This window comes from Carya illinoinensis, chromosome 5 (assembly GCF_018687715.1).
Source record: "Carya illinoinensis cultivar Pawnee chromosome 5, C.illinoinensisPawnee_v1, whole genome shotgun sequence".
Taxonomy (NCBI): domain Eukaryota; kingdom Viridiplantae; phylum Streptophyta; class Magnoliopsida; order Fagales; family Juglandaceae; genus Carya; species Carya illinoinensis.
Window position 1 is genome coordinate 39,230,806 of NC_056756.1, and position 68,195 is coordinate 39,299,000.

General features: G+C 33.7%; 5 protein-coding genes and 2 long non-coding RNA genes across 18 annotated transcripts in view; 1 reads left to right on the forward strand and 6 right to left on the reverse strand.

Annotated features, from left to right (window-relative positions):
- Positions 1-5,623: 5,623 nt before the first annotated feature.
- On the reverse strand, positions 5,624-10,547 carry LOC122309014 (protein NTM1-like 9). 2 transcript variants are annotated; one of them, XM_043122347.1, is made up of 4 exons: positions 10,294-10,547; positions 8,439-8,725; positions 6,139-6,381; positions 5,624-6,018 (listed from the first exon to the last, which is right to left on the reverse strand). In XM_043122347.1, exons 1-4 carry the CDS (start codon positions 10,451-10,453, stop codon positions 5,662-5,664), a joined length of 1,047 nt encoding a protein of 348 aa, XP_042978281.1. In that variant the 5' UTR covers positions 10,454-10,547; the 3' UTR covers positions 5,624-5,661. The 2 variants fall into 2 exon arrangements, with proteins under 2 accessions (XP_042978281.1, XP_042978282.1); XM_043122348.1 differs by having other exon boundaries at positions 10,186-10,433.
- A 13,903-nt stretch (positions 10,548-24,450) lies between these two features.
- On the reverse strand, positions 24,451-25,745 carry LOC122309018. Its single transcript, XR_006242320.1, has 4 exons — positions 25,507-25,745; positions 25,360-25,425; positions 25,059-25,100; positions 24,451-24,684 (listed from the first exon to the last, which is right to left on the reverse strand). It is a non-coding gene; the product is annotated as an uncharacterized LOC122309018 (long non-coding RNA).
- Positions 25,746-30,583: 4,838 nt separating this feature from the next.
- LOC122309016 lies at positions 30,584-30,948 on the forward strand. Its single transcript, XR_006242319.1, has 3 exons — positions 30,584-30,635; positions 30,706-30,816; positions 30,891-30,948. It is a non-coding gene; the product is annotated as an uncharacterized LOC122309016 (long non-coding RNA).
- A 6,230-nt stretch (positions 30,949-37,178) lies between these two features.
- Positions 37,179-41,594, reverse strand: LOC122309015. 7 transcript variants are annotated; one of them, XM_043122352.1, is made up of 8 exons: positions 41,280-41,594; positions 40,485-40,789; positions 39,955-40,379; positions 39,561-39,879; positions 39,402-39,433; positions 38,994-39,312; positions 38,628-38,800; positions 37,179-37,848 (listed from the first exon to the last, which is right to left on the reverse strand). In XM_043122352.1, exons 4-7 carry the CDS (start codon positions 39,606-39,608, stop codon positions 38,657-38,659), a joined length of 543 nt encoding a protein of 180 aa, XP_042978286.1. In that variant the 5' UTR covers positions 39,609-39,879; positions 39,955-40,379; positions 40,485-40,789; positions 41,280-41,594; the 3' UTR covers positions 37,179-37,848; positions 38,628-38,656. The 7 variants fall into 7 exon arrangements, 6 of the variants coding, with proteins under 6 accessions (XP_042978286.1, XP_042978284.1, XP_042978287.1 ...); XM_043122350.1 differs by having other exon boundaries at positions 37,179-37,757; positions 41,280-41,592; XR_006242318.1 differs by having other exon boundaries at positions 37,179-38,800; positions 39,402-39,476; positions 41,280-41,592.
- Positions 41,595-46,491: 4,897 nt separating this feature from the next.
- LOC122309019 (NAC domain-containing protein 30-like) lies at positions 46,492-51,115 on the reverse strand. 4 transcript variants are annotated; one of them, XM_043122357.1, is made up of 8 exons: positions 50,865-51,004; positions 50,585-50,639; positions 50,050-50,330; positions 49,283-49,579; positions 48,886-49,170; positions 48,540-48,809; positions 48,099-48,368; positions 46,492-47,871 (listed from the first exon to the last, which is right to left on the reverse strand). In XM_043122357.1, the coding sequence occupies exons 3-8, from the start codon at positions 50,185-50,187 to the stop codon at positions 47,731-47,733; spliced, it is 1,401 nt and encodes a 466-aa protein (XP_042978291.1). In that variant the 5' UTR covers positions 50,188-50,330; positions 50,585-50,639; positions 50,865-51,004; the 3' UTR covers positions 46,492-47,730. The 4 variants fall into 4 exon arrangements, with proteins under 4 accessions (XP_042978291.1, XP_042978289.1, XP_042978290.1 ...); XM_043122355.1 differs by lacking the exon at positions 50,585-50,639 and having other exon boundaries at positions 50,865-51,115; XM_043122356.1 differs by having other exon boundaries at positions 50,050-50,639.
- Positions 51,116-55,643: 4,528 nt separating this feature from the next.
- On the reverse strand, positions 55,644-59,577 carry LOC122309020 (NAC domain-containing protein 62-like). The gene is given in 6 exon segments (XM_043122359.1): positions 55,644-56,130; positions 56,132-56,386; positions 56,468-56,893; positions 57,029-57,340; positions 58,444-58,721; positions 59,151-59,577. Coding segments are annotated over 6 exon segments (1,476 nt in total). The 5' UTR covers positions 59,314-59,577; the 3' UTR covers positions 55,644-56,088.
- A 7,091-nt stretch (positions 59,578-66,668) lies between these two features.
- The window catches only part of LOC122309021 (uncharacterized calcium-binding protein At1g02270), a 4,401-nt gene continuing 2,874 nt past the window's right edge, over positions 66,669-68,195 (reverse strand). The window contains exons 8-10 of one of the 2 annotated variants that reach the window (XM_043122361.1): positions 68,158-68,195; positions 67,901-68,008; positions 66,669-67,527 (exon numbers count right to left, since the gene is read on the reverse strand). The exon at positions 68,158-68,195 is cut by the window's right edge and continues 73 nt beyond it. In XM_043122361.1, coding sequence (XP_042978295.1) covers positions 67,300-67,527; positions 67,901-68,008; positions 68,158-68,195 — 374 coding nt within the window. In that variant the 3' untranslated portion in view covers positions 66,669-67,299. Of the gene's footprint in view, positions 67,531-67,900; positions 68,009-68,157 lie in introns of both variants that reach the window. The other variant, XM_043122360.1, reaches the window with a different exon arrangement.

The window sequence follows — 68,195 nt, forward strand, 5'->3', positions numbered from 1 at the left end:
TACAAAAAAATGTTTAAAGATTCACGGCTACCCCCTAGGACATAAATTGTACAACAATAACAAACAATTTGATTTTTCTACTAACTTGTCTTGTGCAGAAGAAGATGAGGATTCAAAGGAGAAAATGTCATTTACAAAGGACCAATACCATCAGCTACTATTCCTACTACAGTAAAAGGACTCTTCCACTGCTAAGCACTTAACCAACCACGTCCAAATAGCTTTCACCCCCTCTCAAAATGATTCCAAAGTAATGAATATGTCTAACATACCTCTAAGCCTTACTACTTCAGTATAAACACAAGCATATCCCACTGATGTGCCTTGAATAATCGACATAGGAGCTACAGATCATATGATCTATAGCAACTCTTTCTTCTCTTACATGGTAAAGCTCCCTAATGGGAGTGATGCACCTGTCACACACATAGGCACAGTAAAAATCAGTGACACTTTGATTCTTAGAAATGTCTTGTGCATGCCATCTTTCCATTTCAATTTAATCTCTACCAAACAGCTTACTAATTCACTCTTATGTTGCCTTATTTTGTTTTCACATTCTTGTTTTCTTCAGGACCTTTTGTCTTGGACAAAGATTGGAGTAGGTGAGGTGAAGAATGACCTGTACTACCTGCTTGCGACTGAGGTGTCTCCAATAGCCTTAGTTGATCATTTTTCATTTTCTTTACACAAAAATATTTCAGTTTCGGCTGCTACCAGCAGCAATACCATTGTATCCAACCTCTGGCATTATCAACTTGGTTACACACCTTTATCAAAAAAATTTAATTTCTGATCCTGTTGTTCGATTTCAATTGCCTTCTGTTAATTACATTCCATTTTGTATTTGTCCTATGGCCAAACAACACAAACTTGGCTTTCCACACAGCAGTCCACCAAATTTTTGAACTCGTCCACTGTAACATTTGGGGACCCAATCCCGTTGAAACTCATGACGGATCCAAATACTTCCTGACTATAGTTGATCACTATTCTCTAAGCACTTGGATACACCTACTCAAAATAAAATCTGAAACCAGAGCATGCACAGAGGCCTTCTATAATCTTGTTCAAACTCAATTTAACACAAAAGTTAGGATTCTTAGAAGTGACAATGGTTTGGAATTTCAAATAAAAGAGTTCTTCAATCAAAAAGGGATTATCCATTACAAAACATGCATCGAAACCCCACAACAAAATGGGTGTTTGAGTGAAAACATCATCATCTTCTAAACATAGCTTGAGCCCTCAAGTTTCAGTCTAGAATTCCACCACAATATTGGCATGATTGCATACTAACAACAACCTATATCATCAACCGTATACCCACTCCCACCTTATCAAATAAAACACCATTTGAAATATTGTTTAACTCACGCCTATCTTATAATCACATGAGAGTATTTGGCTATCTTGCCTTTGCATCCACTCTCTTCCAAGGCTGAAAGAAATTCGATTCTCGTGTTAGAAAGTGCGTCTTCCTTGGATATCCCTTCGGCACAAAGAGATACAAACTTCTTGATCTTGACACAAGAACCACGTTCATTTCCAGAGATGTTATCTTCCATGAAATAGTTTTCCCTTTCCACACCATACATCCTTCTGCACATCTTAACATGACCCCCTTCACAACTTTCTTTGATCTTATCATTCTTAGTCAATCGAGTACTTTTTTCACTCCGACCCAAACTTCATTCACTCCTACGTCCACAACTGCACCTACCTCATCATCACCCATGGCTCATTCCTCGCCCTTAAGCTCAGAAAACACTCTGTTGACCTCATTAATGACTGATGACTTATCATCACCTATTTCTCAACACACCACCAGCCCTATTTCCATTGTTAAAAACCCATCTCTTCAAAGGTCAACTCTAGCTCAACAAGCACCATAGTACCTACAAGAGTTCCACTGCCAGAAAGCTTTCTTCAATTCATACACTCCAGAGTCGTAGAAGGCTTCAGGACCTCACTCAGGTATACTTCTTCCTCTCACTAATTCACTTTCTTACCATCATTTATCTCCATTTTTTGCATCATTCTCTGCCTCAATTTCTTCACAAATTGACCCACACACGTATCAACAAGCTGGAAAGGACCCTGGTTGGTGCAAGGCAATAGAGGATGGATTGACAGCTTTGGAACAAAACAACACTTGGATTGTGACTGACCTGCCTCCTGACAAGGTAGCCATCGATTGCAAATATGCCTACAAGACCAAAAATAGGTTAGATGAAACCATCAAAAGAAAGAAAGCCAAATTAGTGGCTAAATGGTACACATAACAAGAGGGAAGTAACTATCATGAAACATTTTCTCCAGTGACAAAAATGGTCACTGTTTGAACCCTCTTGGCATTAGCAGCTATCCAAGGATGGCACCTCTAACAATTCGACATAAATAATGCTTTTTCTAAATGGATAATTGCTTGAGGAAAATCTACATGCATTTACCCCGGGAAATCGCAAAGGCAAGCTTGGCCAAGTTTGTAGATTACTTCGAAGCCTTTATGGCCTTAAATAGGCCCCTCGGCAATGGTATGAAAAATTCTCAACCTCACTTCTGGGCTTCAGTTTCATACAATAAATATCAAAATACAGTCTTTTTACTTGGCATGATGGCACTCATTTTTTGCACTACTGGTGTATGTCAATGATATAGTAGTTGTTAGCTCCTCACTCGAGTCCATCGTCAAAATCAAAGTATTCTTGAATCAACAATTCAAGATCAAAGATTTGGGAACCTTTTGGTACTTCCTTGGCATCGAAGTAGCTCGATCTTCAAACGGCATCCACATATGCCATAGGAAATACACACTTGATATTTTGGCAGAGTCGGGTTCTTTAGGAACTAAACCTACCAAAGTCCCCATGAAACAAAATCACAGGCTCAACAAAGACACCAAACAACCATTGCCAGATCCTAGTTCTTACAAACGCCTTATTGGCAGACTCTTATACATCACAATCACACAGCCAGACATCAGCTACCCAGTGCAAATGCTAAGTCAGTTCATGGCACAACCCTCTTCCCTACATCGCGCTGCAACTCATAAAATTCTTAAGTATTTGAAAGGAACTCCTGGTCAAGGCATTCTTTTCTCATCATCATCTGCACTCCAACTCAAAGGCTACTGTGATTCCAATTGGGCTTCATGTCTCGACACATGACGATCTGTTACAGGTTATTGTATCTTGTTGGGCTCCTCCCTCATCTCATGGAAGTCTAAGAAACAAAATGTGGTATCTTGATCATCAACCAAGGCTGAATACCGATCTATGGCTGCTACTTGCTCAGAATTTACTTGGTTGCATCAACTCATGGATCTTCACGTGCCACACCCTCAAGCTGCTCTATTACTATGTGATAATCAGGCCGCCTTGCATATTGTAGCTAATCATTCCAACTCAAAGGCTATTGTGATTTTGATTGGGCTTCATGTCTCGACACCGACGGTCCGTTACAGGCTATCGTATCTTGTTGGGCTCCTTCCTCATCTCATGGAAGTCTAAGAAACAAAATGTGGTATCTCGATCATCAGTCGAGGCTGAATACCGATCTATGGCTGCTACTTGCTCAGAATTTACTTAGTTGCGTCAACTCATGGATCTTCATGTGCCACACCCTCAAGCTGCTCTATTACTATGTGATAATCAGACCACCTTGCATATTGTAGCTTATCCAGTTTTCCATGAGCGCACAAAGCACATCGAAGTGGACTGTCACTTGATTTGTAACAAGATTCAAGATGGCAGTATTGCAACATCTCATGTCCCTACTCAATTGTAGTTGGAGAACATCTTCACCAAATCCCTTTCTTCCCAAGTCTTATGTACTCATCTCTCCAAGATGAGAATAGTTAGTCTATATTCTCCATCTTGCGAGGGGTATTGAAACATGATCATCATCTGCACACTACCCCTGCTCATATGTCCAATGGTGCTGATGAAATGCATGCAATAAGCTCACGTGTTTGCAAAGGAGCTAAGAGAAAATGTGGAGAAAGATGATATATGAATCTGTTATGGACATTTTTGTATTTTTTGGTCTCACCAAAATTGTATAGGCATAATTATTTTTCTTTATTATTTTTTACAATTGTACATTCCTCTGCTTTCAATTAGTTTGTTACATAGAACACTACATATATTGAGTGTCTCTCCCTCTGTAAATTTCAATTTAGATGAATGTGTTCTTCTTAGCATTCTCCCAAAAAATCATTGCCTTCTATCATCCTCTAGCATTTCATTGTCTAACATTGGCTCACAAATAGCTCCTATCTAGTTCTTCAAAAAATTCTAACGCAAGTTCTCCTGCCGCCTTCTATCTCGTGCCACCAACTATGCTTTCATTCCTCATCAGAAACTCATTTGGGTAAAACTCGGAGATGCCATGCGACGGGTTAGACTGGTTAGTCGAAGCACTGAAGTAGAACTAATCAAAACTTTTAGGGGTAGAAAGAGCGCTCATGTAAAGTGAAGATGTAAATGAACTGCTGTTGTTGAACTCGAAATCCATGGTAGGCTATGGCATCACAAATTCCATTTTTTTATTTTTTCACTTCAGTGATTGTTGGGGGTTTGGTAGAGAAGCTAAGACGACTTTGAAAAATGTAGTGGATGTGAAGACTAAAACAGGAGAGCAAATGGTAGGAAGAAGGGACAGATGCAGAGATTCTTTGCTCATGTAAAGCGGAGAATATAAATTGCTATTGTTAAACTCAAAATCTATGGTAAGAGATGGAATTACTAACTCCATTTTTTATTTTTTACTTCATTAATTGTTGGGGGGTTTGGTAGAGAAGCTAAGATCGCTTGAAAAGAGTAATCGAGATGAAGATTAAAATGACAGTGAATTTTGGGAGATGCATGACCTGATAAATAAATCTAATTTTTTATGTTTAGTATGTTGTATTTCAGTTGTGCCATGTTAGCCGGTTGCAGGAGGATTACGTAGGGTCAATTGCCTCCAGCATTTCATGTGTAAATAAGGGATGTTCAGAGAATGATGACACAAAAAATTTATAAATAGTAATAAAATAATTTATGAATAATAATAAAATGATTTAGGACCATTTTGATTCGAAAAATATTTTATATTATTTTATTATTAATTTTTTTTAGATTTTTACATAAAATAATTTAAATTTTTTAATTTTAAAAAAATAATAATATTAAAAAATAATATTTTATTTAACTTTTATATTTTATTTAAAATTATCTCATCTCTAGATTTAAATAAGATTTTTTTAAGTGTTTACTTCTTTGCAGGACAAACATAAGAAACTCCCATCTTCTTACGTACCGGCTGAGTGGCTGTTGCTTTCGTGGGATACCTCGTGTTGAATCATCAGTGACGTGGATAAGTCAATAAATTTATTGCCTTTTATAATAATAATTTCGACGAAGTTTCAACGATATTATTGATGGATAAGGTTAGAATGGCTATTAAATGTATTCACTAAATATATATATTAGTATAAATAAATTTTTTTATTTAAGTATTCTTTAAACATTATTACTTATTAAAAAAAATTATTAATAGTCACTTATTTAATTATTAAAAAAATATATATATATATATATATATATATATATATATATAAGTAGATACAGGGAACATGTTTGATAATAGTATCATTTTTCATAATTGATTAATCTTTTAAAGTATTGGACCGGATGCAGGGTGGTCCTTCCCTAAAATGTTACATTCTGAAACTTCACTTTTTGCAGTATAAGCATTATAGCTTACATGGTTACAATTACTGAATGGCATAGCGTTTGATGTTGTGCCATCAAAGTTTATATGAGGGAAAATTTTAGTCAGATCTGATGCCGGAGATGCCAATGCCGAAGCTATGTCAGACTCGAAGAAGAATTCTTCAAGAAGTGAGTTAGTTGTGGTAGGGGATGAACCAGTAGATCTGTTGAGAAGTGAAGTCGAGGAGGGGGTCAAAATTTCAAAATCAACGGGATTTTGCAGCAGCTCGGAGATCATTTCTTCCAGTTGCAGATCCTCCTGCGGGAAGAAATAAGAATGAACAAGTGAAGTGCTTAAATTAATTGACTGCGGCTTCAATTCAAAACTTTAAGAAAAAATGAATAGCAGGTTGAAGCTGAAACTCAAATCCATTCTCACCTCGGTAGCTGCATCTTCTCCCAATTGATTTTCTGCAGCGTGAGCACTAAAACTTTTGTCTCCACAATCCACAGGTGTTGTGTTAGATATTGTTTCATAAAAAATCTGAGGTGGTGTAGTAGCTTCAGCTTGAACTTCTAATGCTGTGGTAGGAGATGAAACAGCAGTTCCGGCAAAATTAAAGTTTGGATCTGTGGAGCTCTTTTTCTGTTTACGAGATAAACGACAGAGCACGAAGGGTTTCTGCATGAAGTGAATCAGGGCTTTAGTACAAAACAGTGAAAGTCTATGATCTAATTGATTTTTTTTTTCAAATGTGAGCGCGTTACCTATGTTTAATATCATCTACATGATCTTCAAAATTTTTCATCATAATATGTTTAATATTCAATTGTTTTTATGTTTTAATTTTCAGTTTTTAAAATTTTGTTGGTTTTTTTTTTTTATATAAATGTTTTGTCTTTAAAAACCAATTATGGCTTATGACGATCAATACCAACATTTCTAGAAGACTAATTTCATTTATCACTCCACACACTACACACCACATATATTTTAATTTTTTTAATTTTTTATTACAAATATGTGGTATATGAATGATAAGTAGAACAATTCAATTAGTTTAATAAGAATTAAATAAAATATTAAATAATAAAAAATAATATTAAAATATGTGATATAAGATAGTGGGTAGCATCCATCTTCCCATATTAGATTTCAAGCACATACTCTCAAATTAAGATAAATCTCCGCCATCGCTTTTGGTGAATTTGATTACCGAATTGGTATGTAAAATGGGGATTCGCTTTTGCATTTATTAATCTGAATGAATGTTATAGTCTGCCCAAGCTTGGCCTACTTTTTAAGATAAGTTATTCTATTTTAAAATAGCTAATATAGTGTTATGCACTTGAAAATAAAATTTTTCATTAAAAAATATTTGTTCGGTTGGATGGAAAATTAGTTTTTTATTTTTAAAAATTCTTTAATCTAAAACAAAGTGTATAATTAGAAGTGAGCTACCTAAGCCCCGTCCGCTTCTCCCCGCATCTAAGGGGCGGTGGGCGGTATATATATATATATATATTATACATATAAGAATATAAATATTTATATATGTACAAAAATATAAATATATATTTATATTTTAAAATTTGTGTATATATAAATATATATATATTACAATTTGTTAAACTTGTTCACAAAGTATGCACTAGAAAATTTAAAAAATACATAATTTAAAAAGTACAACTTACATAAAATATGCACTAGTTAATTTAAAAATTATATAGTTTAAAAATTACTACTACAACTTACACAAAATATGCACTGCAAATTTAAAAATATATATATATAATTTTTAAATTATAGTCATATTTACAAAATTTAAATTTACAATTTAAATGTAAAAATTTATTTTTAATTACTTTTAAACCTAAAAATTTTAAACATAGTGAAATATAGTCCATATTTAAAATGGACATGAGGCATGGAGGATTGGGAATGTGTCTCGCACCCTGCCACCCCCGCCCCATGCGGGGAGGGGTCTGGTGACTCTGGTCTACCCCGGTAGCAACCATATGTGTAATCAAGAAAACAACTGGAAAGAGCAACCATGATAAACCAAAAAAACAATTTAAATGTGTTGACGAGAACACGATTACCCCCAACGGATCATTGATAACTGGACACTCTCTAACAAAATGCCTAGACTCCCCACAGTTTTAGCAATTCCAATTTCCCAAAGCGGCGTCCGCTCTTAAAACAGTCCCTCACAAATTGCCCACTTTCACCACACTTATCACAACTCCCACCACCACCACCACTAACCCCTGCATCCTCCCTCCTCCACGTCCACTTCTCCCGCCACCTCGGCTACTTTGCATAGGACCCTCAGATGGGCCTAATGATATCAAGGGCTTTGGTGCAGCTGCGCTTGACTCAATCAGGTACTACTTTGCCACCCCTTCGCCTAGACCCTGAAATCCCTGAGATGGAATGAATATTGGTGGACGACAGCCCCTCCCCAGGCACCATTGTCAGGGATTATGAACTCGAACCCCTTTTGTCATTGACCCAATTCACTGTCCTGCTCAGCCTCTCCACCCATCTTCTTGGTTATGGAAAATAATTTGTATACATACCTCTGATTTGAACACAGTATTTTTACCCAGGTAAGGGTCCATGCATGTACACGAATTAAGCCCTTTCTTTACTCCTCAATGCAGATCTGCAACTAGTGTTTTTTTATAAAAAAAAAAACAAACAAACAAACTAGAGACCAAAAACCAGAAACCAACCTGACCGGGGAGGGTGCCATCGAGTTCCTTCAGGGTTGTGCAGTACTCGTGCATTACCCAATCGGTTATATTGCCTGGACGAGTCCCTGTATAGAATACCAGAAAGTTTTTCTTGCCAATCAACCCCGAGTCCGAATTGATTTTCTTTGGCTGACCCGTCACTTTCCAGAATCCAGCATTGGTTGCCCTTTTCGATCGCTTCCCATTCCTATCCTGTGGCAAGAAGAGCCACCACTCTGGATACTCCATCTTTATGCCACATATATCCAACCAGAATAGGCACAAATCTTGAGAGCCAAAGATAGTAGAAGTTAGAGCACTTTAGCAGACTATATATGGCTGCTATACATATGGATCCATGTCTCTTCACAATTTTTTTATCAAAACAAACTAAAAGGTGTGAAAGAGTACTACGAAGCTCAAAAGAAACATTAGTAGTCGCAAATTCAAGGCTGGACCGAACTGAAGTGGGTCAAAAAGTACTTAATAAATTAATTTACTTCACGAAAAATCATATTCATCTTCCTTTAAATCGTATCCTTTCATCGTTCTTGATGATCGCAACAGTAATTGACGGTGAAAACTTGATTATTAAAAGTCATTTCATGCAAAATATATTAATTTTTACAACTACAAGTTGAATTAACAGTTTATCCCGAGAAACCCTAAGCCTGAAGATATGATTAACTAAATCATTCTTCTAACTAGAGGAGGTGTTACTCCCACAGGAGGCCACCTAAACATCGTAAATGTTGGTTTTTTTTTTTTTTTAATCTTTTTTATATTTTGTTTTCAAATATCTTTCTAAATCTATTAAAAAAATTTAAAACATAAATATAAATTGTAAAGAAATACCCACCGAATAAGGTAAAATAAATTTTTTATTTCTATTATTTTTTATTTTTAAATATTTTTTTAAAAATAAAAAATTATTCAACATTATTAAAAATTACTTCCTTAATCATTACATTAAAAAAAAAAAGTATTCGAGACACAAATTCGGCCTCGAATTTGAGTAGCAAAGTATTTTCCAATTATAAATTTATTAAAAAAATATTTACTTAACAATTAAGTAAAATAAATAAATAAATCGGTTGCTAACCATCATTCGTGGGATAGACCTTTCCCATTAGTAAAACCTTTCACAGGACATCCTAACAACAATTTCCAAAAATAAACATAAAAATAGACTTAAGTTTTGCTACTTTTCAGGTCGAAGTACTGAGAAAGAGTCAAAAACTTATGGAGAGAGGAAAAATATAGTTATAAATATAATTATATATTAATTTATATATTAATATGATGTAATTAATAAAAAATAAATTTTATTAAAAATAATAATAATTTAAATTTTAAATATGAATAAATTAATATTAATATATATTAGTATATTATTATGTTTATATATAATAAAATTAAAAAAAAAAAAAAAAAAAAAAACATGAATCTGGGTTTGTAGTAGTAAAGGAAGTGTTTGGAATTCGGTGGCTAACCATCATTCGTGGGATAGACCTTTCCCATTAGTAAAACCTTTCACAGGACATCCTAACAACAATTTCCAAAAATAAACATAAAAAAAGACTCAAGTTTTCCTACTTTTCAGGTCGAAATACTGACAAAGAGTCAAAAACTTCTGCAGAGAGAAAAAAAAAAAAAAAAAAAAAAACATGAATCTGGGTTTGTAATAGTAAAGAAAGTGTTTGGAATACGGACAAATTCACCCAGAAAAATAGGGACAAGCACTAACATTTTACTTCTCAGGGAACAGTAAAAACTGTACGTGCTCCGTTTTTCTTTCTCCGTGAATTTGCCGGTATGCCTAGCCGTTCTCTAACAGTAATAGAGAGATACGTACTTCTCAAATCCCAGGGATCCCATCGGCAATTCTCGGCTTCGAAGATGAAGTCAACTTCATTATCCTTCCCAGTGATCTTCGACCTCAAGAAATCGATGACCTCCTCGTCCGGGGGACTGAATCGCATCCATTGTTTCAGGTTTGGAGGCAATTCACCCATCACACAAACACATGTAGAAAGTGAGGACGAGAGCAAAGAAACTAGAAAGAGATGAGACTTGAGAGTTGTATGTAAGTGCGTGGATAAATAGATGTTTTCTTTATATGAAGTCAAGCTGCCTTTATAAAATTATAAATCAGGCCCCTAACTTCTTGATGAAGCTTGCACTTTAGTCCTTAATTTTTAATTTTTTTTATCAAAATAGTTTTTTAAATTTGAGCATATTGAGTTTAGGCCTGATTTAGTTATACAAACCGTCTCTTTCTATTTTATTTTTAATTATTATAATTTTTTAAATTTTTATATAAAATATAATAAATAATTTGATATTTTTAAATTTTAAAATAAAAATTATATTAAAAAATTATTTATAATATTTTTTTTAATTTTTAATTTTTATCTTATCTAATTTCATTTCATCTCATATACATAATTAAATGAGGGTTTAGAAGTCTCAATTTGTTTTCATACCATCCTTTCCATTAGCATGGTGTCAATAAGTAGTTATTTTCTTCTAATAATAACGAGACATCCGCAAATATAACCAACTGATGTGATCATATATATAATACCCATGCAAATCTTTTTACCTTCGTTTATACAGCTATCTTTGAAATGAGGAGAATTTTTATAAAATAATTTATAAAAATAATATATTTTATATAAATATTTATATTTTAAAGATTTTTTTTTTTTACAAGAATATACACTATCTTCATCATTTGTATGACATAATTTAATTGGTAAAATTTTAATTTTAATTTTTTAAATTAAATTATATTATATAAATATTTTATTTTATATATTATCTATACCGATTTATAAATAGAATTATCTTAATCTTATAAAAAAATGTACGTAAATCATTAATCATTATTTATTTATAATGGATTTGTCTACTGTCATTTCTTATGAGTTATTAGAATGTTATTGAAAGTATTGGAGGTTGAAGGTTTGAACCTTGCTTTCTAGAAACTACTGAGATCAAAACATGACTTGTCCAGATACAATGGAACTACTCGTTCTCAATTTGTTTGGTTTCGAAAACATTTTCAAATAATTGATATCATAAAGAAATATTATAATATTACTTGATTGGGTGGATGAGAAGATGACACAATTTCTAGTGTTATACGAGTCCTGCTATCCGTACGCGTTACAAACGCGGTATTCTTTGGTATTCCCTTGCTGACGTGGCACGTCATTTATTTAAAAATAAAAAATTGGATAAATAAAGTGCCCATAAGCTTCGCAAATCAAGATTAGAGTTGGATAGAATTAAGACAAATGATAATAAATATATAATATTTTTTATAATATATTTCACAATCATATTTTCAAATAAAATGTATTATTGTAAAATATTATATAAAAGTAATAATATTATTAAAAATATCATCGTTTTACACTATATATTATAAAAAATATTATAAAGAGTGTTGTATGTGTATCATTAGTTTATAATGAATGGGATAAAGTGACTGTCGTCATCCTAGTTCTTCAGTTTTCCTACTTTAATATTAGGGCTTTGCTTCGATTAAAAAAGTTTATTTATTTTAATTGTTACATAGCTGGTGGCCTGGAAAAATCTTTCCACCCGTTAAGTTTTGGTTGAACATAAAATTTGTTTACTGTTCATTGGAAATGGGTAGAGGAAGTATTGCTACTATTATGTGCTGCCTCCCAATTTTTGGAAGAGCTTATCTTCCTTCATGAAGTAGGGTCGGCCAGGTTGCTGCAACATCAAATAGTCAGAACATCAGTCTGAATCAAAATGAGTACCGAAGACTGGGCTCCAAAAGTATAGACATTAATACAACTAATGAGCTAAACACCGAGCTGCTCACTCAGCTCGACTATTAATGCTAAAATGGAATCCAAAAATTGGAGCACCGACTCCACGAACTCCTCGAGCGACTTCTGCGGCCTACTTAATCCCGTCTAGTTACCAAGCTGATTGAGTCCTAATATCTACTCCACTGACCCATTGTCTACCATTCCAAAAGAAATGGTAGTTGAGACCATTAAGTAAGATTTTACAAATCTTAATAAATAAATTATTAAACTATCCAAATATAAATAGACATGCATGACAATAAAATAACATATGTGCATCATGACATGGATTTGGACATGTATGACGTGACTTGTAAATAGGGATTAAAAAAAGGAAACGGGTAAATTGGATCAAATTGAACTGAATTGGTGGATTTGACATGGTCCAGTATCGGTTTTATTTTTCTCAAAATTGATCGAAATCTATCTGAATTCTGTTTTTTTTTTTCCTAACATTGGTTTGGTTTATATATATATATATATTTAATTTTTTATATTGTATACCATTTTTATATATAATGTATATAATTATATATAAAATAATTTTTTATTATACGATAAATTTAAAATCATATATAAATAACTATATATTATCATTATAGTCTATTGTATTAGTAGTTATACTAATACTAATCACTATATATTATAATATATCATTATAATCCATAATACAATTATAATATACTACAATATATTATCACTATATTTTTATATACTATAATATATATACTATATTATATAAATATATATATATATATATATTATATAATACATTGGGCCGAATCAGACCGGAATTGATAAAATCAGAAGTATCGGTTTAGGAATATAACCGATGTGATATCAGTTCTTCAAATCTCAAAATCAGTATATATCGGTTCGCTTATAAAATATGCCCAAAATCTGAACGAACCGGACCTATTACACCCCTACTTGTAAATAAGATGGCCATACCTGAACATAACATAACTTTGACTTAAACGTGTCATGACTTGACATAAACATAACCTTATTACATATACATGTTTGTTTACATGAATTGCGGATGCTCTACGACTCCCCAGGGGTTGTATGCTCCTGTTGATACAATATCACATCACATACATCTGCATCAACGGTGTTGGGTTCATGACTTCTCTCCGGTAACCAGTTACTTAGGTCTCATTTGAAGCCTGTTGATTGTACTTCGTCAACCTAAGGAATTTCATATCCAATTTAAACACTCTAGTATAAATAGAGGAGTTCCATTAGAATAATTTCTCATCTTAGTACTTGGGATTATGATAAAATAAAAAGAAAACTTTCCAATCGATCAAACTATTTATCCCCAAATAACAGCCCTCCAATAAGAATATGACAAGTATGAGTTCCACTTTATCTTCATTATACCGCACCATACTAAACAACATCCATTTACCCCTAAAATCATCCCCACCAAATCCTTGCCCCCCCCCCCCCCCCAAGGAACCGACGCAGACCCTTCTCCCCCTTCTTGCAATCGACGACAAATCTTCTTACAATCGACGGTGTAGCTAGGTTCGACGGCGACAAATCCTGATAGAGAAACCTGTGATGGAGTCGACAATCTCTCACGGCCTCTCCCAGTTCTCGTTTCAGCTTTGACCATGGTGCTGATCCAAATGCCAGTGGTAGCGGCACGTCGAATGAGCCAAAGAGGAAGAAGGATGCCAATGCTTATTACGGTTTTACAATTTTTTTTTTCATTTTACTCGATGCTTAGAGTTGTCTTGAAATTTCTTAGTGAGGGTTTTGTATTTTTTACATTTTTTTTGTGGGTATGAAGAAAATGAGATTTGTGTGTTACGATGGTGATGGGTGCTATCGATGGTGCCATGGTGGTGTTAGGAGGCTCTCAATTGTCTCAGTGCAGCATTTTTTTTTTATGGCAAGGGGTTGTGGCACACGGTGGAGCTTTGGGGGTGGGTTAACAAAGGTTCTCTATGTATATATGTGTGTGTGTGTGTGCAACGACTTCCAAATTCAGGATTAATGTGGAGGGGCTATTGTGGGTTCTATCGTGCAGCATTGGAACTGAGATGGTGCTAAGAAACTGGAACAAAGTGGATCGTGGTTTTCACTTATATGACTTTTATTCTCAATTTCCTTACCCTTTTGCTAATTAATGTGCAAGTTATATTTGTCCACATATCACAATTTGATGGTTGGTTTTAAGCTGAGAGTTTAGGCTCTTTATCTTTTAGATCATTTTTTTTCAAAAGTTTACAACCTTTCCTTGAAAATGAACTAGTTTTTTTTTTCAAAATTATTTTTGATAAATCATTTAACTATTTAGAGATGATAAAGTTGGAGTTGTTGCTTCTTCTAATTCCAGATTTTGAAGAAGAAGAAGAAGAAGATGGAGAGGAGAAAAGCTTATTTTTGCCATTAATGGAAGGAAAAGTATTCAAAGCAGCCCCTGCACACCTTAGGTGTCATAGTGTAAAATGACCAAAAATACCCCCACAACAAAACCTCTCCCTCTCTCTACCCCGTGTGTCGCCCAAGCCCCCCTGCCCCCGCCCCTCCTCTACCCCCACCCCCACCACCCGGCGTCGGCATCCTCTCCCCCACCCTAACCCGGCGTCGGCATCCTCTTCTCCACCCCCACCCGGCGTCCATCTAGGCCAAATGAGAGATGTGATGGAGAGACTCATTTTTGGTTGTAAGATGCGATGGAGAGGGAGGAGAGGGTTGCCATGACTTGGGTTTGACGGTGGGGGTTGCTGGGAGGTCGTGGGGCTCGGTGGTGGTGGCTGGGCTGGCGTACGGCGGCGTCATGGTGGCTAAATTCATGTAAGACCCATTTCGGGAGAGGAGAGGGAGGGCTGCGCGTGGGGGCTGCCGTGGACGGTCGAAGGTGATTGGAGGGTCGCCGGTGTGAGGGAGAGCCGGTGAGGTGGTCAGTGGCGTTGCAGGTGGCGCACGACGGGGTTGGGTGAGTTGAGAGAGGGAATCGAGTAGGGGGAGGGATAAACGACGTCGGCTGTGTTTAAAAAAATATATATATTTTACACGTAAGGTGTGCAAGTGTGCAGCTGCTACAGGTGTTGTTCCGTAGAACAACTCTTAGTGGAATGGTTGTCCTCGAGGAAGAAGACTAGAAGAAGACTAATGCCCGAGTTGTCGCTACTGGGTTTTCTCGTCTTGACGTTCTCGTAGCGGAAATTTTTCTCTTGCAAGAAAGGATGGGCTGTTATTTCAGTATTATATCATGTAAATAAGTGTATTGTAGATTTGGTGTAATTTGTGACATGGAAACAAGTAAGCTGGAGGCTTTTATACTACTAAAATCAACCGAACCACTTAGAAATGTTTCACTAAAATAAAAGATTCATACACAACTTACACGTATTTCATGACATATTCATGTAATAGATGACATGAGATTCGTAGCACGTAACACATGACATGGAATTAATGACTTTTAACATAATAATATGTAACGATGATATAGCATTCATATAACGGATAAATGTATAACAGATAATCATGTAATAATAATAGACGATATGGCATTCGTGTAACAGATAATTGATGAAATGGCATGGTATATTATAACAATTACAATAAGCATAAATGACATGAATATAAACAATATAACTCTTATCATTCTACATACATAAAATACTAAGAGTAAGTTAGCAGTAACCTACAAAAGTGTAGCATACATTAAGTGAAGTGTAAAATGACACAAGTTGATATGAGATATTTTCTAAAGTAGAATATCTCATTTAAATTTCATAAAAATAAAATTTACTAATTTAGAACTAAAATTGCAAAGTTACATCTCTACTTGTGAGAAATTATAATTTTACCCCTAAAATAAGGATTTTGCAAATAGACTCTAAAATTTAGCAAAATTTACAATTCTTGTATAAATTTAATCAAAAATAGATATATGAACATAAAAAAAAAAATTAAAATATTAAAACTAATTCCAAATAAGTGAAACACCTCTTGGCCGATTCATTTCTTAGGCTAAAAATAATGTTTTATTGCAAGTTGGCTATCTAACACTCAAACATGCTTAAACCAAAAATGACAGCTCCAAAAATCATATCCTTAGTTTCTAAAATAATATTAGAAAATTAAAACACATATTCCATAAAATTTTGGACTCATCATATCAAGAAAAATACACAAAACATCAAGATTAGGTCAAATAAGATCAAACTTTTGTGTCTGTGGTGTAATACTTTCATAAAAACTTCAAAGACTCCAAAAGTCCATAAATAAAATTCGTAACATGTTCATTATTCAAATATAAGTTCTAGAATTTTTGAGAAAAAAACAACCAAAAATCATCAAACACAACCTAACACAATTGGTTTGTATGAAAACTATCAAAACTTAGTAACTATGCTTATGGACTTGAAACAATAAATCTTGTTTCAAATAACACCACCATATACCTCACATTCAAATTCTAACTAGATCTAAGCATCAAATCTAGCATGTCATGGAAGAACTTTCATCAAAAGAATGTATCAAAACCGAGAGCCTATTGATTGACTTTAAAACAAACTCCTACATGCTCATCCTCATTCCAACTCTAAACCATAACTTCATCATAGCAAGATGTACCAAGAATTTCACCAAATTTTTTATAAAATATCCAAAGTTCACCACAAACCTAAAATACTGAAAAAAATCTAGCATTTCAACTAAAAACACTAATGTCATCCATCAAAACTCCAAAAAAACAAAATTGCCAATACATACCCAAATAAATCAAAATCAATGATAAAAAAATATAAGAGCTTAGAGCCACAAATAGTAACATACAAAGCTTGGAATGAAGAACACAATAACTTAAAAACCTCTCTAGCTTTCTCTTAGTTTCCTCTTGGAAAAGCAAATGAAATGTGCTAAGTATGAAGGCAAAAAGCAAGGGGAGTGGGATATAATGAAGGATTGACAGGGTTGGATTAGTGAATGAAAAATGGATGGGAGTTTTACTTATGAAATTAAAGGAGAAAATGGTTGATGGAAAGGGTTGTCCTCCTGCTACTGTTGTTGCCGATTGACTAGGTGAGGTGTGATGGGAGAATTTTTTACTTGCATCAAGATACTATTTGGGGAAGCTTGCTCAAGAAGCTTGGCTAAGGTGATGGTTCGGTCGGACTAAATGAGGCTAACCCAAGTGCATCTAGTTTGTGTTTCGTTAGGGTATTGGTCATGATTTTGTTCCAATCAAACTTTTCTTGCTCAAGTGTAATTACCAAGTTCTAAGGGAGTTGTTAAATGTGTAATAGTGTGTAATTGAGTGGTTGATTGCATATAGAAGTGACTTAACTAAATGAGAAACTACTTAGTTGCAACCGGCCACTTTAGGGTTTGAAAAGTAATGTGGCAGTTTTTTCAAGGAATTTAGGGTTCCGATTGGCTTCCAAAGATTTGGAGATTCATTAGAGCTAAAATTCTCTTTTTATTGACCAAATAATATTTGGTTGGATGGAACAACGATTAGTGTAATAGAGCATAATAAAAAGTTTAAATCACACTATTTCTTCACATTTTGTTCCCCTCTTGACATGTGTCCTAGGGTTTCCAAATGAATGGCTAGGATTATGTCATGTGTCTAACTAAAAAGTTTCTAATGATTCTAAGTGAATTTGGACATCATACATAGGGATTTGACAACTGTTTGAATCAGTTGCCATGTGGCACTCTCTTAAAGAGTTCCTATTTAGTCGAAAAACTCAAAATTTTTTATCAGGCCACAAAATCCTAAATATTTATAAGTCTAATAGTGCAATGTGTCTCAAAATTATACTCCTAAATGCCTTAATTAAATAGAAAGGCAATCTAGTCTACTACTTACCCGAAAAACTAGAAACATATTATTTTACTGTAAAATACTAAATATTCATAGGAGTCTAATGATGTGATTAGTTTCATAAACTTATACTCCTAAGTACCTTAATTAAATAGAAAGGAAACTCATTCACCATAGTAGATCAAAATTTGACTATACTAATAGACTAAAATCTAATCAGTTACTCAATTCATGAAATCCTTTTGGGATGTCATGATGTTTCTAAGGTCTAATCGAATTTCTTTCGAGTCGTTACAAGTAGCATGGAATTTCTGCTACCTCACTTCTATTTTTTTTTTTTTTTTGGTCCCATTGATAAGAACCAATCTGGGCCACTTCACATATATTGATTACCATAATTATTTTAAAATTGTAAGTTAAAACTTACAATCTTAACTTTTTTATAGTTGAAGTTTCAGATGTGAAATTTAATGATTTTATTTTTGCAATGTGTATTATGTAGTTATTGGCTATTATTATAAGAATGAGAAGTCTTGTGTTCTAAAATAATAATGAGATTTTTTTTAAAAAAATTCACTTTCTATGCTTTGCAAAAAATTAATCATCACCTCTACTATGTTGATTTTGGTTGGAGGTACTCAATTTCAACAATTTGGGTAAGGTTACTGAGCTTCATTAACTAGATGTATTCTTGACATTGAGACTTTGAGATTGAGAATTTGAGTGGTAGATGTTGAAATTTTTTGTCTAATTTTGTATCTAAGCATATTTACTTATTATGTAGTTTAACATATATGGTATTTAACTTGGAATTAATTGTTAAAAATGATGATAATAATTATAATATTTGGTTATTGTGGATGATCCTTTCATCGATGATGCATGATGATTGTCGTGGTGTTAATGTTGGGACAGAAGAAGCGATTGAAAAACCAAAGTCAAAATGACCTTTGCCTCAGAAGATGAGATTAGAGCATATTATACAAAATATGCTAAAACTCAAGGGCTTGGTGTGTCCAAAAGAAGTTCTAGGTCTAATAAGGGCCGAAAATTGAGGTACTTGATTCTCATTGTGTATACGTCAATGCACAACTAAATTAATAGTTTTTAATATTCTTAGGCCAAGACCAATCGAGACATTCAAATGTAAGGCAATAATCAATGAAACTCTTTATCTCGATGGAAGGTATACACTTTCTATAGTTGTACTCGAACTCACACATGCATTGAGTCAGGGGAAAAGCGAGATTTTTTTAGATCCAATAGGAAGATGAATCCAGCCACCAAAAAACAACTGGATGCAAGAGATAGCATTGGTATAAAGGTGTTTAAAAGTTTTTAAGTCTTTTATAATTCAAGTTGGTAGTTATGAGAACCAAATATTTAGAAAAAAAGATTGTCAAAATTATCTTGATAATGTGAGATAGCTATGGCTTGGTAAAGGTGGCATCGAAGTTCTATGAAAGTATTTTGGACGGATGCAACAAAAGAACAATCTTTCTTTTTTTATTAAATCGGGGACTTGGAACATGAGTGCCGTTTAAATAATACTTTTTTGATAGATGCCCAAAATAGGAGTGCCTATAAATATTTTGGGATATGATAAATAATAACACTTAGCATAACTTACCTGACCAATGTGTATTAGAGTTTATTTGCTTTTTTTGTAGGGGTGAATCACCATGGTCAATTAATTATTTTTTATTGTGGTTTAATATCAAGTGAAGATGTATACACTTTTGTGTGATTATTTCAATCAAGGTTGAATTGTATAGAAGGTCAAGCTCCTTTGACAATAATCACAAATCAAGGCAATGCAAATTGTTATTGCTACAGTATTTCAAACATCACTACACATATTCAATGTGTGGTGCATTTTGAAGATATTACTAAAAAAATATGGATCACATTCACTGTATGGAGCTATTAAGAATAGGATATAAAATTGTGTTTATAATTGTTTGACTAAGAAAGACTTTGAAGACAGTTGGAAAATGCAACGAGACACTAACAACTTGGATAATCATGTTTGGCTAGAATGGTTGTATGATGAGAGGCATATGTGGCTACTTAAATATGCTAAAAATACATTTTGGGCTGGGATGTCAACTAGACAAAAAAGTGTATGAATTTTTTTTTTTGACGATTATGTTAACTTGAAAACTTCCTTGAAACAGTTAGCTAAGCAGCATAATAATGCTCTTAGAAGAAAAGTTGAGAATGAGGCTATAACTGATTTCAAATCATTTCATGCATAGCTTATTATAACATTGATAAACAACTTCAATCACTTTACACCAATACGAAATTAAAAAAAATCTCAAGATGAGTTTAGGAGATTTATATATTGTCATTCAAAGTTGGTTAGTTGCGAAGGTGTTGTATAACTTACAAAATATCCAACGAGATCAAGGTTTGTGATGGAATCATTAAGCAAGTAGATTTCTCGATTACATACATTGATGATGATAAGTGTTATTATTTTTAATTGTAGACTATTTGAACTTAAGGGCATATTATGTAAAATAGCGTTGTGTGTACTAACCATGTTTGATAAGAGCATGTTACCCTCAAAATTATTGGACAACTTGCTAAACTCTAATTCTTGGACAACCTTCTACTAATAGCTGATTGTATCATTTAACTGAAATAAATCATAAATGTTGACTACCAAAATGAATCTACCTATCAAACCAATGAAAAAGTAGGTTCATGTAATTCTCAATGTTGGTTATGGAGTTTGGCAATCAAGAGTCTTCTTAGACATTGATTAGTACATAAAATGCATAATTCACAAAATACATTATTAGGTATGTAGGATAGCCTTCTACAAGATTTTTCAAGTCCCAATAGGCACTACCCAAATCACAACCAAGTTACATTACCAATTGGACAGTTATACTTTTGCTGTATAGTGTGCAATAAAAATAAATACCAAACAACATCTTGACATCAAATGCTTGATTGCTTTAATTTCCATTGCAACTCTAACTCTAATTAATTCTAAGTCTAGAGTTGAATAGGTATCAGCAACTCTAATACTCAAACATTCATTTCTCTCTCGTTGATGTTTAATCAACATTTTCTCATAATCAGAAAACTTTTGGTAAACCCAACAAAAATATTTACACAACATTTCAAATTGCAAAACATAATAAACACATTAGGATCTTAACATGCTGTGCAAAATACAATAATTTATATTAAGTAACTTTTTCATTTCACCTTCCAATTTCTAAATGTAAAAAACCAGTAGCCATAATTGTCTTCCTCCTTACTAGAAGTTTTCATGAATTCTTTTTCATTACAATAACAGTATAGGTCCTCAAATGATAGCGTGGATGTTTTTGTCTGTGATATGTTGATACTATTTTGACCCCTAACAACAATGAGCAACCATAACAGGGCATTGGGGGAGTTGATGGAAATGTCAAACATGGGTAGCATTTAATCTTTTTGTTAAGTTTAATCATATTAAAAAAAAAAAAAAACTTGCTGGAAATTAATATTTGTTAATAGAAACTCATATTTTTGGACTAACTAAACAATATTCTATAGTTTTTTTTTTTTCTTTTTAAAACCAAGAATACCTCCTTTTATTGATAACCAGAGTAAATAAATCATTACATAATTTTTCTTTCTGTATATCAGTAACCAACTCTATGAGACTCTTTTCCATCCAAACCCTCTCTTCAGAAAAATTAAAAGTAAGCTTTGCAAGTTTATGTGCTATGTTATTAGCTTGTCTATATACAAACTTGACTTCTCAATCTACTTCGTCTATTAAGAACATTTTAATGTCTTCAACTATACATCCATAATTTACCATAATGTCTTCCTTGCTATTTGTGGTCTTGACTATCACTTGGGAGTCACCTTCCTTGATCACATTCAACAACCCCAGCTCTGCACAGAGATACATGGCTGTTCTCAAGGCTAAAGCTTCTACAGTGACAGGTTTCTGGAAATGATTCACTATTGAACTCAAGCAAGTCAGAATTTCCCTACAAGAATCACAAATTACAACACCCAATCCCTCCCTTCTCAGCTTCATATCTACTACAGCATCCCAGTTTGCTTTAACACTTAACCTGGGTGGTTTTTCCCATCTATTTTCCCTTCTACAAAATCTCATTCCCCTTGTATCTTTATTTGCATTTCATTGGCATAAATAAAATCCTTAAGCCCTTTCATAGTAGATTTCATCACAGACTTAGGGTCCTCAAACTTGGTATCAAACACCCATACATTCCTTCTGAGACATATCCTTCTCAGTACACAGGCAGCTAACTTCACATCTTCCTCACACATTCACTCGTTTAATTTCACCCACAAATCCATAAAACATACCTCATTATAGCTCCATTTTTTAACAAGACTATCTAGTTCAACCTATACATCCAAGGGAATTGGACAATTCCATAAAGCATGCATAGATTCTGGCCCTACTTCACAAATTGGACACAAATCGGATTTAATAATTTGCTTCTTGGCTAAGTTGACATGAGTAGGCAACAGATTGTGACAAGCCTTCTACAAAAAAAGCTTGACTACACCTTGGATATTAAACCCCCAAATGATGTTCCATTTAGCATCGTACAACCAAACCAACCAACACCTTAAACAATGTGCATTTCTTAGGAAAACTCCATATTTGATAATGGACATTCTGGCACAAAAAAGAAATGGCCAACCATAACAAACAAAGTGTATTTTTGTGACAAATTTAACATATTAAACTATCGTATTCATTGGGAGGAGCATTTTGGCAACGAAAAGAAAAATAGCCAGCCACAACAAATAGAGTGTATTTATGGAGCAAATTTAACATGGACATGGGGAACCAAGAATTTGAGCAAACAAATCCACTAACAGGAGGTGGCATATGAGTTAGGGGTATGAAAAATGAATTATCTTACCGTTATTTTGCTATAGATGATTTTGAGATTTCGATATAAGAATTATATTCCTCTTTCTCTCAATCTACCTAGGGTTTTCTATAAACCCAAAATTTCAAAATCACATAATCATACCACCATTTTGCATACAAAAAATGTATTGAGATCCTAAAAAAATGTTTGTAATCCATATGGGTAGAGAAGAAAACATATAAATATACGTTGAGCATTTTATGTTAAAGAGTATTGTCATCTTTATCTCTCTTAGCTCCAAAGCCCTCTATCTATTTTGGTCTACCAATTTTGCAATGACATATTTTATGAGAAGTGGAATGGCTAGAGTTTAAGAGGATGGAAAAAAATGTTGATGAGTAAAAAATAAAAAAAGGAAAAAGAAAAGAAAAAGCCTTTAACTTTTTTGTGGTTGCCTCTACATAAAAATAGGGAGAAATGAAAAAAAGCTCTAGCATAAAGAAATGGAAAAATTTCCCTTATCTCTTTCCTTTTTTTTTTTTTTTAATTCAGCGGTTGATGAGGTAGTGCCACATAACACTTCCACGCCAGGCGCCAACACATAACAGGGCATACCTTTTTTGTTAGTAGGAATAGCATTTCTATTATAATATTAAGATTAGGGCTGTAATCAAACCGAGCTGAGCCGATTTTTTAAATTTCAAGCTAGACTCGACTAAAAAAACTCAAGCTTGAGCTCGTGCTCGAGATTTTCAATTTTTTTCTGCTCGAGCTTGGCTCAATAAGTCAAACTTCTAGATCGATCTTCAACACAAAAAGGAGCTCGAGCTACTCGGCTTAACTTGAGTTGTGTTTTTCTATTTTTTATTTATATAAATTAAAAAAATTATTAGAGAAATAAAAAATGCATAATTATAGATTAGGTCGTAAACATTTTATACAAGATACAATTATAACATATAACTAATTTTTAATTTATGTAAACATATAATTTATAGTTATTTATTTATTTATTTATTTATTTATTGATAGGATATAACTTATAGTTATTATGAATAAATGTTAGCTAGTTACATATATACACACACACACATATATATATATATACTAGAAGAAATAAAACGTTCAAGGGACGTTCGTCCAATGGAGAGAGAATGTATATATGTTAATTATATATATGTGTGTGAACTATATATATATATGGAAAAGTAAATTAATATACACCAAAAACCAACACTACGCCCAATTAAAAAAAGAAAAAAAAACACTGCATTATAAAAATGAAATGCTTGACATCTCTTTTTTATCATAGTGTAAATTAAATCGTGGAAGATGCATACATATTGTGATCAGGTAACGTGTCACAAGTCCATATTAATTCGAACATTTTGTATCTAGATTTCATTTTTTTAATCATGTTACATCCCTTACATTTCAACTTTTTTTTTTATCATAATATTAGCTATTTTATCATTGTATTACAAAAAGATTAATAGTTTGAAAGTTTAATTCATAGACAACGCTTCGATAATTTTGACAGTTGATTTTTGAGATCTCCTCAATGAGATTTCTGCATTGTTCTTCTCAAGGCGGGTGTGGAGGACATAGGGTTGCAAGCAAAACAGCTATTGTATATATCTCCAACTGTCTGACCACTGTCAGCCTGTCTGTGGTAGCCCAAACTTTTCCAGTACCATTTCTCCTTGCTTAGTTGGTCGAAGTGTACCCTGCAAATTCCATATGCCATCAGATGAACCATTACTACAAGGGATTAGAGAATTAGTTTAATCATGTGCTACATTTATTCACAACTAAATTCTTGAAATCAGGTCTCAAAACACAGAGTGGTACAAAAGAATAGTCTTTCATAGTACTTTAACATTAAAAAGAACTATTTTTTTTTCTGCCTTGTTTTGCTTTAACAAAGAGTGGTAGTTTATTACTCAAGAGAATCATAAAAAATGACAAGTGGAAATACTTTTTAAACAGGCCAGATCGTTCTTTTTTTTTTTTTTTTTTTAGGCTTTGGATCCCAATAAAAACCTCATTCAAAAAGGAAAAAATGGTCCACACCCATAAAAAAATTGCAAGCCTTGTTTACCTGTAATCTAGACTTCTTAAGTTGCTCCAAAAGTACTTCCTCCTGCAACAATAAAGGCAATAAAGTTCAATGCAGTTTGAGAGTTTTGAAAGAAACTACATATGAAGCCAACTTTTAATTGAAAGTTTGGCTACTACTTAAAAATAGTGGAGGACTAATAGAGACTTAAATGGGTGCATAGAAAAATTTTAACACGGTGGAATTATGAAAACAATAAGAATTTTGATTAACATCATGAAAAAAAAAAAGTATAATAGCAGTGACTTTTTTTTATAAATGATTCACACTTAGATATACAAACCTTCTGTTGAAAATATGCAGATTCTAAGTGTTGTTATTCTATGAGCTTGGTCTTTAACTCTTTGACCTTAAGGAGAAATAATCCAAATTTAGCAATAATAATAATAATAAAGCATAATTATCTACCATAGTTCAAGTGGAAAGCAACCTTTTGCTGAAGATTTTACTGCAGACTTCTTCCCTCCCCTTCAATCTCTCAGATAATTCCCAAAGTTGCTTCTCATATTGGTTGTGGATGACTGCATTCAACTCAATCTGGCCTTCAATTTTTTTATCTTCTCATGTAGATTTCTATGAGACTCTAATCTCTGCCTTCTGCCTTGCTCTCAAGGTTATGTAAGTTATCTTCTAGCTTCCTTAAAGATTCATCTTTGGATTTTGATTCCTGCCTTGCTTTTTCAAGTTTTATGTAATAGAAAGAAATGAGTAAATAAATCAAAGTTAAAATATAACTTAATCATTATTATAGTGACTTAAAAAAGTGTGAATGGTATAGAAGAAATGCAGCTATTCATCTAGCTAGAGTTATCAGCCCTATAGAAGCTGCTGTTCAAGGAGCTTTAAACAACAAAGTATTGTAGAAGATACAAAAAACAAAAGCAACAAAGAAACATTAATTCATCTAGCAACAATGAATTAAGATGAAACATTTATGGTGGCATTAATTTCCAGATGTGGTTAAGCAACAAAGAAATTATGTTATCTTTGATATTTCAAGGATTTTATGAAGGATCTGTTAAAAAACAATGAAAATAGAAATTGAACTATAGATAACAGACTATAATTTAAAAAAAAAATACATTTTTTATAAGTAAAGATTTATTAAAAAAGAAAACAAAACCAAAACAACAGCACATCTATTCATCCTGCAGTATACACATGGAAAATTAAATTTTGAAGAAGGCTTATGCCAATGATTGTCCAATACTTTATGACCCTCTCACTACAAGAAATTTAATTTTTAGGGACGAAATTTCTTAGGGACGAAATTAATTTCGTCCCTAAAAGTACTTTTCTGAGACGAAATTTTTAATTTCGTCTCAGAACATGGAAAACCTTATAAATCCGTTCGAACTAAAACAAATTAGTTCGAACTTGAGATTCTGAGACGAATTAGGTCGTCTCCAAAAATCTATACCGTTCGAACTAATTAAATTTAATTCGAACAGAAAATTAATTAATTCGAATGCAATATGATTTGTTCGAATTAAATCTTAGACCCGTTCGAGAGTTGTGGCCAAATATTCTCTTAAAGAATATTTGGGTATAACTCTTGAATTGTCCAAAGTGGACAGTTTGGGATTCTATCATCTATATGGCATATATACTTAGTTATAACTCCTGTGTTAGTCAATTTAAATTTTGGTTTAGCATTTTTCTACATTCTTTGAGTATGTAGTTCATAAGCTTCTCGGCTCCTGAATAGGGTCGACGGCTTATCGTGACTAGCATACTTGGAGAATTGTAGGGAAATGCTGCCGAAATTTTTACTAACATACGAGTTCTAGACTGAGTATATATGCGATATAGATGATAGTCTCTTGAATGGGATAGGACCAACTACCTTAAAAGTACAGGGTAATTAAACACATGTATTGTAATAGTTGAATGATAGTGTTTATCCCATGATTATGGTTTTCTTTTATAGATGGACAAAAGTTGGATGTTGTTGGGAGATAGACTTGGTCGAGACTATAAGCAATATGCACAAGGGGTGAAGTCTTTCTTAGAATTTGCTTGTGGGAGTGTTGATAGTCGAGAATTTATAAGATGCCCATGTAAGAAGTGCAAAAACCTTAGTTCTTATAATATGACGGCTGTGGAGGATCATTTATTCGTAAATGGAATTGATGGTAAATATTCACATTGGGTTTTACATGGAGAACCATTTCCCCAAGGAGTTAGATTTGGCAGTCACACCAACCAGATGGATGAATGTAACGAGATCGACACGGAGGACATAAATGTTGATATTTCTGATGATGGTTACGATAATGGAGAAGATATGACTGAAATGTTAGGAGATCTTGGCGCAGGCATATTTGGTGCCAGGGTTGGAGAAGGAACATCTACCCAGTCATTTGGGGGAAATGAAGACTTTGGATCATTGTGGGAGGATGCACAACGAGAATTGTACGAAGGGTGCACCCGTCATAGCAAGTTGTCATTCACTGTCAGGTTGCTCCATATAAAGTCTATTTGTCGTATTTCTGCAAAGGCTATCGATATGCTGTTTGAATTATTTAAAGAGGCTCTGCCAGAGGATAACGTAGTACCTCAAAATTTTTATGAAGCGAAGAAATTGAAGCGAGGGTTAGGATTTGATTATAATATCATCCATGCATGTAAGAATGATTGTGTTCTCTTCTGGAAGCAATATGCAGAATGTGAATCATGTCCGGTGTGTCTTGAGTCAAGATGGACATCAGATAAGCGTAATGTACCCCAGAAAGTGCTAAGACATTTTCCGCTTATTCCTCGACTTCAAAGATTATTTACTTCCCGGATGACTGCGAAAGATATGACTTGGCATCACACAGAAAGAGTTCAAAATGATCAATTTCTCACTCATCCTGCAGATTCCTTACAATGGAAGAAATTTGATGACGAGTATCCATGGTTTGCTGAAGAACCTCGCAATGTACGTCTTGGTTTAGCAACTGATGGGTTTAATCCATTTGGCAACATGAGCACTTCTCATAGCACTTGGCCTGTCATAGTAATGCCTTATAATTTGCCACCATGGAAGTGTATGAAGGATCCTTATTTTATGATGACTCTATTGATTTCAGGGCCAAGGTCACCAGGAAATGAAATAGATGTATATTTGCAACCAATGATGGAAGAGTTGAAAGAGTTGTGGGAACAGGGTGTCAATACATATGATGTGGCCTCTTCGCGTGAATTCAAAATGCATGTTGCAGTACTTTGGACAATTAATGATTTTCCGGCATACGGGAACTTGTCTGGGTGGAGCACAAAGGGAAAAATGGCTTGTCCTGTTTGTAACAAAGATACACAGTCTCAGTGGTTAGCGAATGGCCGGAAATTATGTTTCATGGGACACCGTCGATATCTACCTCATGATCATAGATGGCGAAACAATAGGGTAATGTTTGATGGAACGGTTGATCGTAGGTCATCACCGCCAGAGTATTCTGGCAGTGATATTCTCACTCAATTGGCAGATGTCCCAGACAACAGATTTGGAAAGAATGCAAGATGCCGAAAGAGGAAAAGACAAGCAGTGGAATTGAATTGGACCAAAAAAAGTATTTTTTTTGAGTTGCCATACTGGTCTACCTTAACACTGCGTCACAATTTAGACGTAATGCACATTGAAAAAAATATATGTGAGAATATTTTGGGTACCCTGATGTCAATACAAGGAAAAACAAAAGATACAGTCAACTCTCGTAAAGATTTGAAAGAGTTGGGAATCAGATCAGAGTTGCATTTGCAAGATACTAGGTCATCAGCTTATATGCCCATTGGATGGTATACACTTTCAAGTGATGAGAGAAAGAAATTCTGTGATTGGTTTATGACAATCAAATTACCCGATGGTTATGCTTCGAACATGTCAAGATGTGTCCGACCTCATGATTGGAAGATAACTGGTCTAAAAGTCACGACTGCCATATATTTTTACAGCGATTGTTGCCAGTTGGTGTGCGCGGAAAGCTTACTCCAGATGTTCGTACAGCTATCACAGAATTAGGGCGATTTTTCAGAAATATTTGCAGTAGAACGTTGAAAGTTGATGCCTTATTAAAAATGGAAGCTGACATTGCATTGATATTGTGTAAATTGGAGAGTTTGTACCCGCCTTCATTCTTTGATGTAATGGTTCATTTGGCTGTGCATCTCCCTCGTGAGGCTTTAGTTGCTGGCCCCGTTCAGTATAGATGGATGTATCCTATTGAACGGTTTTTGGAAAAACTTAAGCGATCTGTGGGGAATAAGGCTCGTCCGGAAGGATCGATCGCAGAGTCATATATTCATAATGAGTGGCATACATTTTGTTCAATGTATTTTCGTGGGGTTGATACTAGATTTACGAGACCGGATCGAAATTATGAAGGTGGACAAATGGGAGTTTCGTCAGCATTTACCGTGTTTTCCCAGAAAGTACGACCTATAGGTGCACAAGGGGGCTATGACCTATGTGGGCGAGAGTTTGAAAGAGCTCGATGGTATGTCTTAAATAATTGTGAAGAAATTGAACAGTATTTGAGGTTCGTGATGATCATCTAATTTGGTAGTAGTATTAAGTGCATTTCTAATAATATAGTATATATTTATACAAATTAATAACTCACATTAACATATGCAGCGAACATATACAACTACTTCGCACGAATGGTGTGACTGACGTAGAAAAGACGCATGAAAAAGAATTTGCCTCATGGTTTGAACATACGGTATTATTCGGGAAAAAATTATGCTTGAAAGTATTTTAAACTTTATTTAATTTGTAGGTGTCATCATATTTATATATGATATTGATATAAGTAGAATAAAATTTATTTATGTAGGTTTCATCGAAATATAATGAACATTCAAGTGAAATCTCACCAGAAGTATATGCTTTGGCATGTGGTCCGTCTAAGCGGGCTATCCAATATTCAGGATGTTTGGTGCGTGGATATAGATTTCACACAGCAGACAGAGAACGATATAGGAAAACTCAAAATTGTGGGGTTGTTGTCGAAGGAAGCCATGGGGATGAAAATATTGATTTTTACGGAATTGTGAAGAATATCATAGCATTAAAGTATGTGGGGGGATATATGGTCTGGTTATTTAAATGTAATTGGTGGGATGTCTCGAATCCTAGATTGGGAGTGCGTAAGGATGAATATTTTGTAAGTGTCAATACATCTCGCAAATGGTATGAGGACGACCCATTTGTTCTCGTATGCCAAGCAAATCAAGTTTTTTATTTAGATGATCCGGAGTTCGGAAATCCATGGAGAATAGTTGAGAAATTTGCGCCAAGAAATGTGTATGATTATATTCCAGAGGTAGACAAACCACATGAAGAAGTTGATAGTCCAGACGATGAAGAAGCATATCAAGAAAATGAATCAGGCATCAATCTATTTGTTGATCTAAGCCATTATGACATGGTCCCATTGCGCAGAGAAGATGTTCAACCCGAAGTAATTGAAGGTGACATGTCGGAAGAACATGAATCAACTGAAGTATCTACTGAGGATGAGAGCGATTGGTCCAGCAATACTGATACCGAATGATTTTCAAACAGATATGTGTGTAGGTAAAATTCTTATAAAAATATTTCATGTATTTTGTTCGAATAATAATTTATTATAATTTCAAACAGATATGCCTCCTAAACGCAAAAGAACACGTGAGCCATCCACACCACTTAGCGAATCCCCGTGTGCTTCACCTGCCAACAATGGTGAGCCACCGTCACCAGAATCAGAACAAGGTATTTTTTCAATGTATATCTTTCAAATACGATTAATTTAATTAAAATATATTCTAAGCCATTTGTATATATAGCTGTTGTAAACCAGCGCCGAGTTAGAGGCATTACGAGGGGTGTCTGCATAGAAAAGGTAAGGAAAGTGGGTAAAATTAAAGTTGATATATCTGATGATCACACCGGTGGCTCTGGGGATTCGGTAGCTTGGCTTGCTTCTTATGTTGGTACACTTACTCGCACGTATGCACCGATGGCTACATCATCCTGGGCTAAAGTTCCCCAAGATGTGAAAGACCACATCAAAAATCGTTGTCTGGTAATAAGTTACTTTGTATAACATTTTTATTTAAATGCGAATGTTTGAAATTATACTAATTGTTTATAATTCTTTGAAGGATGAGTTTGAATTAAATTTTGGTCGGCGGGAGGATCGACTAACGATTGAAGAACTCATGTCGAATGCATTTCGGAGGTACAAAGGTCGATGCCATGCACACTACCAAAAGTTCAGTACTACGACAGAGGCGCGTCAAAATCCATTCCAAGCAATGCCACCAAACGAATGGGAGAAAGTTTGTGATCTGTTTGAAGATCCTGCTTATCAGGTAATTTCGCTACTATTTTTTTTTTAATAATATATAATAGATGTATTAAATAAAAATTATAATTCTTTTTTTTAGAAACGGAGTACAGTGAACAAAACAAATAAATCAAATTTAACGATACACCATCACGCGGGTTCTCGATCTTTTCATCGCTTGTCAAAAAAAATGGTTAGTTCTTATTGTCTCCAATAAATCTTAATATATACACTTTTTTCGTATAAATTATGATATTAATTTTCATTTTGCAGCAAGAAGAAAATCCTACTGATTATGATCTGACCCAATTGTATGCTAAAGCACATAAAAATCGTGATGGTGTTTGGAGGAATCCTGAGGCAGAGGCAAATTATGTAAGTTTAAATTTATTTAATTTCATTGTCTAAACATATTTTTGTTACATATACTAATTTTAATGTTTTTCTTTTTCCAGGACAAGATGATATCTCTTAAAGACACTGTTGCGGATCCATCTGATGAATCATCTGTCAACGATGCTCAAATCTTTTCTCAAGTTCTTGGATCACGTTCTGGATATTTGAGGGGCTTAGGACGTTGCGTGAAGCCATCCTCAACATCTTCATCATCTTCTAAAGCTAGATCGAATGACGACAACACTAAAAAATTAGAGGAAGCTGCACTTGAGATAGAACGATTGAGATCGAAGGAAAAAGAGTTGTTGACCCGATTAGATCAAGCAGCAGATTTAGAAGCAAGATTAGAAGAGAGGCTACAATTAAATAACCAAAAAATGTTTGAACAATTTCAATTAATGATGTCCCAAAACCCTATACCACCACCACCACCACAATCATAATTCATTTGTTTTTTTTTAATAGCCTTTAATATTTACGATGTTTGTAAACATTTGAATAATTGATGTATATAGATTACAATTTGTATTAGTATCAATTTCATTTTGTTTGATCAATGCCGTTTGAATGGTAAATTACCATTTCTGCATACATTCGAACAAAAACATATCCATTCGAACCAATAAATTCCCATTCGAACAAAAATATACCCATTCGAACTTACCGGGAAATACAATCCTTGCGTTCGTTCGAACAAATAAATACTCATTCGAATAAATTCATTTCTAAAAGTCCGTTCGAACAGAAGATTTCTGTAAATAGATTATTTGTTCGAACAGTTAATATTTTTCTTCGAACTAAAGTCGCTTACGAACTTTTTTGTTCGAACGGACTTGGTCAGATATGGTTATTGGTTCGAATTAACATTTCATGTTGTTCGAACAAAAATATTCCCGTTCGAACTTGATTCTGAGACGACATTTTTTTGTCTCAGAAAAAATTTCCCGTTCGAACGGTTTCGACCGGTTCCGCCCAATAAAAAATACTTTTCCGACCCGTTCAATTTTCGTCTCCGAAAACTTTCTGAGACAGCCTTTTTGAGACAAAATAGAGACGAAATTTTTTCGTCTCCCAAAACTTTTAGGGACGAAATTTCCATTTTTTGAGACAAAATTTTTTGTCTCAAAAAATCATATCTCTTGTAGTGTCTCATGGTCTACACAATACATGTCCTAAGCACTCTAACCAGGTTTGTTCTTGGATAATAAAATCAATCATTTCCAAAACCAACGACATGTCATTTATTCCCATAGCCAATTCATACAAGAAAAATAAAAAAGTAAAGGCTCTATGTCATTGTCTGCCCAAGGCTTCATGACCCAACAATACTTCTAAAAAAATTCTCACTGAAAATTAAAATTAAAAGAAACTAAGAAAATGGGGGTATTAGAGGAAAATATGTGTAAAAATCAACCCAATGTTGCAGAAAACTATAACATGCAAAAGAAAAAAAAAATCTAAATCCATTTATTAAATTGCTACATGGCATGCTTTCTAATTGTGTCGTGATCCAAAGCATTTATAATTAAATAAGGCATTTTTATAACCTGAAACTCTTGCTCTCCTCAACCTCTAACCCAAATTCAACACCATATATATTCACAACCAGATTCGCAATATTAGCCCCTATATGCAATAAAAATATATGAAATAAATCTCTAGATTAGGGCATTGTAAAATTTATAGTGCAACGGGAGTAGTAATATCTGTAATACTTACAGAGTAACCAGTGATGGAGATCTACTGCAATGGAGATTGACTGTTACAAATACAATATAAACAACACACGTGATGACCTAGACAGACAAGTTCAGCTATTTTTCATTATGGAATGCAAAATAAAAAGATACATTGTGTTCCAAAGTGCATCCAAGTATTCCAATAAAAGACTAACAAAAAAATTAAAATGAAAGAGATAAATAAAAGATTGTGACAATAAAATAAAATATTGCATTTCTTTAACATAGGGAAGTGGTCATGATATTTTATTTTTTTTTCTTTTACCATGGCTTAAATTCTTGTTTAGAAAGTAGTCATGACACTTTTATCATGGCCCAAAGAAGAGGTTAACAATTCTCATGTTAACAATGCTTTTATTTTTTTTTTTAAAGAGAAAAATGATCGAGAAAGTAGCCATAAAAACAATTCTCATGTCAAAGATATTGAGACAAAAAATATTGCCTTTATATTTTTGTATTAAAAGGTTAGTTTATCTCTGCTATTTAGCCAAGCCCTCATGGTGAAATGAACTACTCAAGTTCTCTATCCAGATATAGCTAAATTAACATACTGAAGGGAACTACTCAGATTATTTCTTGATTCATAATCAAAAAACTATAACAAAACATATATCAATATAAGATTCCACTCCAGCATCAAAAGTCCACAAAAAGGTAATTCAGTTTGTAATTCTGAGACGCCATTCTTTGCCCCAGCTTCAATAACCATGTTAGATAGTGTCATCCTTTCTTCCATTTATACAGTACAGAGAATTAGAGACTTATTGATCCACTTGAATAATCAACAATAATAAGCATAATTAACATCACAGATGTAAATTTGTACTAATACCATAGATGCAGTAACTGTCTTTTAAAATTTACTTATAGCTAAACTTTCAACAGTTGTGCCAACAAACGCCATAGACTCATATGTTGCACCAAATAGAGATATTTCACCAATAATCTGTAACGTAAAGATTGTTTAGTAATGTGGCAAAATCGAAAAGGGAAGATATATTTATTTACATGAACCACTTTATAAATATTGGCTCATGCAATAAAAGTCCTTTATTTTCACAATATGACTCAAATATTTTAATTTGATTGGAGCATCTAAATTCAAGATATACACCACTTTTCATTAGAGAAAATGGGATGCAGAAAATTATTATAAGTACCAAGATCTAAATTTAAATCACACAGCCAAAAAATGCTATAACCCAGTTGAAAAAAAAAATGACAAGGAAAAAAGAACAGGAAACTGCAAAGAGAGAAAGCCAGCAAACGAATAACAAATATGCAAATCCAAAGAGAGAGCCAACAACCCCATAAATACGAAAAACTGAGAGCATGCAAACCCAAAACATATCATCAAACATTTAACAGCATAAAAATAAAAAAATAAAACGCTTACTGGGTTATGGCTCATCAGTCATCCACCAGGCAAAAACACAATATTCAATCCTCCAAGATCTGACCCAAAGGCCACCAATCTTAACATTTTCCTAGTTCTTTAATGATTGATGTAGGAAAAAAAAAGAGAAAAAAAAAATATGAAACTTTAAGAAAAACTAAGACAGAGAAAGCTGAGAGGTAGAGAGAGACTAACAAAATAATAATACCCCTTTACCACAAACATAGCTGCCGATGATCTACTTGTTGCAATGGGTGAGGAGTTGAAAAGCAAAAACGCAAGGAGTTGAAATTACCGCGATTTTCAAGCCAATTGAAGTAATATTTTCCTTCTTCTGTAAACAAAAATCACAGATCTTCAAATCCATAAACAAAATAATACATAAATTCAAAAACGTGGAGAGAGAGAGAGAGAGAGAGAGAGAGAGAGAGAGAGAGAGAGAGAGAGTGGAGTGGATCGACACGATGGGGATCAGAGAGGAAGAGATAAGAGAGAGACGAAGAGAAGAAGAATCGGGAAAAGCAGAAAAGTAAAAAGAGAGAAAAAAGTAAAGCATCCGACCCTTGGACACAGTTCCAAAATACCAAAACATCCTTATTTTAACGGACACAAAATGAAGATGTAAAGGGACATAAAAGACAAAACACACAGAAAGAGTGAATACATGTAAATACACGAAACGGAATGAGAATTTACTGTTTATTACTATAGCAATGGGATAGATATTTATTATTATAGAAAGATATATGTATATATTAACATCGTGGTATGTGTCTCATATTACATACGTTACATAATAATATATAGTGACATATCCTATATGAAATTATTAAATCATACTGATTAACTATTGTACCAATTATAATTTAATGACTTAAGAAATCTTAAGTGCTAAACTAAATAATATATATATATATATAGAGAGAGAGAGAGAGAGAGAGAGAGAGAGAGAGAGAGAGAGAGTATATTCAATATATATGCATAGGTGAATAGGTATAAGTAATTATAAGTAATTAGGTTATATATTATTTATTTAAATATAAAAGTTGATATATACACACACACACATAAGCATATGTATGAACGAGCTTTAATCGAGTCAAGCAAACGAGTTGAGTCAAACATAAACGAGTGAGCCTTAATGAGTTAATCGAGTCGAGTCGAGTTTAATTGAGTATGTATCATTTACAAATCGAGCGGATATCTGCTTTCACAAGCATTTTTTCAATAATTGAGTTTGATTCAAGTTTAACAGAGTGAGTATCAGGCAGTCTTTCAAACAGACTGATTCATTTATGGTCCTAATTAAGGTGATAAGAATGGGAATAAGTCCATGGACTAATTAGTAATTCTCACACATTTTTTAAAATTATTAACCTTAATTAACCCTTTTGTTTGCTTTGAAGCATCTTGAAATAAACATTCATTCTCAAGGGAAGGATCATAAAAACACGATTTCTTTATATCTTTGAAAATGTTTTCTTTCCTTAAATTATTTCTTGACAGGATGCTCTTTCCATTCTAATATGGAAAAACATTTTTATCTTAACCAATCTGTGCTTTTTATTTGAAGAAGAGCTCTTGGAGTATTATTTGTCGAATTTATCTATTTTTTTCTTTAACACGTTATGATTTTGATGTACATTGAAATAGGCATCTCACATGTAAGATAGCTTTAGACAATTGATTAAAAAAATATTATTCTCTGTTCACATCTCAACTAATATTGAAATATTTATAGCCTTTAGTCATATGTTGGTAATAGATTTTTAAGACTGTCAGATTCTAGAAAAATTAAGACCGTTGGCAAAGTTTATTTTTAAAAATATGATAATTAAATTTTAAAAAAATGCATGATTGTTGGATAATGAACAAAAAAACGAATGTTAGATTTACAATTTGACCAATGAAAACGTTGATAAAAAAAAAAAAAATTATAAATAATATTTTATTATTATAGAAAATTAGATATGGGGTTAAATTTTGAGAATGGAAATCAAAGTACGAAAAGAGATAAATAAACTAAAAAGTGATTAAAACTTTGCTTAACCAACATTTTAAAGCCAACATTTTAAAGAGATTGGGTAATGCCTGTTTTGCTCCTCTCCATTTTCATTACTGATCTTCTATTAATTCATATAACTCCAATACTTCCTCCTCAAAAAAAGAATTATTTAATATAAGGATATAGTCGTTTCTTTTAAAAAGAAAAATAAAATGAGCACGCTCACTCTTTATACAAACAAACACGAGATAAATCATTATCAATTCCAGCATATATATATAGCATTTTATGGGAAAGGTACATCTTGCACCCCTTTAAACTACAAGATATTTACATCTTTCAACCCAAATTAACTATCAAAACTTAGCACTGCAACCTCAAACTACCAAAATCTGATACTATAGTCGCTGGAATCAATAAAAAACTTAGGTGACATGCTATGATCTTGACGGTCAAAACTTAGTCAAGTTTCCAAATACAAAGATAACAATTTCATGTCTTTATGCGTACTAGAGAATTGCCGTCAAACCGAACACAACATTACCGAACATATTGTCTGAAGCTAAATTACAAACCAACGTTATTTACATGCAACCTAAAGTAGGTTAAACAAAAGTACACTTCTTAATCAATCTTCCATGGTTGCTGATCTTCCATGATCACTGACATGGTGGTCATGCATTATCCCCTGCCATAAATATAGTCTCGGAAATACTCCATGAAGGATTGACCAGTTCTTGAAAAGAGGTAAACCAGGAAAATCCCAGATTGAATACACAGATCACACCATCTTGAATTTGTGCAAATATGTTGGGTAGAAGAAGAACCCTGTTTAATCAGGCACCATATGATGATTAGAGCCTGTTTTTCGGATTCAAATAATCACTTGGTATGGTGTCATTCATATAATTATATGTACCTGAATTTTTTTTATAATCAGTTTCTGTTAATCATTTGATTTGGTAACATACATATGATTATAAGAATCTTATACTAAGCAGGTTCTAAGATTCATTTCATATGGCATTATCCATATGATTATCAGAGGTTTTGATAATCTTTCAGCATGATATCATGGATGAAACTTGTGGGGTTCCATGGATGTACCCTTTTTTAGGGCATCATTATGTTATAGTTCGATGGCAGAGATGTGGATAAATTCAACTTGTTGGACACATTATGTTTTTGGAGGTCGTTTGGATCGTGGACTAATTTAAAATTCAAATTGTATCTTGTCAGGTCTCAGACTCTACAACATAAGAAAAAGGATTTGGGATATCGAGTATAGAGTTTGTGCTTGAGTTATTGGACGGCTGGGAAAAGTTCAGGCAATAGAAAAGGGTTTTAGACTACGAGTCTGGGCTCATGGAGGTTTTGGTGGAATGTTAGAATTTCAGATCTTGTCTGTTTTGAGTATTATGCATTGGATGGGACTCAAAAAGAAAGAGGCGAGGTTTCTAGAAATTGGTTGGAGACCTTTTTGAACAACTTCCAAGGGGGTTCATATGGAATTATGGTTCAACGGTAAAACCTGGAATTGGCAGTGGCCTCATAAAGTAGTGTTGATATGGTGTTCAGATACTGGAGTTGGAAATGGAAGTGAAATAGAAGTTGAGCAAACTATGTTGAGGTTTGGGATACCAGTTGGGAAATAATTGTCTTGCATAAGTATGAAGATTATGAGATTTAGGATTGAACCTATGGTTAGGACCATCGTGCGAAGAATGTCAATAATTCTTCGGAATACAATCAGATCCTTCGATTTGATTTGAAGACCCTCCGATCCATACCATATGGAATTCCAGATTTAGCAACCCTGAAGAAGCCTTTCTTTTGCTGATCTCTCCATAGTTTTCACATGTTGACTCAAACTGTCGAGAACAATGCAAGGTTAGGATTCAAAAGACCAATAAATCTGAAAATATAATTCATATTAAACTCATTCCGTTTAACTGTAAGGTTTTTGCAACTCACACCACTCAAGCTGCAATTGACACAACTCAACACAGTTTCTGGTACTTGCAACTATTAATAAAAAAAATGTACTTGAGAGCTCCCACTTACCAGTGTGTTGGCCATTTTTGTTTTTGGGCCACTGCATGATCCATTGTCCTTAATAGAGACCAAAGTAAGATTCTTTTGACTGCCAAACGTATTTGCAAAGTTCTGATTAATATAATCAGGTTCTAAATCTGAGAAATCATAGCCATATGTGGCAAGGTCATTCGTGCCATGCTGAAAATCCATCCCACAATGACTGTTGTTTGAGTCATTGGTGATGGGGCAAGACATGCCGAATGGCATATCCAAGGGGGAACGGGGAGACCAAGTTGCAATCTGGAGGCTTTGGTAGGCGATCAGACATACACAAACCTTCCTCGAACTGCAAATCAACCAGATGATAGGAACATGAACGATTGGGACAGGTATTTAACTCAGTAGCTGTTGATATGCAGGAATTCAATGCCTTACCTCACTGGCTGTTTCTTCTGGCACTTCATTTTCTGCAGTGCAAACACTATAACAATTTTGGTCACGCCACTTAAGCTGCAAATTGAGACAACCCAACACAAAATTTCTTAGCTTAACTTGTAATTAACAATAAAAAAAGTACTTGAGAGCTCCACTTACCGGTTTGTTTATTGGCCATTTTTGCATCTGACCCACTGCATAATCCATTCACCTTAATAGAGACCAAAGTGAGATTCTTTTGACTGACAAACGTATTTGAATGTACTCACTATGAAAATCAAGTGTTGAATCTGAAAACTCAGCCATATGCAGCGGGCTCGCAAGCACCATACTGAAAATCCCACAATGACCGTTGTTCAAGTCATTGGGACGGGGTAAGACATGCCAAATTGGATATCCAAGGGAACAGGGAGGACAAATTGCAATCCGGTGGCTCAAGTCGGGAGATCATTAAGCCTTCCTTGAACTGCAAATCAACCTGAGTAGGAAAATATATGATTGAGATCGATATTTTACTCACTAGCTATTGAATTGGAGGAGCTTGATGCCTTACCTCGCAGGCTGTTGCTTCAGGCACTTCATTTCTTGCAGCGCATGCATTATAACTATTTTGGTTACAATTACTGAGTGCTATAGTGTTCAATGTCTTTCCGTCAAAATAGTCTTCAGGAGATACCAAATCCAAACCCCATCACCAATGACTTGAACAGCAGTCATTGTGAGACGTATTTTCAGTATGGTGCTAGTGAGCTTGTCACATATGGCTATGACGTTTCAGATTCAACACTTGAGTTTTGTAGTGTGTACATTCAAAATACGTTTGTCAGTCAAAAGAATCTCACTTTGGTCTCTATTAAGATCAATGGATCATGCAGTAAGGCTATTTTGTGGTGAAGTTGAGGGTGTCAAAACTTCACAAGCTACCATTTGCTGCAACTCAAAAGTCATTTTTGATGCTTCTTCTAGTTGCAGATCATCCTGACGAAAATAAATAAATAGATAACATAAGTACTTAATTAACCGACTGCTCTTCTAAACTTTCGGGAAAAAATTAAAACCTGTTTTTATCAATTCTGTTCTCACATTGGTAGTGGTAAGTTCTCCCAACTGATTCTCCGCGTCATGTGCACTTAACTGTTTTGTCATCACACTTGACAGGTGTTGTAGTGACCTATAATGTTCCATCAAGATTTCCAGGTGTTGTAGTAGCTTGCACTTCTGGTGCCGGGAATACTGAGGCCAGAAGTAGCTCAGACTCTAAATCTTCAAGGCAAGATTTGGATGATGCAGCGGGAGATGAAACAGCAGATCCAGCATCATTAAAGTTTGGATCTTTAATACTCTTTTTTTTCATGTTTATAAGATAATGGACAGGGTACAAAGGCGTTCTGCATAAAGTTCATAAACAAAGTGAATCAGGCTGATCAATACCTACACATTGGGTTACTACAGAAGCGCGGTTAAAAAAATGTAAAGATGTGTATCAGAAAGGTTAGAGATATGACAACAATGAAATAGAGGAATTTTTCCTCTTTTTTTTTTACGAAAAGAACACTGCACCTGTTCTAATTTAATTGGACAAATAAACCAAACAGACTTCCTCTTTAGAGTAAGGATAGCTAAAATTACCAATTGAAACATACGAAGAAATCCTCAACTCGCACATTATGATGAGCCCAAACAAAAATTTAACAGATTTTAACAGATTCCGCACCCCTAGCTAATTGAATAATTCAACTTATTAAGAGGACCCCCACATACGCTTGGCAGAAAGATGGTGTTAAATCCACACAAAATAAACTTGCACGAAATTCAGCTTAGCAATTAAGATTAAGAAGAAAGGTGAAGTACTATCACAAACCAATCATTTTAACACACCTGAACGGGATGCGTGGCATCGAGTTCTTTCAGGGTTTTGTAGTGCTCATGCAATACCCAATTGGTTTTCTTTGGCCTCAAGAAGAAATCGATTACCTTGTCATCCAGCGGATCAAATCTCATCCATAGAGGCAATTTCGGAGACAACACATCCATTACATTCACGAAGAAACAGAACTCTAATTGAACTGAAGTCTGTGCGACCGATACTGAGAAGAAGCAGTTGGCAACTGGTCCATATTATACAGGTGGGGAGCTAAAGTCTAAAATATTCGAAACGTCCTCCTAACTTGTTGATCAAGTTCCGTTCAGATTTCAAAAAATAAAAAATAAAGAAAAATCAAACTTCTTAAACAAGTTTGCACTTTATTCGGGCTAGTTTGGACATTTCAGTATTTTAATTCTTTACTTTTATAGAGTCCATTGAACAGAGGATGTGCCCCGGTCAACAGAGGGCATAATCAACCTGACCAGTCCAATCCAGTTCACTTGGATTGCAAGTTATAAACCAATTTTCTATAAATTCCAGAACTTTCTTATAACCCCATTTTTTAAGAATTACTTTTTCTTCTGCTAATTAAAGTCTATTTAATTATACAGTTCAAATCAAATAAAATATTTTAAATAATAATAAATATAATATTATTATAATATTATTTTTGTATTAAAATTTGAAAAGATTAAATTGTTTATTATATTTTGTATGGAAATTTAAAAAAATTATAATGATGAGATGAGATGAGATGAAATTATAAAAATTTGTTTCTTTTATTTGTATCTTTCCCTTCTCTATTCTAGAACTTTCTCCTAACAACATTTCTAAAACTATTATCAAGATTAATCGTTTCTTATTTTCGATAATAAAACAAGCAAAGTCAATTTTCTTAACAATGGTAACTTTTATTAAAGCATTGTCATTGCCCAATACAAGTCTAAAATAGCCACAAATTTGCAAAAATTCATTTCCAACGGTCTAGTCAAACATGATTGGTTTGACATAAGTGATGCAGTAGTTCTTAAGACCTCTTCATGTTTGGCGAGACATTGTACAAGGAGTAAAGAATAATTTATTTGTTTTCTACTACCTGCCCGTTTGTTTCCCTCGATTTTTCGTTGTACCCCAAAATCCTCCAAGGCTCCAATCCTTTCTTTTCTTTCTCTCCCGGCCTCGCCTTCTTCTTCAACCCGTCACCGTTCTTCAGCCCACAACCCCAAATCTCTCCAGTGGTCGCCTTCTTCAGCGGTTGCCATCGTCTCCATGCTCTTCAAAGTGATATGAGATGAAATTATAAGAATTTGTTTCTTTTATTTGTATTTTTCCCTTCTTTATTCTAGAACTTTCTCTTAGCAACATTTCTAAAACTATTATCAGGATTAATCGTTTCTTATTTTCGATAATAAAATAGGCAGAGTCAATTTTCTTAATAATGGTAACTTTTATTAGAACATTGTCTTTGTCCAATGCAAGTCCAAAATAGCCACAAATTTACAAAAATTCATCTACAATGATCTAGTGAAACATGATTGGTTTGACATAAGTACTACAGCAGTTCTTAGGACCTCTTCATGTTTGGCGAGATACTGTACAAGGAGCAAAGAATAATTTATTTGTTTTCTACCACCTGCCCGTTTGTTTCCCTTGATTTTTCGTTGTACCCCAAAATCCTCCAAGGCTCCAACCCTTTCTTTTCTTTCTCTCCCGGCCTCGCCTTCTTCTTTAACCTATCGCCGTTCTTCAGCCCCACAACCCCAAATCTCTCCAACAGTCGCCTTCTCCAGCAGTTGCCATTGTCTCCGTGCTCTTCAAAGTGAGATGAGACAAAATTATAAGAATTTGTTTCTTTTATTTGTATTTTTCCCTTCTCTATTCTAGAACTTTCTCCTAGCAACATTTCTAAAACTATTATCAGGATTAATTGTTTCTTATTTTCAATAATAAAATAGGTAGAGTCAATTTTCTTAACAATGATAACTTTTATTAGAGCATTGCCTTTGCCCAATACAAGTCTAAAATAGCCACAAATTTGCAAAAATTTATCTACAACGGTCTAGTCAAACATGATTGGTTTGACATAAGTGCTACAGCAGTTCTTAGGACCTCTTCATGTTTGGCGAGACACTGTACAAGGAGTAAAGAATAATTTATTTGTTTTCTACTATCTGCCCATTTGTTTCCCTCGATTTTTCGTTGTACTCCAAAATCCTCCAAGGCTCCAACCCTTTCTTTTCTTTCTCTCCCGGCCTCGCCTTCTTCTTCAACCCGTCGCTGTTCTTCAACCCACAACCCCAAATCTCTCCAGCAGTCGCCTTCTCCAGTGGTTGCCATCATCTCCATGCTCTTCAAAGTGAGATGGGATGAAATTATAAGAATTTGTTTCTTTTATTTGTATTTTTCCCTTCTCTATTCTAGAACTTTCTCTTAGCAATATTTCTAAAACTATTATCAGGATTAATCGTTTCTTATTTTCGATAATAAAATAGGCAGAGTCAATTTGCTTAATAATGGTAACTTTTATTAGAGCATTGCCTTTGCCCAATGCATGTCCAAAATAGCCACAAATTTACAAAAATTCATCTGCAACGGTCTAGTCAAACATGATTGGTTTGACATAAGTGCTATAGCAGTTCTTAGGACCTCTTCATGTTTGGCGAGACACTATACAAGGAGCAAAGAATAATTTATTTGTTTTCTACTACCTACCCGTTTGTTTCCCTCGATTTTTTGTTGTACCTCAAAATCCTCCAAGGCTCCAACCCTTTCTTTTCTTTCTCTCCCGGCCTCGCCTTCTTCTTCAACCCGTCACCATTCTGCAGCCCACAACCCCAAATCTCTCCAGCGGTCGCCTTCTCCAACGGTTGCCATCGTCTCCATGCTCTTCAAAGTAAGTCTCTCTTACTCTCTCTTCCTCACTCTTCTCTCCCTCTTCTCTATTGAAGCAACTGTGCCGTTGTTTTGCATTTCCTCTTGTCCGATTTTGATTTTATCTCATCTTTTGTGTTGCAAGGTCAAATTAATTTCTTGATATTGACTTCCTCCATGAATCATTCAGAAGGTTATTCTTCATCCACGACTCTACCACGTCCAGCAACATCTATTTAGGTAAATGCTCTGCTATATATATATATATATTTTTTTTTTAGGATGAAATGATTAACAGGATATCGTGTACCAAATTTTCTATAAATTTTTCCATAGATTTGAGGATGAAATGTTATACGTTCACTTCAAGATGATTCTTTGTTTGTTGTCTGGTGTATTGCATTTTTTTCTCTGAAATTGTATGGTCTCCACATTTGATATCTATGTATTGATTCTCTGAAATGGTATTGCATTTTTTTCTCTGTTTTGGCATATTGTTATCTATTAAGTGTTGTTTGTCTATTTTTTTTTTCTTCAAGGTGTTCTATCAATTCTTGGTATGTAGTTGGTTCATTCACTCCTAATGGTAGACATAACCAGTCCTAAAAATGTATTGCACGACTAGAATGTATTTGCAGTTTAGACTGTTGGGTGTTTTTGGGTGGTGTTTTTGGTCTGTTGGGTGTATTTAAATACTTGAATGATTGGTACCTAACCAATCTGTTTCTATTTTTTTAGCCTATGTTCTATCTGCGTTTCCTATTGAGCCATGTTTCCTAGTTAATTTAAAAACAAAAAATGGTCCTTACTTTCTATATTTTAGGAAAAGTTTATCCCCAAAGGACCTATCGATCTGTCCTTTCAAGTTGGTATTGTTGAAAATTGAAGCTCATTGTCCTTTAGCTGGGAATCCCCTTTTAACATTTAAATCCTTTCCAAAATTCAAAGAGAACCTGTTTTAGCATGAATAGGAAGAAGTGAGATTATGAATCTAGATGTTCTAGGAACATTTTGGTATATTTCACATTTAGTGCATTGAACATATATATAGTTTCAGTTTTGGTTGTTAATAAAACTAAGGAAAGCAAGAAAATAACAGTTTCAGTTCAGTTTGGTACATATGTTATGGTTGTTTCTACAACTGCATAAATCACCTTCCTTACATCCACCATGCTAGCATCTAATCAAAACCTAGCGAATCAACAATCACTTCATAAGCAACCTTATAAAAAAACATGCCAGAGGCAAACATCTTTAAAGGATTGCTGCATCTCCATTGCTATGGAAAATATAACTTCAATTGCTGCATCTCAATTGACATTGACTGTATACCTAACCAATCTGTTTTTCCATCTGTGCATAACCCTTACTGCCACATTTGCATTTATCAAACCACACTATAGCAAATAGAGTATGATGGATGTTAGTGTTATTTCAAAACATAGTAGCTCTTTCTACCTATTTGAGAAATTTTTTAGGTATCTTTGTATTTTTTTTCAATTTTCTAACATAGCAAGGATGTATTTATTGTGAAAATGTCAACTATTTTTTACAATATGACATTGGTTGCCCTCTAAATTCGTATACACCATTTATGATCATGCATGACTTGCTATTTATTTATTTAATAAAGTTATTAACTAATGTATGAAGTGTGTTTATAAAATATTAAAATATATATATTATTAAAATATATAATATTTTATTATTATTTAGACTTTAAGATAACTAGTTCAATGTGAACTAATTTATCTAAAAGTCTATATTAGAGCTAAAAGTTAACATTCTAGCTAAATTATATACTTGGCAATTGCCTAGTGCTCTTAGTAGTTTGATGTTTCAGATTTTTGTCTATATATATATACATATATATATATATATATATATATATATATATATTTCTCAATAATCACTTGGGCCACAGTATGATCCTAGGCATTTGACTTGAACCAATTATCCAACAAAAATTAATTGTTTTGAAAATGAGGCCACTTAAGCTTGTCGATAATCCTACTAATTTTAAAGCCAGCAATCTAACAACAAAACAAATATCCAGTCTCTTTGAAAAGGTGAAGACTTTCAAGAAATTGGCACATTGAATGAGAAATACTCAGAATCCTACGACCCATTTTTGCTAAGTTAAAAAAACACTATAAAGCAGGCTTCTTTAAAGATGGGGGGATCAGGGGAGGGGACCTGAACTGAGCAATATACACCGTCGAAGTCACACAGGACGGTAACAATTAAGATCCACGGGATACCACATAGATATAGATTGTATCCAAAGTAAAACAAAGAAAGTAATCGATGCATCAGTTTCAATGGCACCCAGGCAGTAAGAGATTTGCCTCATTCGAAGGTATAGATAAGATAAACCTTGTGTCATCATGCGTAATGACCAAGAGGACTGTCTTCAAACCGAACAATACCTTATTTTACATATTGTCTATAGCTTAATTACAACCCAACGTTATTTACATGCAACATAAAAGTACCTTAAACAAAAGTACACGTCTTAGTCAATCTTCCATGGTTGCTAATCTTCCATGATCACTTTACGTGGTGATGCATTTTTGCCCGCCATAAATATAGTCGCGGAATTACTCCATGAAGTCTTGACAAGTTCTTGAAAGGAGGTAAAACCAGGAAATCTCAGATCGAATACACAGATCACACACTATACGGAATTTGTGCAAATGTCATGGCGAGAAGAAGAACCCTGTGTAATCAGGTTCCACATGATGATTAGAGCCTGTTTTTCAAGTCCAAATAATCATTTGGTATGGCATCCTTCATATGATTATATACACCTGATTTTTTATCTAACCAGGTTTCGGATAATCATTTGATTTGGTAACATCCCTATGACTATGAGAATCTTATTTTAAGCAGGTTTAGGAATCATTTCATATGGCATCATCCATATGATTATCAGTGGTTCTAATAATCGTTAAGATGATATCATACATGAAACTTAGGAGGTTTCATGGATGTACCCGTGCCAGGGCATCATTAGGTTAAGGTTCGATGGTAGAAATATGGAGAAATTCAAATTGTTAAGACACAATAGGTTTTTGGAGGTTGCTTGGGTCCTGGACTGTTTTGGTTGGTGTATTTCATCGAGCCTGAGACTTCAACATGAGAGAAAGGATTTGGGCGTTTGTGCTAGAGTTATTGGACGGCTGGGAAAAGTTTGGGTAATTGAAAAGGGTTTTAGACAGTAACGAGTCTGGAATCTTCTCTGTTTTAAGTATTATGCATTGGATGGGATTCAAAAAGAAAGAGGCGAGGTAACTAGAAATCAGTTGGAGGGAAATGTATGTCCAGGAAAAAACCCATTTTAACAACTTCCAAGGAGGTTTCACGTGGAATTATGGTTCCATGGTAAAAGCTTGAATTGGGAGTGGCTTCATAAAATAGTGTGATATGGTGTTTAGATATTGGAGTAGGTAATGGAAGTGTATTAGAAACTGAGGAAAACATGTTGATGTTTGGGATACTAGTTGGGCAATAATTGTCTTGATTAAGTATGAAGATTATGAGGTTTTAGGATTGAGCCTGTAGTTAAGACTCATCTTCTGAAGAATGTCATTAATTCTTCGAAATACAATCAGATCCTTCAATCTGATTTGAAGACCCTCCAATCCATACCATGTGGGATCCCAGATTTCGCAGCCCTGATGAAGCCTCTTTTTGGCTGATCTCTCCAGAATCTTCAATTGTTGACTCAAACTGTCAGGAACAATGTTAGGTTAGGATTCAAAAGACCAATAAATCTGAAAATATAAGAAATGTAAAACTCATTCGTTTTAACTGTAAGATTTTAGCAAGTCACACCATTCAAGCTGCAATTGACACAACTCAACACAGTTTCTGGGTTCAACATGCAAATATCGATAAAATAAAAAATAAAAAATAAAAAAATAAAATAAAAAATGTACTTGAGAGCTTCCACTCACCGGTGCATTGGCCAAATTGAGAATGTTCTCTTGACTGCCAAACATATTTGGAATGTTCCCATTGAGATAATCAAGGTTTAAATCCTGAAACTCATGGCCATATGTGGCAAGATCATACACACCATCTGGTGGCTCGGAAGAAAGCTCAAACAGGCTCAACCCATCTGGGCCATCCCATGATCCATTGTCCTTAATGGACTCCAAAGTGAGATTCTCTTGACTGCCAAACATATTTGGAATGTTCCCATTGAGATAATCGAGGTTTAAATCCTGATACAGGAACATAAACGATCAGAACCAGAATTTAACTCACTAGCTATTGATTTGCAGGAACATTCAAGCTGCAATTGACACAACTCAACACAGTTTCTGGGTTCAACATGCAAATATTGATAAAATAAAATAAAAATAAAAAAAATGTACTTGAGAGCTTCCACTTACCGGTGCATTGACCAAATTGGGAATGTTCTCTTGACTGCCAAACATATTTGGAATGTTCCCATTGAGATAATCAAGGTTTAAATCCTGAAACTCATGGCCATATGTGGCAAGATCATACACACCATCTGGTGGCTCGAAAGAAAGCTCAAACAGGCTCAACCCATCTGGGCCATCGCATGATCCATTGTCCTTAATGGACTCCAAAGTGAGATTCTCTTGACTGCCAAACATATTTGGAATGTTCCCATTGAGATAATCAAGGTTTAAATCCTGATACAGGAACATAAACGATCAGAACCGGCATTTAACTCACTAGCTGTTGATTTGCAGGAACTCAATGCCTTACCTCACTGGCTGTTGCTTTAGGCACTTCCTTTCTTGCAGCGCAAGCATTATAACTTTTATGGTTACAAACACTGAGCGGTATAGTGTTCAATGTCTTTCCGTCAAAACATTCTTGAGGAGATACCAAATCTAGATCTAGCACAGACTGTAATCCTTCTAAATAAGATTTAGCCGTGGTATCTGATGAAACAGTAGGGTTATTGTGTGGTGAAGTTGAAGGCTTCAAAGCATCACCATCTATTACTTGCTGCAGCTCAATGATCATTTTTTCTATTTCCAGATCAGTCTGATGAAAGAAATATGAATATATAAGATAAGGACTTAAAACCGGCTGCACTTCTGAACATTCAGAAAAAAAATTAAAAACTTTCAACCTGAAAATCAGTTATTTTTCTCACATTGATTGTGGTAAGTTCTCCCAATTGATTCTCTGCTGCGTGAGCACTAACATGTTTCTCATCGCACTTGACAGCTGTTGTAGTACCGGATATTGTTTCATCACAATTTTCAGTTGTTTTAGTAGCTTCCACATCTGATGCAGGGAATACTGAGGCCAGAAGTGGCTCAGACTCTGATTCTTCATGAAACGATTTGGATACCGCGGGTGATGAAACAGCAGGTCCAGCATCATTAATGTTTGGATCTGTAATACCCTTTTCATGTTTATAGGATAATCGGCAGAGCACAAAGACATTCTGCATAAAGTTCATCAACAAAGTGAATCAGTCTGATCAAACCTACGAATTGGGTTACTACAGAACTGCATGGTAAAAAAATGTATAGATGTGTATCAGAAAGGTTAGAGCCATGGCAACAATGAAATGGAGGAATTTGTCCTCGTTTATTTTGACAAGAACAATGCAGCCGCTCTAATAAAGCAAGAGACTTCCCTCTTTAAAAGTAAGGACAGCTAAAATTACCAATTGAAACAATCCTCAACTCGCTGACTATGTTGACCCTTAAGTAAAAATTTAACAGATTTAACAGATACTATACCCCTTGCTAATTGAATAATTCATCGTTTTAGGAGGACCTCCACGGAAGTTTCGCAGAAATATGGTCTAAAATCCACAAAAAACGAAACTTACAGGAATTTCCACTAAGAAATTGAAATTAAGTAGAAGTGTGAAGCTAATAATATCACAAACCAATCATTTAAACCAACCTGACCGGGATGGGTGCCATCAAAGTCCTTCAGGGTCATATGGTATTCATGAATCACCCAATTTGTTTTCTCGCCTTTACCACGACCTCTATAGAATACCAGAAACTTTTTCTTTCCAATCACTCCCAAGTCAGACATGATTATCTTGTCATTTCCAGTCACTTTCCAAAACCCAGCATTAGTTGCCCGGTTCGATCGATTCCCACTTCGATGCTTCAGATCCAATGGCGAGAAGAACCACCACTTATTATACTTGGTCTTGCCACATGAATCTAACCAGACTGAGCATAAATTCGAGGGCCAAAAATGTTAGTAAACCACACAAGCTCAGTATGCAGGACTCTCAAACATAAAGTTAAGGTGCAGTAAAAGAAGGTAGAAAATTAAAACAACCTAAAAAAGGAAGAAAAAATTATAAATAATATGATTAAGAAACAAATAACGATGAATTTACAAGTTCAAGGTCCAAACGAGAAAATCAAATGGTCATACTGAGGAAGAGCCAAATATTTTATCGGTGTCACATTTCTCATACCGATTTAATTTCCCGAGAGCAAGTTTAAATAAACAGTTATCCCAAAAGGTTAAGCCTGCAGATATGATCAACTTAACCAGTTAATAATTTTTCCAACAGAGTTTAATAAACAAAAAAGAAAAAGAAAAATCGATTACATAAAAAATCCAAACAACAATTCGTAATGAGGAAGACTACATTTCCCTAGTGCCAAAGAATCACAAACTTTTGCAAGAAAAAAAAAAAAAAAAAGGCACGACTCTGGGTCTCTGATTATAAGAATGGGGAGAATGTATCTTACTTTTCAAATCCCAGGGCTCCCATTTGCAACTCTGAGCTTCGGGAATGAAGTCGACTAACTCATCATCCCCAGTGATCTTTGCCCTCAAGAAGTAGTCGATGACCTTGTCTTCCGGCGGATCAAATATCATCCATGGTAGCATTTTCAGAAACAACACATCCATATCACTCGGGAACAAACAGAATTATAAGTGGAAGTAACTAAGAAAGTCTAAGCGCGGGCGAGAGTGAGAGATGAAGCAGTTGGTCCTTGCTTAAATGGAGGGGAAATTAGTCAAAAGCAAGTCCAACTAGCTTCTCAACGAAGATTGCAGCTTAGTCCTCTGAGTTTCAATTTATTATCAAAATGGTTTTCTAAATTCGGCTTTCCCAGAAGTTTGAGTGGTTTTTTATCATTTGGATAAGATTATTAAAAAAAAAAACAATTATTTTGGAACATAATAAATAAATTGGGAAGTGTGCTTGGTTCTTTTTCATTTCCATTTTGCTTTTTAGTTCTAAAATTTAGAATATAATAAATAAATAAGTGTTTATTGTCATATTTTTAAAAAAATAAATATTGTATAATTGATTTGACATGATATTTCTCTTTTGCTAAAATAAGAAAATTTGGGAGAAATGTTGACTTGTTAATTTATACCATTTCTCTTCTAATAATTATCCATTTTGTGTGTTTTTAAGCATTTGAAAACAAATATTCAATTCTCTAAAAATAAAAACACAATTATTAACAATTTTTATTCTTTCCATTTTAATATAAAGAAAATATTTTTTTTAACTTGTCCAAAATCTCTTCTAGTAGTTCATTGGACAACAGAACCAAGCGTGTCGGGTGGGGACGAGGAACAGTCCACTTGGATCCTAAGTTTTACCCCAATTTTAAATGCAATTCTAATTCATTTCCTATAATTCTAGAACTTTCTCCTTACTCCATTTTTCTAAGAATTGCCCTTTTTTTTCTTCAACTCATTACGCATTGCATGTTATTTGTTTTTGGTTCTCTATTCTAGAACTTTCTCCCACCAACATTTATTAACTGTTATTAGATTCAAATGTTTCTTTTTAGTTATAAAATTTTACCTATTTTATTTAAAAAATACTAAAATTCATTATTATAAAATAGATTTTTTTTTTTTTTTAGATTTTAGTTTTGTCTATTTTTGTTAAATGAAGTGAGCAGAGTGTCTGCCCACCCTAAAATTGTATAAATTATTTTTTGATAAAATATATACAAAAACTAAGACATCGTTTGAATTGTAAGATGTTCTCATTTTATTTCTTTTCATTTCATCTCAACATCTAAATATCACAAATATAAACATTTTTTAATTTCAAATATTCAACTTATTTATCTAATTATTAACTACTCATTACAACATTTTTAAAATTTTAAATAAAACATAAAAAATAATTTAATTTTTTCAATTTCTTTTATGGTGGACACGTTTTGTTTAGTCTCTTTGAAAAAATGAATTCATATAAATAAATAAATAAAAATTATTTTTTATTAATTGATTTCGCTTTTTGAATACTGAGTCTTTACTATTATTAGAAAAAAACTTATCAAAAAATAAATTTTGTAGAAAATGTAAATGGGGATAATGGACATGCTTGATTAGATGAAACCCTACAATTTAATTCTTTATAGTCAAAACTGGGATTTTGAGACTGGAATTGTCACTGAGATGGGAGTTGGAACAAAAACTGAAATTAAAAATTGATAACACATATTTCAATATAAATACCATATAACATTTTATTTAAATGACCCAGTATTTAACATTCAAATTCTGTGACACTAGTACTGTTGCTGGGGGAATTCGTGGAAAATGAACAAAAACATTAAAGAATTCACCAAAAAAACAAAAGAACCAAAACATAGAGAACCTTCCTACAAGCGAAATAATACGAAGACAAGAATCTTTTTCACTGCCGTGCATACAAAGACAACGAGTGGGAAAATTGTTGTCAAGTTTAAGATGGCTTTTGGAGGGTAAATTCAAATAAAAGTTAAATAAAATATTATTTTTTAATATTATTATTATTTTAAAATTTGAAAAAGATAAATTATTTTTTATATTTTATGTAAAAATTAAAAAAAAAATTATAATAATAAAATAATATGAGATAAAATATTTTTACTATGAAACCGACTTAAAACTCCATCTACAAGTTTAGACTCATGTTTCTTAACTTGGTGAGTAAAAAGGTAACCAAAAGACAATTTGATACTATCCAACAAATGGAACGAATGGCTAAAGGTTGGAAATCATAACAAATTGAAATACACGTTTAACCATCTTTTATGGTTAAAGTTTAACTACCAATGAATTAACAATATCTATTGGTATACAATGTCATACAATTATATCGTATACACACACAATAAATATTTATAAGCCAAATCAAAGTAAAATAAAAATATAAATGAGATTATAGTATGAGTATATTAAAAAGCATACATAATTATTTCTTTTATCTAGCACATTTGCAATATCTTTACATCTTCCAATATTTTTAATATTCCCTATTGTCTATGATCTACACTCTAAATGATAAAATAACCTAAATCAAGAAAATAAAAATCAGAAAATGAAAACAAAATGAGTGTATTAAGAGTTTTTTTACACACTTAGGGCTCTTTAACATTGATATAGGATGTCATTATAGCATGAAATAAGGAAGAATTTTGCTACGTACAAGCAAAGTTGCATACTAATCTGCGTACCAATACTAATTCATTCATATTTAAAATTTAAATTAGCACTGTTTTTAATAAAATTTACTTTTTGACCAATCACATTAGATTGATGTACATATTAGTACATAATTGTGCTTGCAACTAAATTTTTTCAATAAAAAATGAGAGAATGAGAGAGAAATAATGAATAAAATTTTTTAGATAGAGTAACAATTCATTCTCCTTGTAGCACGTTATTGGAGTGAATTATACTTTATATTTCCATTAACATAATTGGATGGACTTCTTTTTTTGAGCACTTCTTCAGATAATTTATATTTATTATGAGTTTTGCTACATACAAGTACAGTTGCGCACTAATCTGTGTATCAATACTGATTTATTCATACTTAAAATTTAAATTAACATTGTTTTTAATAAAATCTACTTTTTGACCAATCACATCATATGTTAATTCTGTTGGGTACAAATTGAATTTTAATTTCTATCTCTAGGATTTAAAATTAAAAATAGATGATCGTTTATATGCGAGAATTACAATTTCCTTTAATAAATGGACTTCTGTCTCAAATGTAATACAAAGAAAAAACAAAAAAAAAAAAAATGTTGCCGGAAGTCTGCATAAACAGATCCATTAAAAGTGTTGTCTCGTGACTCTAAAGCTTGGGCTTTTATTGTTAATGGGCTCTCAGCAGCAGCATCAGCACCAGACCACCATCGAGAAGAGCCTGCTTTTGCTAAAGCCTTGGCGGCCATTGGGCTCCAATTCTGGGCTTTATAATAGATGCATCAAGGTAATTACCAATTAAGCAGGCTACCTAAATACATATCAAGCCCATTTTAAATTAAAAAAAGATTTATTTATAAGATTATTTATTAACATACATCTAACACGTCGTTGATATGAAATCCGTTTCATAGTCAACATAAAAAAATATATATTTATTTAAATATTTTAAAAATATAGGGTTACTTCTTTTTTATTTAAATCAAAAAATGATAATACCTGTCGAAAAATAAAGTTAAAGAATTGGCTAAGAGCATGAAATAAAAAAATAAAAAATGAATCACTTCATTATTTACATCGAACATGTGATGTCTAAGTGATATTTATTTACGGAATATATTGAAAAAATTAATATTTTATAAAAACAATAATATATACAGATAGTTGATTGACCTGGGCAGCAAAGTCAATAGACAGAACAAAGCCATGCACAAGTGTGTGTGGGACCCTTCCACCATCAGCAGATTCGGCAGGAAACTTAAGCCTGAAGCAAACTAAACTTTGACCGTTAGGCCACGTAGGAGCACTTTTAGTTTTGGAACACAATATTTGTAAGATTTTTTTTTTTTTTTTTAAAGAGTGATATTTGTAAATATAGAATGTATAAAAATTATATTTTTATTTTAATTAATTTTTTAATAATATATTTACTTTTTAAAAAAGAAAAAAATTTGCGGTGCTCGAACATATTTATATTTAATATTATTAATATTTTTTAAATGTAATTCATTTTCAAAATAATTATTAATTAAATTTAAAAATTTGGATGACAAAAACATATGACAATCGTGATCGTTAGTACAAATATAGAAGACTACAGATAGTCTTGTCAAGAATTACGACTAATGAATCTTTTGAGATTTTCAATTTTCATTACTATCACTCCCTCTCCCCAATTTTAGCTTAAAATAAAATATTATTCCTTCTTTTTTAATCATGCATTAAAAAATTTTACTCATCATTCTTAAACCAAGCATCATAAATAAATTTTTATTTATTTTTTCTATTTTTTTCCCAAATATATAATATATAAATAATGAGCATAAGAATTTAATTAGTTTAATAGGAATAAATTTAAAAATATATATATATAATATATAAATAATGAGCATAAGAATTTAATTAGTTTAATAGGAATAAATTTAAAAATATATATATATAATATATAAATAATGAGCATAAGAATTTAATTAGTTTAATAGGAATAAATTTAAAAAAAAATGTGGTGTGCGGATAACATCATAGGTTTATTTCATATCTTTATTTTATAAAAATTGACAAAAACACAACTATTACGCAAAATCATCTTATAATAATAAAGTAGAAATGTTTGATCCGCAATATTGTATTAATATATAACATTGCCACGTGTAATATATAACAATGACATATGGACTGAACACTCCCTTGGGGCATTGACAATTCTACATCTCCGGCGTGAACAATCAATATATAACCATCCCCATAAATGTACTCACACATTTCAAACATCATCTTCATCAAGAAAGCCGAACTGTTCTCTGAGTAGGCACAATGCAGCTCAAAATCATTTCAAATAATACAAAAGTTCCGCAATGGAAGATTCATATATACAAAAAGATGGACTAAGTATGAGAACGTAGCATTTTGAAAAAAAAAAAAAAAAAAAAAAAAACCACTACCGGAGCCAACTATCCTGGTAAGCCTAAAATCATTTTTAAAAAGACTACTGGAGCCAAGTATATTCACAAAAAGGTGTCAAGTAGCATCAAAGTCTAGTACATTTCCATACGCAAGCAAACATTATGAACAACACTACAACCATCGATACTCTGAACATAATTGCAAATGGCCAGATTGCGGGACGAATGGGAGGTCTCAAAGTGTTACCCTGTGATTTTAAGCTTGCCCTTGTACTTGTACTTGGCTCTTGAGAGCTTTTGCTGTCGTCAATGGAATCAGAAAGGATACTTTGCTGTTCACTCAAAGTACTGGTGGTATTAGCATCATCACCAGGATCATCAGCAAGCACGTGCTTCTCTGAAGTTTTTCCCTCCTGCACATTGGCCTTTTAATTAACTTCATAATCTATGCATATAATATCAGACTTTTACAGTAGTTTTCACAAACTTCTCACCTCCGTAGTAGCTGGTTTTAAGCTACAAGACCGCACTTGTAGTTTAGACTGCAAACGAAATCTTCTTGGAGCAGTGCCTTGCACAAAGTTCTCCATAGATGGTTGAATTTGTGGTTGAACGGGTTCCATGTTCATCAGGCTCTGCCCTTCATTAGGCAGATCCAATAGACTGACAGCTTCGATATATGGGGACCCATATGATGTATTAAGAAAGGGATCTAGGAACACAGGGTCAAAGTCATATGGCTCATTTGAACCAGGTTGAAACTGCACCCCACTCTGAATATTTTCCAGATTGGTGAGGTTAGGGTAATCAGTGAAGGAAGATCCTAGCTCATTTTTCACCTGTGTGTGTAATGGGGAGAGCATCGTGCCATCTAGTGGCTCCATTTCTTGTTCATCGAGAATTTTAAAGCATTCCAGCAGCTGCAAACAACAAATAGAAGAAACATGAACAAACAAGATAAATACTTAAATTGCCTGTGCACACCTGCACTCTCATTTGCACAAAACATGGTATTTATCGTATACTACAGAATAGTTTCTCAGTTTCTTTCTCACCTCAGAAACTGGTGATTCTACCACATTCCTCTCTGCACCATAGCTGCTGCTGTTATGATTGACAGGTATGACTGTGTCAGATATTGCTCCATTAGATCTTTTATCAGGACAATAGTCAATACTTGCAGCATGGTTTTCAGCTTGCCCTCCCAGCGATGGAGATGCTGGATCCATTGCTACTTCAGACTCTGTATCTTCAAGAGAACATTTGGCAGTGGTAGAAGATGAAACAACTGGTTCAGCTTCATTGCCATTTGAACCTTCAATACTCTCATCTTGTTTCTTGAACAAGCGACAGAGGACAAAGGCACTCTGCATGAATTTAATCAGCATAGTAAGTAAGGGGAATGTAACAACTGTCTGAGCATTGAGTAAAAGTTCGCATTACTAATGTTTGAATGTTTCAGAATACTTAGAAAACATATATATTAACAATATGTATGAGGTCTTTCTACACAGCCATTTGACGTATGGCAGATGTTTAGGGAAGCACCTTTCATAAAGCTGACTGAAGATAAGCGGTACATATATTTCAATCACAAGAATCATCCAAAAATCAAGAAATAAAAAATAAATGAAAATCAGTCCATGCTTCTTCTTTTCTTTATCAGTAAAAATCAGTCCATGCTTCTTACTAATCAGTTGTTGGCCAAACGCACAAAATCAAGACACCAGCCATGTGTTTCCATGCAAATTCTATTTCTCATTATAAAGGTTTTGTAGCTTATCCAGGAATCAAGTGGTTATGAACTCTAAGGTCTTGTTTGGATACTAAGAATATCTCAGAACACCTGTCAAAAAAGAATATCTCAGAATATCTATGAAATAGTAGTGAAATAGTTTAAGAATATCTGAGAACAGTTGTGTTCCCAAGCAAACCCTAAGATTATAGGAACAATTCAGGCAACAACTTTATATATCACCAATTATACAAGAGCTATGCTATATTCCACATGCTCATCCCCCTTTCATCCCAATGTGTTGATGTGAACAGATAGATCAGCTATTTGTTTCTTAAAATTACAAATTCAAGGGTCAATTGATAATGTCACACCATCACAATAGGATAGTATTGGGATGATAGTGTAGTATACAGTATTTTCTATCATACAAATCAGGAAATCCTTAATCCAATGGTAGGTTCAAGCCTCGTTGATTATAAAAAAAATTCAATATATGCCATGAAAATTAGTAATCAAAAAGCACCGTTTAAAATTACATGTAAAATCACATTAGTAGTCCTTAAACCCCTAAGTAGCCACATGATTTTAGCAACAAAACTATCACAAATCCACGTAAAACTTACATAAAATTCAGTTTAACATTTACTCAAGGTAAAATCTCAACTCAATGTCACCAACCAACAAGCAGCACAAAAGAGAGAAAATCAAAAGCAATGCAGTGAGAAAACCAACCTGACCAGGGTTAGTGCCATCAAGCTCCTTCAGGGTAGTGCGGTACTCATGCATCACCCAATTGGTCCTTGTTCCATGAGGAGCACGCCCTGTGTGGAAAACCAGGGTCTTCTTCATTCCAATCACGCTCCCTCCTGACTTAATTTGCCGATCCTTACCGGTCGCCTTCCAGTACCCAGCAGTCGTTGCCCGGTTTAATCGACGTCCGTTTGGATACTTCAGGTCCTGTGGACAGAAGAAGAACCAATCCTGATCCTTCGTCTCTATCACCGATAGGCCTACACCGAGAAAATAAGCACCAAATGAATGCCAGGAGAGAGAAAATCAAATGGAATAATTTTAAAAATAATTGTGATTTGAGTTCAATGACAAGGTGGAAGTGCCAATACCAGATTCAGCTTACATAACACATTAATATAGTACTACTAAATTTTGAGAATCTCAAGGTACAAAATGATAAAACGAAAATACCAGATCAAGATGCTTATCAAGTGAGATTCAAACAAAAATATCACATAGAAATAAATATCTTCACCAAGTCAAAGGGAAAGGAAACCAAATTCACAATTCAACAAACAAATAGCAAAACTGAACCAAGAAAAACTCGAGATCACAAATTTTAAACAACCCAAAACTGAAAATGTCAAAAAGATTAAACAAAATGGATTTGGGTGCGTGATCATGAAAATAACGAACAAGAACTGTACCAGGCAAATCCCAGGGCTCGCACTTGCAAACATCAATCTCACGAATAACCCAAACATCTTTGTCATTCCCATTGATCTTGTACCTCAAGTAGAAGTTCACTAACTCCTCGTCCGTAGGCCTAAATCTGAACCCCAGTGGCATCGAATCCAACGAGACAGCCATAAGACACACACACGGAGAGACGCAGTAAAAGAAGGAGACAGATAAAGATCAAACAAAACTGAGATCCAGGTCTTTTCGGTTGAACCCGAAAAAGAAAACAAAAGGAAATCGGTATCAGAAGAGATTCTAGAATTTCAATTTGGGGCTCCAGCCATTGGACTTGAGGTTGTGGATTAAGCAAACGTGTAGAGCGAGAGGAAGAGGGAAGGAGTTTGGGGGCGGACGCGTGTATTTATAATACACAACGTATGGATTCCTGGTATATACCGCGCCGGGGCCTTTACCCTCGTATTCTTGTTTAATTACGGCCATTAATTGGGAAAGAAGGAAGCGTCGCGAGGAAGTTTGCGTAGTGACAGAGCTGAATAGCAAATGAGACATTGCCACGGAAGCTGTCAGTGTCTGGTAGGGCAGTACGTGTGAAAACTCATGACGCGTTCACATTGCAAAGGGAAATGCTACACAACCTTCCAACACACCACACTCCATTTTTTTTTAATTTTTTAATATTTTTTTAATATTTTTTTTTGAATTTATTCTTTTTAAAATAATTTAATTCTTTTATTTATTATTTATATATTAAATATTTAATAAATAATAAAATAATAAAAAATAAAAAAGTTGTGGAGTGTGGAGTGTTGGGAGGTTGTGAAGAATTTTTCCATTGCAAATGGAAAAGAAGGAATGGAAAGATATACGAGAGGCATTGACGAAGGTACAACGAACGTCATTCAGTCCCCCCCAACTTTCTTTTATTTTCCTCTACTTTCCTTCTTTTTCCTTTCCTTTACTTCCTCTCTCTCTCTCTCTTTTATTTGCCATTTGGTGCAACTTTTTGTATTTTGAGAAGAACATAACAAACCCCAGCATGATCACAAGCAGGCTGATCAGGTAAAGAGTATAATAAATCCAATTAGTAAGTTATTCCTGGCTTTATGATGTATAAATTAATGGGAATTAGGTGCATTTGAGGTTGAGTTGGTTGTGCCATTGAGTTGGTTTCACCATGCCAAAAATATATAGGTGGCTTTATAGTCCTTTTTAAAGGATACTCAAAACATGATTCAAAAAAAAAAAAAAAAAAAAAAAAAAAGGAAAATTTTTGTTGGGTAATTGAGATTTATGTCTCTTTCTAAAGAAATAATGTTATGTATTTTCAATTTTATCAATTTCAGTTACACCAACTAAGAGGTCCTATTTAAAATGACTTTTTATTTAACCGGTTGATTTATAAAATCGCTGAAAATGCAATACAGGAAATACGTTCAAAGATTCAGTACTACTTAATGGTTCCATGTATGAATATTGTTAGTGTCCTCCTTAATTACAAGTGGGATCCTACTGGGATCCTTTCCAACAAAACATATCATGAGTGCCCTTTTTATAGAAAGAGAACCAAAAAAAGGCAAAAAGATAGGCTAGTCAATTAGATAGAGTGCGTGCAAGTTGAAATTAACACTAATAGATGTTAATGCTTGCAATCATGGGTGGAGAGTACCTTTACTTAATGCATAGCAAGAACGTCCAGCTTTGCTTCCTAGCTAATACTCTACTAAATGGTACTGTTCAATTCATAGAAGCATTAATGGATGTTCATACTTGAGTTGGTTTTGAATCACCTGGCACAATGACGTAATGAGCCCCACCCTTTCAAAGATGAGAGCAAGGATTATAATTTTGTTAATCACCCAATTTGCAAATCTATGATATAGTTTGGTTTGGTAGTGAGATGTGATTTTTAAGTTTTATTATTGTTTTGAGATTTGAAAAAGTTAAAGAAAAATTTAAATTATTTATTATATTTTATATGAGAATTTAAAAAAATTATAACGATGAGATGAGAATTTTAAGATTAAGACAAGAATTTCTTGATACCAAACCGAACTATCCATTATTTTGTATATATATATATATATTTATGAGTCCGCTACTGTGCCGCTCAGCAGTAACCTGCACATGTCAAATTCACTTTTTAATTTTTAATCTTTTATTTCATAATTTTAAACATATTTAAATATATATATATATCCAAAATAATGGACGGTTCGGTTTGTCATATTATTTCGTTGAGAGTGTAGGTTTTGGGATGAAAATATATTTGAGGGAAAATGGGTCTAGCTAGTCGCGAGCAAGTTAAGTACTTTGAATCAAAATCTTCATTTTTTATTTTTTATTTTAAATGATATGATTCTAAACTTGTCAAAACCATGACAGTATGTGAGAGATTATTGTGAAACGTGGGAGTGAACCTAACAATTATCTATAATAAAGAAAATCAAGTACTAAGTTATCCTTAGTACCTTACGATGTTATAGATTAATGGAACGGGGCATGGGAATGAAGAAAATGGTTCGAGGATGAGTAAAATTAAGGTTGAAAATAGCATCATAAATTATGGGGACTAGACCACCTCACTACAGGTGAGTTGAAGCATTTGAAGTCCTAAATAATGGTAATCATCAAATTGATGTCATCTTGGCCAAAATGGTAGCTTTAGGGTTCATTTAGTTATACAAAATCAAACTATTTGATCTGATCTTATTTTATATAATCATTACAACTTTATCAAATTTTTAAATAAAATATAATAAACAATTCAACTTTTTCAAATCTTAAAACAGAAATAATATTAAAAATTATATTATAACAATATTTTATTTAATTTTTAATAAAACATCTCATATTTTCTCATCTGAATTGTATAACCAAACGAGATCTTATTTAAAAAGGATACTCAAAACATGATTAACAAAAATAAAAAAAAAACTTATATTTGTTGGTGCCCAAAGTGGTATTTGAATTTTTTTGGGTAATTAAGATTTATGATTGTTTATAAATATGTCATTACTTTAATATAGAGTTGTAAAAGAGTTTAGAGTTGTAGTTTAAGAATTTTTATTTTTTTAGTCGTAATTAACTTATAAAACTTTTATAAAATATGACACATCATATGAGTGTAACGAAATAATAAAATTCAAAATAAAAAATAACGTTACTCTTGATTTTATTTTTATTTTTGAAAGAAACATATTAACCAACTCAAAAGGGAAGAACCAAATTCGATACCACAAATATGTCCACAAAAAAAAAAAAAAAAATCATCATTCAAGAATCAAAATACGATCCATTTCTGGTCAAGGATTCACTACTTTATTAGTTTTCATGCATATTGTTAATTCGTACGTCTCCTCCTTAGTGTTTGTGGAGGAATCTCCTTTCCAACAAAATATATGTATCTCTTTTGGACGTTAGGGCCATTTTTAATTATAGAGAGAGAACTTAAATGGATCATGGAGTTGTGCAACTTGAAATTAACACTAATAATTTTTCTTTTTTTCTCCCTTTATATATCAGTGGATCTGCACACGCAGTCCCTTACTTGAGACTGTAAATAAAACTTCTTATAATATATATATATATAAATGGATGGATATGCACTGCACCTTTACTTAATACCTAGCATAGCAAGAATGAATTTCTAAAAAGCTAATAAATAAATCGTTTTCAAAACATAAAAGCCAATGGATATTCATTCAATCTTAGTGGGTTTTGGTTTGAAATTTGAGTCATTTGGCACAATGAGGTAATAAGCACCCAACCCTTCTAAAGAAGAGAGCAAAAGATGGGAATTTGTCATCCTCGGAAAAGGGTGATTAATTCAGCCTTTTTCATCCCTTTTACTTTTGTTCTCTTTATGCTTTAAACTGGTCTTCTTGTCATGACGTCTGGATTCCACTGTCTTTAACCTTTTCTTTTTTACGTTTTGATTTTATGGAAAGGTACATTTTCTTTGGGATCCTGGACCTCACTGCTGGCGGCGAGATTGGATAAGTATAAGAGATAAAATCAAGAAGTAATAGAATAAATTGATTCGTATTCTTAACGGGAAAGAGGTTTAGATTTTTAAAAGAGAAGATAGTCCTACTCTTTAAGTGAAAAGATTTTTTAAGGTAAATTAGGCTTAATTACTTTAAGGAAATAGGCATTTATATAAAAAATAAGTCCCTGACAAATTTGACAAACTCCCTATAAAAATTCTTTTTATAGTATCTTCCTACGTTTAAACTCAACCACACATAGCGACTTTAAAAAATCTTTTATAAATTCTTCTATTATATTGTAAGACTTGTGAATTATAAAAGATTATAAAATATCTAATTATAATATATTTCATCTCTAAATAACCCGTAAACGTAGACTTTCATGCTGAACTACGTAAATTCTTGTCTCTCTATATTTATTTCATTTGCTTATTTATCACATATTTTATGGATGAATATGATGAACACTGTATTGAAGCCTAAATAATCATCGTGAGTCAAGGATGATTCTTTTCTTCCTTTCGGTTTGTTGTACAAATTAAGGCATTAACAGTTGGTGTTGTTTATGGAATCCAACTTTTCATTATTTCCAGTAAAGATATGAGGATGATTCTTCGGCTCATGAGATCTTCTCTGGAAAATATCAAATAAGTTTCTTGACCATGCACCTATTATTTTATTTTATCACTACTATTATTCTCTACGTTGGAAGTGGCCGGAGGAAAATTTTCTACCATACAAAATTATCCCCAAACCAGCAGAAGGAACTCCCCTAAGATAACTATTCTCAATTTTATAACTCTTATTTTTATAAATATCGTCGCTTGAAAGTTAAAGAGCGATGACACAAAGTGGGACATGCACTTTGCACTTAAAAATGCCCTCAACATACCACACAAAGAGAGAGTCTCGTCACATGCACCATACATTGAAGGATATCTCGATCATGCACACATGCCATACACGGTGCAGATTGTGTGCATGTCGTGAACCCAAGAGGGCCACTCAGTCTAGCCCGGTATGGGCATAACAGAGGCGTCGATGACCACCATGTCGTGGGCTTGGCAAGGACGTCGATGGCCACAAGTGAACTGTCGGCGACCTCTACCTCCGCCAATAAATAATTCATACAAAAAATCAATCATGGAAATATGCACTCTTCACCGACAATAAATAATCTTTCAGGTAAATATCTGTACAAATAAACAAACTCAAAATTGAGCTCTGTGCTCGCCCCTAACGTAGTCGAGTACATCTCCACCCTCACACCTAATGCGGTCAAATACATCTCTCACCAAAATCGAGCTTTGCGCTCGCCCTTGACGCCGTCGAGTACATCTCTTGCCCTAGTAAAGCTCCGTGCTCATATTTAATGCGAATACATCTCCTGTCTATCTTTCCAAACTGAGCTCCTCACCACTTAGCACAAAACAAATAGAAAACCAAGAACCAAATAGGAAACCAGTGATCAATTTTCAAAATTTATTATGCAAATTATTGACTTGAAGATCGTCAAAGTTTTCTTGTCCAACAAATCGCCCTTAAGAATCGCGGGTATCTATAGAAGTCAAATTAGCAGCCTATAGTTTAGTCTCGAGATAAGGCTGAAAGTCAATTTAAAAGATAGAGCCAAGAAGAGATAGGACAAATTGACTCAAATTTCTAAAAGGAAATAGACTCAGACTTCTAAAAGGAAAAATAGTAAAAATTCTAAAAGGAAAAGGCTTCACAAGGTAAGTTGGACTCAATCACTTCAAGGAAGTAGACTTCTATATAAAGAGCAGGTCCCTCAAAAATCTAACAAGCTCTCTACAAAAAATGTCTCCATTGAATTAGCTCCTTATACCCAAACTCCACCACACATAGCGAGTCTAAATGATCTTTTATAAATTCCTTCATTGGATTGTGAGATGTGCAAACCATGAAAGATTGTAAAATTACCTATTATAGTAGATTTCGCCCCTAAACAACCCGTGGATGTAGGCTTTTATGTCAAATTACGTAAATCTATGTATCTATTTATATTTATTTTTATTTACTTATTTATTACGTATTTTATGGATGAACGCAAAGAACACCGTATCGAAACCCGATTTATCATCGTGAGCTGGGAATTATTCTTTCCTTCCTTCCGGTCCGTTATGCAAATTAAGGCATTGACAGTATCTCCCACTCATTCAACAACAAAAAGATTACAAAACTTCACTAACAGGAAAAACCTCAAAACACTACTGAGGTGATTACAAAATGATCTTATATATTGCCTTGATTATAACTTTGCAAGGTCTGAAAGTAATATGATCGGAAACTAAACTACTAGTGGTCATGTACGTAGTTGTTACTAATTGTTGTTGGGAATTAAGTGGATTAATACAAGCCCAAAAGAGAGCAAAAGGCGAGCCACAAGCGTTAGGCCGACCAGTAGGAAAGGTTATCAGACACGCTGCAATCAAGAAATAAGCCTAGGCAGCAAATATGAAAGCCAACCAAACACACGGTGACCAGCGTAGGCCGGAGGCCAGTAAAATTTGACCATGAACCAGAGGCATGAAAGATAACACAAGATATAATACATGGTTGACAAACCGCATAAAGACTCGAGAAAGGAGAGGCGCAAACGCGAAAAAATGTTCGAGGAGGCTTTGCATTTATTGTAGGTGGAGTTGACAATGCGTAATAAATGTAACAAAGAATGGTTGCAATGTGATCGTCGTTAAACATTAAATGCAAAATCACTTGAGAGTGGTGTCATAAAGCTACTCTTGCATAGTAATTAGTCTTTTTTATAACTATTCCAAAGGAGGAAAGTATCTTTGAATTTTATTCCCCTCCCAGCCAAGCCCCACTGTCAGTATATGCGGCTTTTGTCCTCTATTCCTCCGATCCTCCTCCACTCGGATTTACTTGAGGCAAAATTCTATTTGAGTACTGTTATCAATATCATATAAAAATAAATTTATAAATTAATATAATTTTATTAATTTTATTAAATCTATTTTATAATAAAAATAATTTTATAATTTAACATATCACATCAAATCATGTCAATTTATAAATTTATTTTTATATAATCTATTTGTGATTAAAGTATTTTCTTTATTTAGCTCTCTCAATGTTATGGCTTAAAGTTATCATTTAAGTATTTTAATTTTTTTAATTTTATTTTTATACTTAATAATTAAAAAAGTAACTATTAATAAAATTATATTTTTTTATTTTTTTAATAATTAAAGATGTTAAAAAATATATAAAACAAAATAATAATAAAATAAAATTATTGATTTGTGTTAGCGGTATGGACAGCACTTCCCTTACTTTATTGCATCTTTGAATTCCTTTCTTCTTCTTTTTCTTTTCACAGAAAAGGAAGAAAGAAAAAAAACACTCCACTTAAAAATTCTACTTAGTGCATCTTTGTCGGTATGGGCCAGATGTTACGCCATGAACTTCTGCTTACGATGGCTTCTCTCATACCATCATGTGAAAGATAACATTCCCCAAAGTAAACCGAAAGTTTAAAAGAGAACAAGAAAAGAAAATTAAATTCCCGAACTTGAAATAAAATTAAAGCCCTCTGTCATTCTCTGTACAAGTTCAATCTGTAATCCTTCTATTTGGTGTATCAACTGTGTTGTGGCTGAGCAGAGTCTATTACAATGTAGTTCTGTATACTTTCATTGAATGCAGTCTAACTACAAGAGGCTGCAACACGATGCATCTCACCGTACTACAAAAAGGTGAGTGCTCCTACAGTCTACATATATCCACAAGTATACAAGTCTCGACTTTCTTTCTCTTACTTTTGGTTTCTTCTTTTTCCTAATCATGGGGTAAATAGAGCGGAAGGCAGAACAGAACAGAGCATTGCAGAATCCTAGTCCCACTTTATCAGCAAAGTTGAGGGTCCTCAAAGTGCCTGAATTGGAAAGGTTTGCCACGTACCGGAACTTGAACAGCATGAGAGACTACAAGTTTCCAATCCATTTATCATGGCTCCATCAAATAAGTTAAGGACCTCTCTCACAACAATTCTGATGGTTGTTTCTGCATCGGTTTCAGATCCATCTGTTTGTCATCCCAAGCTTTTCCCCATCCTTATTTGGGTTCTTTGTGGACAACTCTTGCATCAAAGTTCTGTCACACTGGAGGTTGGTCAGGATAATGACTAAAAGCATGGCATTCTTATTGGTGAGAATACCACGGTGAGTCGTGCATGATCAGAAAGAGAGTAGTCTTCAGGCCACCTTCCTTTCTCTACTTCAGGAGGGAAGAGAACTGCATTTTTTATACTAAAGCCAATGGTTTGCTCCTGAATAACCTTTGTATCACCATCTCGGACCTCCTTGCTACTTTCATCCCTGTGATCTGACCCAGCAGGATTCCAAATTCGCTGCTGCTGTGCGACATTTGCAACATGAACATTATAAGTTTGATGTTAAGGAAAAAATATGTACAATGCTTTAGTGAACTGTTAAAGTGGCTATGTGCATGAGACCATATTATGATAAGAGACAATTTATCGACAGCTAATATCTTCTAGATCTAGTGCTGCCATAAGTATAGAACTACTCAATCCCACAACATGAACAGCATTGACATAAGCAACAGAATTGTCTTGCTGCTCACATGTAAAGTTTCAACAACCTAAGTGCTTCCCAGGCTAAAGCCTAAGACACATTTTGCTACCAAATGAGTTATACTGGTAGAATGCCCTGAGGCTTTATATAGATAAGAGAAAAGACAAGCTTCCATCGAATAGAATTTACCTGAAATTCCGTATAATCAACAACACCATTTCCGTCTATGTCTGCTTGAACCCACAGTTCCTTTGTCTCTTCAACGCTAAGTCCATTGCAATGGCCAGTTAAATTAAGCTGCAGAAAATGACAAAAAATTAGTAAAGAAATTTACCCTCTAAAAGAAAAGTCCACCCTGCTCAGAAACCAGAAAAGAGCAACAGAAAAAAATGTACATGGAAAGTTAAGATGGTTCATAAACTTTAGTTCCAACAATTATAACATACCTGTCGAAGTGCTTCACAGAAACCTGAGAAGGTAATGT

What these genes read in the sequence shown, in the direction of transcription:
- LOC122309015 (XM_043122352.1), bottom strand. Translation starts at nt 39,608, where the DNA reads ATGGATTATGCAGTGGGTCAGATGCAAAAATGGCCAATAAACAAACCG. An exon ending in AATGGCCAATAAACAAACCG is followed by an intron (nt 39,434 to 39,560) that starts GTAAGTGGAGCT and finishes TTTGCACTGCAG; the next exon opens with AAAATGAAGTGCCAGAAGAA. An exon ending in CAGAAGAAACAGCCAGTGAG is followed by an intron (nt 39,313 to 39,401) that starts GTAAGGCATTGA and finishes GTTGATTTGCAG; the next exon opens with TTCGAGGAAGGTTTGTGTAT.
- LOC122309014 (XM_043122347.1), bottom strand. Translation starts at nt 10,453, where the DNA reads ATGGGTGAATTGCCTCCAAACCTGAAACAATGGATGCGATTCAGTCCC. An exon ending in ATGGCACCCTCCCCGGTCAG is followed by an intron (nt 6,382 to 8,438) that starts GTTGGTTTCTGG and finishes CACTTCATGCAG; the next exon opens with AAACCCTTCGTGCTCTGTCG. An exon ending in GAGAAGATGCAGCTACCGAG is followed by an intron (nt 6,019 to 6,138) that starts GTGAGAATGGAT and finishes TTCTTCCCGCAG; the next exon opens with GAGGATCTGCAACTGGAAGA.
- LOC122309019 (XM_043122355.1), bottom strand. Translation starts at nt 51,027, where the DNA reads ATGGATGTGTTGTTTCTGAAAATGCTACCATGGATGATATTTGATCCG. An exon ending in GGAGCCCTGGGATTTGAAAA is followed by an intron (nt 50,331 to 50,864) that starts GTAAGATACATT and finishes ATTTATGCTCAG; the next exon opens with TCTGGTTAGATTCATGTGGC. An exon ending in TCAATTTGGCCAATGCACCG is followed by an intron (nt 47,872 to 48,098) that starts GTGAGTGGAAGC and finishes TGTTCCTGACAG; the next exon opens with TTTGAGTCAACAATTGAAGA.